We start from the raw sequence: 72,089 nt of genomic DNA, 5'->3' as shown, positions 1-72,089 counted from the left end.
GTCATGGCTTTCCTGCCAGAGAGCAAGCATCTTTTAATTTCAAGGCTGCAGTCACCGTCCGCAATGATTTTGGAACCTAAGGAAATAAAATCTATCACTGCTTCCATTTTCTCCCTACCTGTTTGCCATAAAGTGATGGGACTAGATGCCATGATCTTTGTTTTTTGAATGCTGAGTTTTAAGCCACCCTTTTCACTCTCCTCTTTCACCCTCATCAAGAGGCTCTTTTGTTCCTCTTCACTTTCTGCCATTAGGGTGGTATTATCTGCATATCTGAGGTTATCTATATTTCTCCCAGAAATCTTGATTCTGCCTGTGATTCATCCAGCCTGACATTTCACATAATAAGCAGAGTGATGATATACAGCCTTGACGTACTCCTTTCCCAATTTTGAAAGCCATCTGTTCCACGTAAGATTCTAATTGTTGCTTCTTGACCTGCATATGAAACTTGTTAGACAGGTAAGGTGGCCTGGTATTCTTATCTCTTTAAGATAATTTTCCAGTTTGTTGTGATCCACATAGTCAAAGACTTTAACATGGTCAATGAAGCAGATGTTTCTTCATCTGCTTCATGCTTTAATTCCCTTGCTTTCTCTATGATCCAATGAATTTTGGCAATTTGATTCCTGGTTACTCCTGCCTTTTCTAAATCCAGCTTGTCCATCTGGACATTCTCGGTTCATGTACTGCTGAAGCCTAGCTTGAAGGATTTTGAGCATAACCTTACTAGCATCCAAAATGAGCACAACTGTACAAGTAGTTTGAGTATTCTTTGGCATTGCCCTTCTTTGGGATTGAAATGAAAACTGACCTTTTCCAGTCCTGTGGCTACTGCTGAGTTTTCCAAATTCGCTGACATATTGGATGCAGCACTTTCACAGCATCATATTTTAGGATTTGAAATAGCTCAGCTGGGATTCTATCACCTCCACTAGCTTTATTTGTAGTAATGCTTCCTATGGCTCACTTGACTTCACACTCCAAGATGTCTGGCTCTAGGTGAGGGACCAGACCATCTTGGTTATCCAGGTGATTAAGACTTTTTTTTGTATAGTTCTTGTGTGTATTCTTGCCACTTATTAATCTTTTTTGCTTCTGTAGGTCCTTACCTTTTCAGTCCTTTATTGTATCATATCCCTTAGCTATTGTGCATATACTAAAACCTCCACCAGGTGGAAAAAGTTAACTGCATGCTGACCACAAACACAAAGATCCCAGACCTGTTGGAACAGAAGGTTGATACTGTTTGCCTCACCACCAACCAATCAGAAGAATGTTCACAAGTTGGTCACACATCATATAACCCTCTCCCTCACCTTGTCTTTAAAAACCTTTCCCTTAAAGCCATCAGAAGTTTGAGGCTTTTGAGCACAAGCTGCCCACACGCCTTGCTTGGCTTAGCTTGCAATAAAATGCTGCACTTCCCTTCACCACAATCTAGTGTCATTAGACTGGCTTTACTGCCGGTAGGTGAGCAGATCCAAGTTTAATTCAGTAACAAAATGATTAACTGCTAACCTTGAAGAGTAAATGACAGATTCCTGGGCTTTTCAGGGTGCTCTGTGATACGCCCAACATAAGCCACCATCCTTTACTTTTGTGAAAGAACAGGTCACTTGGAAGGCCTAAGACACAGGTTGGCACAGGGCTGCCTTACTGCCCATGTTCTAGTCTTAATTTTCATTCTGTCATCTTAGGGAGAGCCAATATATTTCTTATGTTAAAATCTTAAAGGGGGAAAAAAAGCACAAAATGATTGCAAGTTTCTTTTATCGGGGCTTCTGATGTCACTCTATCTCATTTTTTCTTTGTACTGGCTCTTACAATCAAATTAAGAAATTGTAATTTGTGGTATTTTCTAATTTTCATGGTATAAATACTCCCACCACGACCAAGGCAAAATATAATGTCATGCCACTGAAGGGAGAGTTGGGATATGCACAGCTGACTTCTCCAGAAGTTAGTGCAAGCTGGTTGCAGCATACCAAAGGATATGATCATAGTTGAGTCACACCAACATGTCAGTTGAGTCATCCCCACTTAGGATCCAGTCATGGCAGAATAGATATAATCTATTCCTGTGTGCCCCGCCCAAATTCCTGACTCCCAAAATTGTGAAGATAATAAGATAATTGTTTATTTTTAAGCCACTAAATTAGAAAACAGCTTTATTTGAAACCTAATTCGCATACCATATAATTCACCCATTTTAAGTGTACATTCGAGTGGCTTTTCGTATATTCATAGAGCTGGGTGTCCATCACCATAATCAATTTTAGAAAATTTTCATTACCACCCCCTCAACCCTACCCTCTTTAGCTGTCACTTCCCAATCCTTCCTTAAACCCTTTCCCTAGGCAACCAATAGTCTATTTTCTCCCTCTACATATTTGCCTATTCTGGACATTTCATATGTCCAGATCATACAATGTGACTTTTTGTGACTGGACTAATTTACTTAGCATACTGTTTTTAAGGTTCATCAGTGTTGCAGCAGATATGAATATATCATTCTTTTTATTATCAAATAATATTTCATTGTATGAATATACCACATTTTATTTATTATTAGTTGGTAGGCATTTGGATTGTTAATCCTTTATATTAGTCCATCCAGGCTGTAACTCACAAATTAGGAATCTTGTTTTCATTTTGTGACCTTACTATATGGTGTCCTAGTTACAAACAGAATGAATGACTAAAGGACTTTCCATACTACTCCTTAAAGATTTCCTGCTTTGTGGCTGTATCTGAATAATGAATACATTTACATACACAAGGACAATGAGACAATTATCTAAATTAAATTGTGGCAAAAACGAAGTAGATATAACAGCTACACAACTGTTCCTTTTCTCTGCCTTAAGGCACAGGTTTAGTAGAGTTATTTTAGCATCAATTTTCTTACATAGTTTTGCTTATATTTATTAGGGTATTGGTAGATTAGACCTGATCTTGCCAATTTTGATGCAAAGGAGGTTTTGCTATCTACTACAACCTCCATAGTTACGGAAAAATATAAGCAGGAACACCTTTGATTTCTTGCTATACTTAGCAAAATAAATTTTAAGTGAAAATTTTCTTGTACCACCTATAACTGAAAAGGCATGACACCATGTGAATGATTTTGTGTGCTGCTGCAGTAGCACAGACACATAGTTAAAAGTATACATAACAGGTATGGACACAGAGATATATTTTAGATCTTATAGAAAAATGACTGCTATTAAGAACTGAAACTGAGCAGAAACTGATCAAAACATCTATACTTAATATGTATCATAAAAATATTAGATACATGTACATGCTGGGAGAATAAAACATTATTTGAAGAATCAAAAAATTCACATGTATCAGGGATGATAGTAATACCTAATTAAATGCCATATTCAAATGTCAAATTTTGTTTAGACTGCCCCACCTCCACTCTTCTTTCCCACCTCCTTTCTCTTACTATTTTAGGAGAGAATAGTTCAGTGGTTCAAAGTCTAGTTGTCTGCTTTGCCAGTTTGGGGCAAGTTAGTTAAATTCTCTGTACTTCTATTTCCTGATAAGGACAATTATAGAACCTACTATGTGGTGGCTTGAGGACAAAATGAGTTAATACACATAAAGTGCTCAGATCACTGCTTGGCACACAGTATTCAGTAAGTGTTAGATACTATCATCATCTCCAGAAACTTTTTCTTCTGAGGGCCTTCAATGGTAACAAAGACTTCCAGAAACAGTGAAATATTTGTGTCCTTTAGTACTGTCACTTTTTGATCTGCAATAAGACATAGATAAGCACAATATCAAGAAGCCAAATGATTAGAAAAATGCTTACTAAAGTAAAGCTGCAAGCACCAATAACTCTTGGGAGAGAAATGACAGGGGAAGAGTATTACTTGATTCTCATAACCCTCTGACTTGGGCAAACTGTCTTGGGTAAATAGACATAAAATGTTGGAAGAGCTCATGAGTAGAAATCAAGAGTTGCAAGTAGGAGTCAAAAATGTGCTTATGGGACACAATTACAGCTTTGCTGTTGCTTCACAGAAACAATGTTTAAGTTCCCTAAAAGTGCTGAAGGGATCACAAATTGAATCAAGTGACTCAGCAAATCCTGTTAGAAGGCAATGTATTCAATGAGTACTCTTCCAACTAAAGTGTAATATTTATAAATATAGAAATTTAAAACTTATAATCAACCAGCTGTTGTGTATTTATTGAGATCTTTAATATCTTAAATACACAAACAAAAAAGAGGTGGGGGGTGGGGTGGGGGGGAAGACCAGGCTACAGTAAAGGAGCTAAGCTTATTAAGGATTAAGGATTTAGTTCTACTTCTGGCACAGCCTTCAGAAACATAAAAAGGTCTCAGCTGATGTAAAACATTGTCTAAATCTGCCTTCCCAAGCCAAATTTGACATCACTTTATCAAGATACTCTTTCTCTGTGAAAGCAGAATTTATTATCATGAACCAGAGTTAATTATTATTTTAGGTACTGAGCTAAAGTCAAACCCATTTCTCCTAGTTCACTATGTAAAACCTACTTCACTTCATAATCTGAGTCTGTTTTTAAATGTTTAAATCTCAGGGTCCCCTGGTCCTAATCCAACGCTCTTTCCCCTCTGTCACACTACTTGTGACTCTGCACATGCTAAGCAACAGCTATCTTTTGAATCTTTAAAAGGAAAAACTCAAACTCCCTCTAAGAATGAAACGTTCAGCAATTTCATCTGAAATAGTTCAGGGAATGTATTTATTTCAGGCAAACCACACCCATACAGAGGGAGTGCTTTTGGCATATGGCTTTATCTTGTACATTAGGAATGCAGTCTGCAGTCACTGAATAACCACTGTACAATGCCAATTTCACAAGGCAATGGTACTTTAGCTAAAATAGTTGTATTAGTGAGGTGAGTGATAGTTATACTTAAAGACTATGATTTTACCTACTTTATGTATCATTTTTAATAAAAGACAATGGCATCACAGACCCAAAGGAGAGCTGCAGTTTTGCTTTTACATACATTCATAATTAAAATATAACTTTCCCCTGAAAAGTCAAAAGTACCCATTTAGAAAGAATGTTGCTGCAACAATTCGGGAAAGAACAAGTGACAAACAGATACTTAGAATTTGACAAGCAAGCCATTACTCAGATGATACAGGACACAAGCACTGAGGGCACGTGCAGCCTAGCAGATCTTCAGTCTAAGTATGAACAAGGGTGCACGTGCCCTGCAGAAACATCAACGTAACATAAAGGTAAAGAGAAGCTTTATTTTTAACAAAAATTTGAAGTATATCAGCTTAAGGGATCATTTCCATCAGTATCCAAAGGTATTAATGGCTAAATGAGACAGTTATTAACTATAGGCACTATGTTTAGACTTCTAGAACTTATAGATCTTATATAACTGAAACTTTATACTCATTGAACAGTTATTCTCCATTTCCCTCTCCCCTCATCCCCTAGCAACCATCATTATTTTCTGCTTCTCTAAGTTTGTTTTTTATAAATGTCTCATATAAATGGCAACATGTAGTATCTGTCTGGAAATGAGTTATCTCACTTATCATGTCTTCATGTCCAACCATGTTGTTGCAAAAGGTAAAATTTTATTCTTTTTTAAGGCTGAGGAATATTCCATTGTATGTATATAACAAATTCATTTGTCTGTCAGTGCACATTTGAGTTGTTTCCTTATCTTGGCTATTGTGAATAATGCTGTACTGTGCACTTAATATTTTGATAAGAGGATATTTCTTGCCACACATTCACACACAAAAAATATCCTTTCACATAAGGAAAGTTTTGGAGGTGATGGATGTTTATTACTTTGTGACACAATAAACATCAAATTGTGTGTATTAAATGTGCAATTTTTGTACACCCCAATAAAGCTGTAAAAATTTTAAAATAAGCTTAAAGATGATCTGGAAACGATGTAATCAAGAGTTACAGGGAGGGGAATTCCTTGGTGGCCCAGTGGTTAGGACTCCATGCTTCCACTGCTTTTACAGTCTTTGCTTTAGAAGACAGATCCTTAAAAACGTTGCTGAGATTTATGTCAGAGTGCTCTGCCTGTTTTCCTACAGAAATTTTATACTATCTGGTTTTACATTGCTGTGATTTATGTGAAAGGGTGTTCTGCCAATCTTTCTTCAAGGAGTTTTATAGTATCCACTTTGATTTTATTTTTGTATATGGTGTTAGAGAATGTTCTAATATCAGCTTTCTACCTGTACCTGTCCAGTTCTCTCAGCACCAATTATTAAGAGACTGTCTTCTCTCTGTTGCACATCCTTGCCTCTTTTTTCATAGATTAGGTGGCCACAGGTATGTTGGTTTATCTCTGGACTCTCTGTCCTGTTCTACTGATACGTATTTCTGGTTTTGTGTCAGTATCATACTGTTTTGATTACTGTAGCTATGTAGTGCAGTCTAAGGACAGAGAGCCTGATTCCTCCACTCCTTTTTTCCTTCTCAAGATTGTTCTGGCTATTTGGGGTCTTTTGTGTTTCCATAAAATTTTTTAAATTATTTTTTCTAGTTCTGTAAAAAAAAAAAAATGCCATTGGTATTTTGATAGAGATTCACTGAATCTATAGGTTGCCTTGGAAATTATGGTCATTTTAATAATTTAAGAACATGGTACATCTTTTCATTTATTTGCATTGCCTTCAATTCTTTCACCAGTATTTTATAGTTTCCTGAGTACAGGTCTTTTGCCTCCTTGGTAGATTTATTCCTAGATATTTTATCCTTTTCAGAGATGGTAAATGGGTTTCCTTAATTTCTCTGATATTTCATTGTTAGTGTATAGAAATGAAACAGATTTCTATATATACCCTGCAAGTTTACTGAATTCACTGATGAGCTCTAATAGTTTTCTGGGTGGCATATTCAGGATTTTTCTTCTGATTGCTGTGGCTAGGACTTCCAAAACTAAGCTGAATAAAAGTGATGAGGGTCGATATCCTTGGCTTGTTCCTATCTTAGAGGAAATGCTTTCAGTTTTTTCATCACTGAGTATGATGTTAGCTGTGGGTTTGTCAGATATGGCCTTTACCATTTTGAGTATCGGAGAAGGCGATGGCACCCCACTCCAGTACTTTTGCCTGGAAAATCCCATGGATGGAGGAGCCTGGTAGGCTGCAGTCCATGGGGTGGCTAAGAGTCGGACATGACTGAGCGACGTTGCTTTCACTTTTCACTTTCATGCGCTGGAGAAGGAAATGGCAACCCACTCCAGTGTTCTTGCCTGGAGAATCCCAGGGACGGGGGAGCCTGGTGGCTGCCGTCTATGGGGTCGCACAGAGTTGGACACGACTGAAGTGACTTAGCATTAGCATAGCATGTTGAGTATGTTACCACCATGCCTACTTTCTGGACAGCTTTTATCATAAAAGAACATTAAATTTTATCAAAAGCCTTTTCTGCATCTATTGAGATGACCATCAGTTCAGTTCATCAGTACCCACTCAGTCGTGTCTGACTCTCTGCGACCCCATGAATTGCAGCACGCCAGAACTCCCTGTCCATCACCAACTCCCGGAGTTCACTCAGACTCACGTCCATCGAGTTAGTTATGCCATCCAGCCATCTCATCCTCTGTCGTCCCCTTCTCCTCCTGCTCCCAATCCCTCCCAGCATCAGAGTCTTTTCCAATGAGTCAACTCTTCGCATGAGGTAGCCAAAGTACTGGAGTTTCAGCTTTAGCATCATTCCTTCCAAAGAAATCCCAGGCTGATCTCCTTCAGAATGGACTGGTTGGATCTCCTTGCAGTCCAAGGGACTCTCAAGAGTCTTCTCCAACACCACAGTTCAAAACCATCAATTCTTTGGCACTCAGCTTTCTTCACAGTCCAACCCTCACATCCATACACGACCACAGGAAAAACCATAGCCTTGACTAGATGGACCTTTGTTGGCAAAGTAATGTCTCTGCTTTTCAACATGCTATCTAGGTTGGTCATAACTTTTCTTCCAAGGAGTAAGCGTCTTTTAATTTCATGGCTGCAGTCACCATCTGCAGTGATTTTGGAGCCCCCAAAAATAAAGTCTGACACTGTTTCCCCATCTATTTCCCATGAAGTGATGGGACCAGATGCCATGATCTTCGTTTTCTGAATGTTGAGCTTTAAGCCAACTTTTCCACTCTCCACTTTCACTTTCATCCATATGGTTTTTATTTTTTGTTACTGCATGTGATACAATCAATGTATCATACTGATTGATTTAAGGATACTGACAAGCCCTTGCATCCCTGGAATAAATTCTTTTCCCACTTGATCATGGTGTATGATCCTTTCAATGTGTTGTTGCAGTTTGACAGTATTTTGTTGAGGATTTTTGCATCTATGTTCATCGGTGGTATTGCTTGTAATTTTCTTTTTTGTGATATCTTTGTCATTTGGTATCAGGGTGAAGCTGGCCTCACAGAATGAGTTCAAAAGTATTTCTTCCTCTGCAATTTTTCAGGATAGTTTCAAAAGGATAGGTGCTACCTCTCCTTTCTAAATGTTTGGTAGAATTCACTTGTGATGCCATCTGATCCTGAAATTTTGTTTGGTAGAAGTTTTAAAATTACTGATTCAATTTCATTTATTGTGATTATCTTCTGTTTCTTCTTGGTTCAGTATTGGGATATTGTGCCTTTCTAAAAATTTGTCCATTTCTTGGAGATGGCCTATTTGTATCTAGTTGCTTATAGTAGTTTCTTATGATACTTTGTATTTCTGTGGTGTTGGTTGTAACTTCTCCTTTCTCACTTAAGATTTTGTTCATTTGGGGCCTCTCCTTTTTATTTCTTGATGAATCTGGCAAAGAACTAGTTTTTAATTAAAAATTAAAATTTTTAATTTTAATTTAAAATTTAAATTTTAATTTAATTGATCTTTTCTATTTTCAGTTTCTTTCATTTATTTCAGTTCTGATCTTTATGATTTCTCTGCTTCTACTAACTTTGGGTTTTGTTTGTTCTTCTTTATCTAGCTGGTTTAGATGTTAAGGTGAGGTGGTTTATTTGAGATTTTTCTTATTTCCTGAGGTAAGCTCGTGCTGCTATAAATTTCCATCTTAGAAATGTTTTTGCTGCATCCCATAGCTTTCAAACTATCATGTTTTCATTTTCATTTGTCTGTAGGTATTTTTTGACTTCCTATTCAATTTCTTCAGTGATCCATTGGGTTCTTTAGTAGCATATTTAGCTACCACATATTTGTGTGTGTGTGTTTTCCAGTTTTCCCCTTGTAGTCGATTTCTGGTTTCACAGCGTTGTGGTCAGAAAAGATGCACGATATGATTTCATGTCATATTTTGTTAAATTTACTGAGGTTTGTTTTGTGGCCTAGCATGTAATCTATCCTAGAGAATGTTCCATGTGAACTTGAAAAGAATGTGTATCCTGCTGCATTCGGATAGAATGCTTTCTATATGTCAATTATAACACTAAAGATAGCCATCAAATCACAAGCTGCTGCTGCTGCTAAGTCGTTTCAGTTGTGTCCTAGTCTGTGCAACCCCATAGATGGCAACCCACCAGGCTCCTCCATCCCTGGGATTCTCCAGGCAAGAATACTGGAGTGGGTTGCCATTTCCTTCTCCAATGCATGCATGCATGCTAAGTTGGCTTCAGTCATGTCTGACTCTGTGCAACCCCATGGACAGCAGCCTACCAGGCTCCTCTGTCCTCAAGATTCTCCAGTCAAGAATACTGGAGTGGGTTGCATTTCCTTCTCCATCAAATCATAAGAGAAGAGAACAAAAGAAGGGGAAAAAATACCTACAAAAATAAGTCCAAAACAAAAATTAACAAAATGGCAATAAGAACATATATATTGATAACTGCCTTAAATGTAAATGGACTAAATACTCCAACTAAAAGACACACAGAGGCTGAATGTATACAAAAACAAGACTCATACATACGTTGTCTACAAGAGACTCATTTCAGATCTAAAGACACACAGAGTGAAAGTGAGGGGCTGAAAAAAGGTATTCTATGAAAATAGAAATTAAAAGAAAGCCAGAGTAACAATACTTAGACAAAACTGACTTTAAAATAATGACTGTTAGAACTCCCCTGGTGGTCTAGTGGTAAAGAATCTGCCTGCCAATGCAGGAGACATGGGTTCAATACCTGGTCTGGGAAGATTCCACAGGCCGTGGGGCAACTAAGCCTATGAGCCACAACTACTGAGCCCATGTATCCTAGAGCCTCTGCTCTGCAACAACAGAAACCGCTGCAAGGAGAAGCCCACAAACTGCAACTAAAGCCCATGCACAGCAACAAAGACCCGGCACAACCAAAAATACATAAATAAAATAAAAACTTCTTAAAAGGAAAGTTACAAGAGACAAAGGGCACTGTGTAATCATCAAGGGATCAATCCAAGAAGACGTAACAATTGCAAAGTCTTACCCAATAGTATGGTTTTAGACCATGGTACACTTATTATTTTAACACAACTCTTTGAAGACAGGTACTATACCTAACCTTTCTGTTTTAACATCAACATGCATATAACAAGTAACCTGTTGATCACGGACTGCCTAACTACCTCAACCAGCCAGTATCTTATTACTACTGGGTATCTGACAGGTTAATGCCTCTGATTTAGCATCTGGAAACAATGACAGATAGTATACAGAGAATTTTAGACACAGCCTCAATCACACCTGTTAGTATTCACTGGGACATGAATCCACCTTTTTAATTTTCCAGTAAAGTTTCAGGAAACTGGGGACTCCCCTGGCAGTCCAGTGGTTGACACACTGTGTTTTCACTGCAGGGGGCATAGGTTTGATCTTCAGCTGGTGAACTAGGATATTGCATGCTGTGCATTGTGGTCAAAAAAGAAAAGTAAGTTTTAGGAAACTTATGTGAAATATGATTTATAGGGAGCTATATAATCAGCATGACTAACAGGAAAAAAGAAATTTCTATTAGTTTTACTTGAGGAGAAAAAAAATTCCACAGATTGAAGTTTAATTTTGAAGCTCTGTTCTTTATAAAAATTTAAATACTTGTTAACTTTTAATTGCTCAATGTTTCAAATAGGTTTCTTTGGTATTTGTAAATGTTTAGCTTATAGTGCATGTACATATATTTCTAAACTATCAGTGTTACAATTTACTTACATCAGCACTAGTAAATATTACTAGTATGTATTTGAGGAAGCTTTTCTTTCCATATATTCAGCTGTTGCTTTTTACTTAAAATAAGCAATGGAAAAGATTGATCAAGAGATAAAAGTAGCAGACATGAAACTCATACCACATGTGATTTGACAAATGGGGGTGAGCCAGCTGCTACAAGCAGCTCATGGAAGCGGTGTATATTTTATAAATATCTTAATTAAAGTATATGATTTCAAAGATACAATGCAGTTCCTCATATATCATACTAGTCAACAGCTGAATTAACATTTTAAGAAGTACTAAGCTGTGTCATTTAAACACAAATCTTATAACTGAGTCCTCCCATATCAATTTATATTTGCAAAGAATTATTAGGTCCCAGTATCCTAACAAAAACGGAAAAACAAAGTCACACTATTTTCATTTAGTTCAAATTACAAAAGTGCATCATTTGTTCAAGAAAATCTTAGAATGGTTTAGTACGTCTCTAAAACATTAGCTACTCCCTTGACGACTACATCAAACACATGTCAATTATTTTAATAACCATAGTTTTCACTATTTAATTCCAAATTTACATCAATATTTAGGTAATAAAATTTACAAAAAATTACTTTAAATAATTTGACCAATATAATTTCTAGTTCTGAAAAAGTTTAAAGCAAACTTTTGCTATATCATATTTTGAAGATTTATAGAATGAAGTCATTACACATATTAATCTGACTACATTCTGATTGAGCAGAAATTATTAAATTATTAGACTAAGGCAACAATAACATGGCCCTGAATCAATATTATCAGACATTCTTAAAAACCTAACAGGTTAAGATGTTTCAATTGCTATCCAGTCACCTTTAAAAACTAATTTTTTAAAACGCTCATAAATAACAAAGTCATGTAGTATTTGAATGTGTAAAACTTAATTAGAAGGGTACTAAATAATTTTCTATTGATCTGTTTTGCTGTTAATTGGCTTTGAAAGTGCAAATCAAAGAAAGCAAAACTATACTAGGTTAAATCACCAAAAACTTTAAAACATGGAGAAAAAATTTTGCTTTTCTTTAAAACACTTAAATGGTTATGAAAGCAAGCCAATATAAATTATGATCTCAGAATTGATGAAGACTAAGGAATTTTACCTAGTTAGTAGTATTCAGTTCAGTTCAGTCGCTCAGTCGTGTCCGACTCTTTGCGACCCCATGAATTGCAGCATGCCAGGCCTCCCTGTCCATCACCAACTCCCAGAATTCACCCAAACCCACGTCCATCGAGTAGGTGATGCCATTCAGCCATCTCATCCTCTGTCATCCCCTTTTCCTCCTGCCCCTAATCCCTCCCAGGATCAGAGTCTTTTCCAATGAGTCAACTCTTCACATGAGGTGGCCAAAGTATTAGAGTTTCAGCTTTAGCATCAGTCCTTCCAATGAACACCCAGGACTGATCTCCTTCAGAATGGACTGGTTGGATCTCCTTGCAGTCCAAGGGACTCTCTAGAGTATTCTCCAACACCACAGTTCAAAACCATCAATTTTTCGGCGCTCAGCCTTCTTCACAGTCCAACTCTCACATCCATACATGACCACAGGAAAAACCATAGCCTTGACTAGATGGACCTTTGTTGGCAAAGTACAGAAGAATGTTCATTCAATAAAATCATTTGTGTGTCTATTTGTAAGAAAATCCCACTCCCTTTATTCTCCATATAGTAATTTTATGACTGACTATAGCATAATAGGTTGATCTTAGGCACAGGATAATATACACATTATATATGTATTTGAGCATGTGTTCATCAGTATGTATAATTACTAGCTTTACTTACCTTTGTTTCTATTCACCATTAAGTAATGTTTTTCTGTACTTCCAGCATTAAGTGACTTTCCTCCACGATAATGCAATGATTACTTTTTAAATAAGAATATAGAATCTGGGGTTTCCCTAGTGGCTCAGTGGTAAAGAAACCGCCTGTCAATGCAGGAGACACAGGTTCGATCTCTGATTCAGGAAAATCCCACATGCTGCAGAGCAACTAAGCCCGTGAGCCACAATTACTGAGCCTGTGCTCCAGAGTCCAGGAGCTGCAACTATTGAGCCCACATGCCGCAACTACTGAGAGCCCAGGCTCTGCAACAAGACAGGCCACTGCAACGAGGAGCCTGTGCACTGCAACTAGAGAGCAGCCCCTGCTAGCCCCAACTAGGAGAAAACCTATGCAGCACCAAAAAGCCAGCACAGCCAAAAACTAAAATAAAATAAATCATATATATATATAAATACAGAATCTGAAGAGCAATTATTTAGGTAGAAGAAAAATTATTCAGTTAGAAGCAACTTATTAGATGGACTATGTAGAAGATGTTTTAAGAGTCAGGTTGTTTGGAATTGATTTGGATGGGGTTGAATCTTTAAAATCTTGGTTCTATACAGACTTAACATTATAGTATTGATCAATGTTATGCCAATTTCATAAATAATGGCTGAACTATTATTTATTCTGAAAATTAAGAATTGATGGTTAAAGGAAATATGCTATAGCAGACGTTGAAATTTTGTTTTGGAAAACAATCATTTAAATTAACTTATGTTCTTTTCAAAGTACAGAAGTTACACTCTTTTTCCTTATAAGTCTTCTTCCTAAAATAAAAATTTTTATCAAGTATGTAATGATTAGGAATTGTCAAAGAAAACAGAATCCTATATTAAGAATGCTTCAAAAGTAATTCTCAAACATTCCTTTTTTTCCAATTTCCTCAAATAAATTAATAGTAACTATTTTTAATGTATAGCTTTAATACACATGAAAGTTCTTCAGTTATCTTCAAGCTTTCCCAGCATATAGAAAGTAGGAAACAATATACCAAGTATCAGTATGTAGATTATGAATCCATTTGCATTAAAAATATGCATACATATAGAAGAAAATACAGTGTCCTCATCCTCCCTAGGTGGATGAGACTATGGGTGTTTAATTTTCTTATTTTTCTTATTCCATTTTCAAAAATAAGGATGCTGCTGCTGCTGCTAAGTCGCTTTAGTCGTGTCCGACTCTGTGCAACCCCACAGACGGCAGCCCACTAGGCTCCCCCGTCCCTGGGATTCTCCAGGCAAGAACACTGGAGTGGGTTGCCATTTCCTTCTCCAATGCATGAAAGTGAAAAGTGAAAGTGAAGTCGCTCAGTCATGTCTGACTCTCAGTGACCCCATGGACTTCAGCCTACCAGGCTCCTCCATCCATGGGACTCTCCAGGTAAGAGTACTGGAGTGGGGTGCCATTGCCTTCTCCGAAATAAGGATGAACGACTCTTAATTTAAAAAAGGAATTCATTTAAAAAAAAAGGCAAAACAAAACACTATCTCGCATGACTCTCAATTGTTTTAAGATAAAAGGAGAGGAGAAACACAAACTTCAATATCAAGAAAATTTATGTATTTTACACATTACATGAAAATACCTTAATTTTGAACTTCATAGATGGTCCTCACTTGCACAGATCTTGTGTGGAATGTAGAAACCATACAATAGAAAAACAAATGTACATCTTATGAGAATCAGACATTTTAGCTAAGGTTTTTATTTCCTTGCAGCATGAACATTTACAAACCAATTTCATAAAACAAAAAAGTGATAGAAGAAAACTGGATACTTTTATTGCAGAACTACTCATTTTTAGTTGCAATGCTATCTCAAAATAGCTCTGGATTACTAAATTACTTTCTCACCCAGCTTATGCCCAAATATGCTACACTCTTGCATTTTTATTCCTAAGAATTAAATGTCTATTACTGGTAAGGCTGGGTAAATGCTAAGTCCTGAGAATGTGACAGAGAGCACAGACCCTGGTCTCATACAGCTATTAATCTATCTGGGATGACAGATAATAAGTAATTGCAAAGCACTACATGCTCTTAAAAACAGAGTGGAGATGAAAATGTGGACAGAGCCTCTAACAGCAGAAGAGGCTTCAGAGAATGCTTCCCAGATGTATTGTGTTTACACTGAGGCCTGAAGGCTAAGGAAGTGATAAATGGGTGAACTTCAGGAGAAGAGTGTTCTGATAAACATTTGCACAGAAAGACTAATGTTTTCCAGAAACTGAAACAAGTTCTTTCTAGCTGGAGCATTGGGAGGGGCAGAGAGGAGGTGGTACTATTGAGAGAATCCAGTCCGGAGGCTGCTGGAATAATGTAGAGTAAAAGTGAAAGTCGCTCAGTCGTGTCTGACTCTTTGTGACCCCGTGGACTATACAATCCATGGAATCCTCCAGGCTAGAATACTGTAGTGGGTAGCCTTTCCCTTCTCCTGGGGATCTTTTCAACCCAGGGATCAAACCCAGGTCTCCCGCATTGCAGGCGGTAATGGCAGAAGTGAAGAGATGTAGCGAGATTAGAGAAATTTAGGGGGTTGCACCAACATGATTTGATGAGTGATTTGGAGATGACTCATGAGTTTGTGGCTTGATAACTACTGATATGAAGAATATTCAATGAGAATGGAAATCCAGGACCCTTGGTGGTAGTGGTGGGGCGGGGACTGGATGACAGTTTGGTGGAAAGGAGTGGAGGGAGGTGGGAGAGTGAGGTCAATTATGGGTAATATTTTATTTAGGATGTCTAAATGATATCCGGATGAATGTTTCCGGTAGGCAATTGGATATACATAATGGATGAGCTAAGATTTGGGTTTAGAGCAAGATATTGATTTGAGAATGATAAACATACAGTTCATGTTTTCTCAACCTTTTAAAAAATCCATGCCTATTTGATCAGTCAGAAAATAACTTCCCTCCCACCCCCAAATGAGAACAGTTAATGTTGACAGTAAGGATGCCATGTAGAGTGAGAAAAGAGTTTAACACAGAACCCTGAAAATACCAATGTCTAAGAGAGAGGCAGGGAGGTCTCTAAAAGAAGAAACTGAGAAGTGAACTGATTTCTTCCTTCACTATTTCTTGTCCTCTAAGGGAAAAAGAATCTGAATGGCTAAGGGGAAAAAATAAGCATCTTCAAAATCCTCTTGTAAGCTTTAGAATCTGCCTAAAAAGAAGTGTTAACTTGCATTTCTCTTGCTGTTGTTGAGGCTAGGCTACTGTGGTACAGAGAGGAACAGTGAATGCACTGCAGGGCAAGTGGGAGCTGAGGTGGGTCCTCTTTCACCTCTTCAAATAACTTACACAAAGGTCTAATGAAGTTTTTTGCAATTTTTCTTTTTTCTGTTCCCCCTTTACTTTCTTTCTCAAATGAAAGTAGAAAAGTAAATGGACACAAACTCTGCTTCTGATTTTTGGAAAGTGAAGACTAATTCCCATCCAGGCCCCAAATTGCAAGTTTGCTTGATAAGTGCAATACAGTAATTCTAGAAGCAAGTAACTCTAGAAATTTGGTGTATTTCATGACTCCCACAACAACTTTCTTACCCTAGAAAATATCTGGATCAACTCTTCTTAGCTTCTGTGTAAATTCATAGTGTCACAATGGTCTTGACCAGGTCTAGGATATTGAAAAAATGAAATCCTGGTTTAAATCTGAATGAAAATACAGAATACTGTAAAGCACAGAACTTGAAGAGTAGTTCAAGCATGTTTGGGGGCTGACTGCTTATCTAGACTCAGAGTATCTCCCAACATAAAACTTATAGTTCAGAGAATAGTAACTCTTCATATCAAAGAATATATAATAAGCATTGCTATAAAAAATACTGGCAGCTGTGGGGCTGCCCTTTCACAGAACTACTGATACTTAGTAACAATGTCTTTTCATGTTTTATGAGTAGAGTCTATAGAACAAAATACTGTGCTATACACAATTTCATCTGTACTTGTACTTAATTTTTAGTAAACTTTGATTTTAGCATTTATTGTCAAGTCAATGATCTGACTCAGAGAAAATTATGATGACTACCATAATTTTAAATATTATATTAAGTAGAGTTTTGGAAAATGCACTCAGTATACTGAATATATGATATGCAGTATTTATTCTTATTGTTATCCTTGGTGCTATTACTGAATCAATCAAGCCATATTACACATTAGAACCATAGAGTGTTTAAGGATGAACTTTTTATTCTATATGCCTGTTACAGAATTTAAAAAGGAGGGGGAATAGTGTGTCACAAAGTTCTATGACAATTTCCATAGCTAGAAGAATTAAGAATTAAGGGTTAAAGAATAACACAGAAGTCAATACCTACCCAAATGTCCAGCAATACTATTTTCATCTGAAATAATTTAGAAAATAAAAGTCTGTGTTGAAAGATAAGTAGTGCATCCAAATAGATCACTCCAGTTAAGTCAACTGTTTGTGATTCTATTTTTTTTCTTTAAATCAAAAAAGCCAACTGATGTTACCATTTTGTTCTTAAATAGGAAGAAAAAAATAACTGGGAATGACTACCAAAATGTTAACTAAAATTCTGTTTTATCAAACTCCTTAAGTAACTAAATAAACATTTAAATATAATTTCTATTATCAGCATTTAACAGCTAATAATCATTACTCAAATTAGATTCCATTGATATTAATTATATCAACAACTTGTCAAATATAGAAATGGTCTAAGTTTGAGAAAATTATTTCAAAGTCCAAATATACAGCTTTGAAGCCACACAGCCATTTTTAAGGTTAGGACAAGACACATACCAAGTATGTTTAGGGGCATTAGGATTTAATTCCTCAGGGGCCCTTAAAATTCAGTGCTGATATTAATGATTCAAAGTGGGTACAGATATTTATTTCTAAATTCTTGTACCTCAAGATTCATGTAAATAATGTATGCCAATTACCTTTGAAATTATTGCCAAAGGATGTTTTTAAAACCATTGCATAATGCTTGCTTCCTAACTTCTTTTCTCTGAACACTCATTATAACATCATTTACTTTATCTCTATAATTTGCTTTATAATCAAGCAAATTACTTTATTATAACCCTCTACCATCTTAAAAAAACTGAGTAAGGTACAAGAGATAGAAAGGCATAGAGACCTTGGGTAGTCCTTCAGTTATATTGCTTAGCAGCACAGCAACAAGTGATGACAGACAGCAATTGTTTTAATCTAGGTCAATACAACAGCCAAAATACTTTGTAAACACTTTCTTTGGCTCTTTCTGGAGATCAACACTGTTCTGATTAAACAGCATGAGAAGGACTCGATAGCAAAGTAAGGGTTCAACAATATGTACTTATCTTTTATCCAAGAGTCTTAAAATCACCTAACACTAATCATAACCCAGTAACTGAGAGAGGTAGGTACTAAGGTAAACTGCAAAGGCCAAGAACAGAAATTGGGAGTGTGGGCCACTGAATGATATTTATAAGCTAAAGACTGCTGCCTTATATAGCTCTGAATGTAAAAATGAAGTATTATCTACTATCTTTTAAGAAACTCAAACTCAGCAAAACAGGGAAATACTTTTTCTTACTATGTTTCATTTATATTTGTACCAACATGTTAACAAGATAATACCTTTTCTTACTGTTTCATTTGTTATTTGTACCTAATTTTTACTGAAAGTTTGATTAATTCAAGTTTGGTTTTCAGAAGACACTGTTTAGCCATTGATCGTAAACAGAGAAAACTAGTGACACAGAATTTTAGACATTACATTATTTTAAATATTAGATTAAAAGTCTATAGTTTTCCATGTGCCAATTATTTGAATTATCTTTCCATGGAAGGGTTTGTGTTATGCTGTACACACCATCTTCCTTGTGACCTCGAGTTGAATTTGTGAGATGTATGCTTAAGGTGCAATCTGTAGCCATGAATAGTTCTGTGTATGTGTGTAAAATTAACAAACACTTAAAAGGACTGAAATCCGTCTTTAGCCTCATTAGCACCATGTACCAACTGTATTAACTGGTTGAAATTGTTAGATAAGAGAGTGAAAACTAAAGAACGGGAACAAAGAAAGGTTATATTTCATCATCTTAAGGTTTCACAGAGATGATGCAGGTTTACAATTCAAATTTCCACCCCCTGAAAAATGACTTCTTAAATAACTCAACTCTCAAAACTCAGAAATGCAGTAACCTGAAATTATTCTAATCTAAAACCTTTAGAGAATAATCAGTTACTACAACTGATGTTCACTGTGAAGAATACATAGCTATATAAAATATAGCTACACAAAAAAGAACTCACAGAAAAAACATTTAAAGCAAGAAGATGTGTGTTTCAGATTCACATTAGTAGTGGCTAATTGGGTAAATGCTAAAGATTTACATTCAAGTGCTTAAAAGGATTACTGCACAGAAATTCAATTACTAAAAGTCTTTGTTCAGATGCCTCTCAGGCTGATTAAAGATGAGACGATATGCGAACCGAACCACCAACAGTGGTATTTAAACCCCAATTACTTTCAAGGTAATGTATGCAGTTCTTAAGACATTCCAGAAGTGGGTTCTTTGATACTAAAAATGGTATTAAAATAAAAGAGAGACCTCATACAGTCTGCTGGTATTTCATACCAACCTTTGGAGGAGGTAGTAAAGTGTTGGAATTTAAAATACAAGGTCAGCACTAAGTGTAAACATTTCTAAAGCATTGTATGTAATTCTTTAAACATATGTAGTGAAAAAAAGTATAATTCATATAAAATCAGAACTTAAAAAAGCAAAAAATAGAAATATTTAGTCAATTTACTCAAATGAAGAAAACTTAAATGATACAGAACTGAATATATCAGAAATCTATATACAATAAAAAGTGAATATAAATTAGTCAATTCCATAGACATTTCCAGTTAAGCATTCATACAAATACAGATTTGCCTTTTTCTTATATATAGGAGTAACACATACATACATACATGACATGATTCTGGCAAAAAAAAAAAAAGAAAAATCAGAGATACTAAAAATATTCTCAAGTTTTAAGAATGGTGTAGAATAAGTTTTAACAACATTCTACATGAATGGAAACCCCTGATTTAATTCCATGATTTTATCATGCCAGAAGCATGTTTGCTTTTAATTTTCTTAAACAGATATTGGTATCATACACATTGGCTTATTAATAATTAAGGCATTTTGCATATACAGTATCTCAGTGCGAACAAAAAACTTTTAGTACTGATTATTTGCTATAATGGTTTAAACTTTCAAAGTCTTTTCAACATAAGAAAATAGTAGCTGCACACATTTAAGTGTTTTCTTATAAAACACAATCTTAAAAAAAAGTAATGATGATTGGTCTCTGTGATTCCTAGTAATAAGTCCTGTCTTATTTTTCACATAGTATAAATTATATTCTTATGCAGGATTGCATTAAGACCCAGTAGTTCTTAAACAATGTTACCAAATAACCATATAAATCCCAAACGCAGCAAAGGTGAACAATCTTCGTAGTGCACTTTCACCTCATTGGAGCTGAAGCTGCTCCTTTTGGATCTTTTTCCACTTCAATGTGAAGTAGATCGGTAGCATTTCATTAGTGGTTTCAACATACGTTTCTCTTTAAAGGAAAAAATGGTTTTGATTTCTTCCATAGTTCACAGTTCTCAGATGAGATATTTCTGGGGAAATCATATCGTCCAAGGATGTTTTGAATAGCCAAATGCTATAGATGAAGTCTTTCAATGCAACTGTAATAAATAAGCATCTACATCCTTAGAGAATAAAACAGAAGCACTTCATTAGCCAGTACTGTAAATACATACATACACACCCCATTTTCTTCTCCCTTTTTGTCACTTGTTTTGCCTTCGTGACCCTTTGAGTGCAAAAGATCTGCCCTACTTAACATTTTATCTGCATTTTGGTAGCACACAGCATGTGCTCAGGAAGTCTTTGCAAAGTGCTCAGGGAATGTTCTAGTTTCTGTTATCAAACAACTCTGCCTTTATAGCTCAGCAAGATCATTACATCATTCACAGCAGTTCCTTCAGTGCTATATAAATGCCAGGCCAGCTTGATGATGGCCATTCTGATTTCTACCCTCAAAAAATTACAGTGAGGGTTTAATGTTGTTAAGGAGGTTTTATCATAGCTTAAGGAACTTCACAGAACTTTTAATCACTCAATATTGTTTGTAATAACAGAAATAGTACCTTGCAAATTTCTAAAGAAATAATCTTTCAGTTCTACTACTAAGAATACAAGGTACTTTCAGAAAAACGTGATATATCATGTATTCTATTTTCTATCAACTTTTACTTCATTTTTCCTCCTTTTAACCAAAGAACAACAAATAATAATTTAAAAACTTTAGGAAATTGATTCTGTTCATTAAATTTTCATCATTAAGAATTCTACAGAGTAAAATTATACACATTGGTATAACATATTTGCTTGATACAAGATTATCCTTCCTTTCATAAAGGTATTTCAAGGAAAATTTTATAAGTCAGTCCAAGACATAAATCCTTTTTTTAAGAATATGATATTTTTTAAACCAGAGGAAGTTTTTATATTTCTGGCTTAATGCCCATTTATATGATAGAAGTATGCCCAGTAAAAGGGTGGAAGTATTTTTTAACAATGATTTACTTTGCAATTATATTTTAACTACCAATGTTTTCTGGAGTTTAAATATTAAAATCCAAAATAGTAATGTACTTTTTCCTTTAAGATCAAGTAAATCAATAAAGAATGATGTCAAATTCATACTGTGATTTGAACAACTTAACTTTCCCCTAAAAGTATGGCGTTAGCAAAAGCCAAGTTAAAAATACTCCTAAACTATTTGACTACGTTCCTCACCTTGCTTCCTGAATATCATTGCCATTTCAGACGCCTTGCTAACCTGGGTTCTTAACTTTTTTCCAAATATTTTTCTGTAATTGGAGCAAGGTCATTAAATACCTACTAGCACATATTTATGGCTGTATATGAAACACATTCAATGACTAATTCTTATGTTCCTTGCCAAAGTCATATTCATATCCAGAGCACCTTAAGTGTTCATAAATATGAAACTGACTTTAGATCGTGTTAGAGTAGTATTTTAGAGAAGGCAATGGCACCCCACTCCAGTACTCTTGCCTGGAAAATCCCATGGATGGAGGAGCCTGGTGGGCTGCAGTCCATGGGGTCGCCAAGAGTCGGACATGACTGAGCGACTTCACTTTCACTTTTCACTTTTATGCATTGGAGAAGGAAATGGCAACCCACTCCAGTGTTCTTGCCTGGAGAATCCCAGGGGCAGGAGAGCCTGGTGGGCTGAGAGACTCTGTGGGGTCACACAGAGTCGGAGACGACTGAAGTGACTTAGCAGCAGCAGCAGCAGAGTAGTATTTAACTGGACATTCGAATGAGTTCATTTATGATTGCATAATACTATTACATTATTCCAAATTTTTAGTTAAGCTTAAATATAGATTACCTTGGCTATATTACCAGTATATCCTGGAACCAAAGTAAGATGGTTTTCCTGTTCCCACAACCCACTTAATTGCTGTTTTAAAATCTGAATATTTCTAGGAGAAAAAAAGAAAAAAAAATACAAATATAATAAGTTATAGACTTTGGTAGCTAATACACTTAATGAAAACAGCTTTAAAATTTTCAAGTCTTCTTCAGGATAAAATTATACCATTTGAAGTCAAGCAACTCTTTAAACTAGTACATGTCAATCATGGAAATTAAAGGTTACTCAGGTGTTAAAGCAAGTAAGAAAACAATGAGGTATTTGGGACATTTGGACATCCAGTTCTTGGGTATGAAGTGGGCAAGTCCTGAGAGCCTAGAAAGCAAATTATGGACTGAAAGGAAACTGTTGGGATATATATATATTTTGTAGTTTCATGATAATCTGGCTCCTTTGGTAGAACACCCACATACTTTCACATCAAGACAATACTCAAACTATGATTATAATTCAGTTTTTAGAACTGTAATCATCCACACTGGATTCTTATGTTAATGTCCTTTGGCTATCTGGTCCAGAGAGCCATAGGACGCCCCCAGGATGACTCCATTCCTGGGTCTCAATTTTACTCCACCAAAGGTCATCTCTTTTCCTCTCACTCCTTTATAATGGATATAAAGGTTTTGTCTCTCTCCCTCCTTTATAATGGATGTAAGTCTGTGCTTTTGCCTTCCAAAGGGTATGGTTCTGCCAGAACAATAGACACAGGGGGTTACTGGGCTCTGGAATTCAACTTTCACATGTAACATTCCAAAGATGAATAGTATCCCAATTTATTATTTCTCTGAAAATGAAGAGAATAAGTATTATATACTGACAATCTGCTTCACTGACTATGCTAAAGCCTTTGACTGTAAGGATTACAACAAACTGCGGACAATTCTTTAAGAGATGAGAATAACAGACCACCTTACTTCCCTTCTTAGAAAGCTGTATGCAGGTCAAGAAGCAGCATTTTGAACCAGACATGGAAAAACAGACTGGTTCAAAACTGGAAAAGGAGTATGTCAAGGCTGTATACTGTCACCCTGCTTCTTTAACTTCTATGCAGAGCACATCTTGCAAAATGCCAGGCTGCATGAATCACAGGCTTCTGGAATTAAGATTGCCAGAAGATACACAGATGATACCATTCTAATGGCAGAAAGCAAACAGAAACTAAAAAGCCTCTTGATGAAAGTGAAAGAGGAGAGTGAAAAAGCTGGCTTAAAATTCAACATTCAAAAAACTAAGACCATGGCATCTGGTCCCAATACTTCATGGCAAATAGATGGAGAAAAAGTGGAAACAGTGGTAGAGTTTATTTTCTTGGGCTCCAGAATCATTGAGGATTGTGACTGCAGCCCAAGAAATTAAAAGATACTCACTCCTTGGAAGACAAGTAATGACAAACCTAGACAGTATATTAAAAAACAGAGACATCACTTTGCTAACAAAGGTCCACATGGTCAAAGCTATGGTTTTTCCAATAGTTGTGTACGGGGTGAGAGGTGTACCATAAAGAAGGCTGAGCGCCAACGAATTGATGCTTTCGAACTGTGGTGCTGGAAAAGACTCTTGAGAGTCCCTTGGACAGCAAGGAGATCAAACCAGTCAATCCCAAAGGAAATCAACCCTGAATATTCACTGGAAGGACTGATGCTAAAGCTGAAGCTCTAATACTCTGGCCACCTGATGTGAAGGACCAACTCACTGGAAAAGACCCTGATGCTGGGAAAGACTGAAGGCAGGAGAAGGGGGTGACAGAGGATGAGATGGTTGGATGGCATCACTGACATGCGTTTGAGCAAACTCTGGGATACAGTGAAGACCAGGGAAGCCTGGAGTGCTGCAGTCCATGGGGTTGCAAAGAGTTGGACACAACATAGCAAATGAAAAACTGATAATCATAAAATAAAATTTCCTGAAAAAAAAGTCTTTAGTAACATGAGTTTATCTTTAAAGGTATACTCACCCATCGTTCATAATTTCTGTTTTGGATGATAGTTCTGACCACCACCTTTTAATGACTGCTTGAAGCCAGTTTAAACCAACTATTATGTATCTGAAATGACATTTTGTTACAAAATTCAAGTGTTTTCATCCAAGAAGCCTTTAGAAAAGATACTCTACTGATCTCAAAAAAATACATACACACTGATTAAAAAACACACAGATACACCTTTAAAAATTAAATTTTCACTACTTTCACCAAATTGTATTTTATGTAACATGTTTATAGATAGTTTTCTAATTGTTCTTTAGTCAGTCTATATTCTTAAAACAGAAACCATGTATGTCTCAGGGAGCTCAATCTACCATTATGTACTTGTAAGGCAAAAAATCAAGGATGTTGAAACAGAAAAATGAATTGAGATTCAGATTAGCACTTACTCTTCAAATCTGCTTTTAAGTAGTGACTTTACTAGAGGCAACAAATCTACACAGCAGCCAAGTGAGATATACTGTTTTTCCTCCTGTAAACTAAAATAAATAAATACTAAGTTATAAAATATGAACAGGTTGTACTCTGTTCTTCTTTAAACTTCCTTTTTTTTCTGAAAAATAGTCTTCTTACCTATTGGTGAGCACGGGAAGGCAATCCACCACAACTCCAAGGTCCTCTATCCTGTGGGAACAAAACTGCTTAGACAGCTGATTTCTTTATTTCCTTTCATATTATAACCATCACACTGCTTTTAAGAAATTTAATCCTCAACAAATGATCTGAGTGTCTATGATGAGTCAAGTGTTAGGGATACAGCAGTTATCAGAGAGACAGGGCTTGTATTTCAATGCATGTGTGAGTATGGGAGGAGGGGTGGAGAGGGCAGCAACAGACAATAAACAAATGAAGTACATAAAGCATGCTGACTGTGAGAAGTACTGTGGGTAAAAATAAAATGGAAAAGAGGGACAGAGAGTGAAAAAATATACATATTTAAATAAGGTGGTCAAGGAAGGCCTCACCAAGGTAACATTTGCGAAGACTAATACAGTGAGAAGGTAATAGTTAAAATTTTTACTAAAAGGAAATTTTTTAAAAGGTTGGTTTTTGCATAATGGTATCTCTTAGTTTTATAGATAAGAATCTTAGTCAGAGAAGGTAAAATGTATGTTCAATATGATAAAACAAATGGTTTTCTGTATTTTGGTTACTTAGACTATAGATAAATATAATTTAAAACATATTGTCACTATGAAGCTAAACATAGGAAGTTTAATTTTAACCAGTATAACATAAAAAAGAGGAGATAATACACTGGAAATTACTTTTACTGAACAAAACCATTAAGGGTCACACTTACCTTACTAAATATGCTACAAGTTCACTAATACTTCTCTTTCTCCAGAAAGTTAAAGCTACATTCAATCTCAAGTTCCTGCTGAACAAAACCTGTGCCATTGTTTCATGGTCCTGAGAAACCTGAAAGGCAGTAATCTAATTTGTTAAAAAGCACATCGAGGTATGACATAAAATCGTCTTTTTCAATTAAATCATTCTGGTAAATGTATTTTAAAATTAAGCAAAGGTGATTCCTTTTACTAGCCCACAAAAATAAATATTGCAGCGAACATAGTAAACATATGATTTGAAACAATTTAGGACCTGTATCAATACTCTTTCTTACTTGTTACTATTTCCTTTTAAATCTCAATAATTCAAAGAATAAATTATTTTTACTCACCTACAAACCTAGGATTTAATTTATAATGTGAATGAAAGGAAAAGGTAACCATACAGGCTAGTCATTATCAACTAAATAGGATGAATAGGGAATCCCAAGAATTCAGTTTTATGACAAGATTTAAATTCATTCTTTTCTATATAATTAAGGTAACATATTCCTGGATCATCGAAAAAGCAAGAGAGTTCTAGAAAAACATTTATTTCTGCTTTATTGACTATGCCAAAGCCTTTGACTGTGTGGATCACAATAAACTGTGGGAAATTCTGAAAGAGATGGGAATACCAGACTACCTGACCTGCCTCTTCAGAAACTTATATGCAGGTCAGGAAGCAACAGTTAGAAGTGGACATGGAACAACAGATTGGTTCCAAATAGGAAAAAGGAGTACGTCAAGGCTGTATATTGTCACTCTGGTTATTTAACTTATGTGTGGAGTAGTACATCATGAGAAACGCTGGGCTGGAAGAAGCACAAGCTGGAATCAAGATTCCCGGGAGAAATATCAATAACCTCAGATATGCAGATGACACCACCCTTATGGCAGAAGTGAAGAGGAACTAAAAAGCCTCTTGATGAAAGTGGAAGAGGAGAGTGAAAAAGTTGGCTTAAAGCTCAACATTCAGAAAACGAAGATCATGGCATCTGGTCCCATCACTTCATGGGAAATAGATGGGGAAACAGTGTCAGACTTTATTTTTTGGGCTCCAAAATCACTGCAGATGGTGACTGCAGCCATGAAATTAAAACTCCTACTCCTTGGAAGGAAAGTTATGACCAACCTAGATAGCATATTCAAAAGCAGAGACATTACTTTGCCAACAAAGGTCTGTCTAGTCAAGGCTATGGTTTTTCCAGTGGTTATGTATGGATATGAGAGTTGGACTGTGAAGAAAGCTGAGTGCTGAAGAATTGATGGTTTTGAACTGTGGTGTTGAAGAAGACTCTTGAGAGTCCCTTGGACTGCAAGGAGATCCAACCAGTCCATCCTAAAGGAGACCAGTCCTGGGTGTTCACTGGAAGGACTGATGCTGAGGCTGAAACTCCAATACTTTGGCCACCTCATGCGAAGAGTTGACTCACTGGAAAAGACCCTGATGATGGAAGGGGCTGGGGGCAGAAGGAGAAGGGGACGACAGAGGATGAGATGGCTGGATGGCATCACTGACTTGATGGACATGAGTTTGCGTGAACTCCGGGAGTTGGTGATGGACAGGGAGGCCTGGCGTGCTGCGATTCATGGGGTCGCAAAGAGTCGGACATGACTGAGCAACTGAACTGAACTGAACACGTTCCTATTGCAAAAAGTTCAAGTAGCACAAAACTTTATAAAATAAATATTTTCTACTTATCCACAAAAATATTTATTTAACTCCTGAGAAGTAATCACTGTTAACATACTGGTAAGTATCTTTCAAACCACTTTCTAGACAAAGACAAATTAGGCAGGTAAAAAATTAAAATATTCTAATACCTATATTTTTGAAAACTTTGTTTTTTCACTTAAATAATATGTAAGATTTTTCAAAATCAAAACACAGATCACTAGAGAAGGAAATGGCAACCCACTTCACTATTTTTGCCTGGAAAATTGCATGGACAGAGGAGCCTAGTGGGCTACAGTCCACGGGGTTGCAAATGAATCAGACATGACTTAGTTACTAAACAACATCATCAAAATATATTACAAAACCACAGCAATTGAAACAGTGTGACACTGACAAGAAGACAGACAAATAATAGCATGTTAAAGAAACTTCAGATACAGACAAATGTATATACAACTAACAATTTATGACAAATATCACATAAATATAATTTATAAAAATTTTTAATAGATCAGATAAATTGAATATCCATTTGGAAAACAATGAATGTTGACACTACTTCCTAACATAAAAAAACTTAAACTTCAGATGTAGTATGTATCAAAATGTGAAATAAAAACACTTTTTGAAGGAAAAAAACAACATATAAATCAGTCTCATTTTTAGGAAACAATTACATATTGGCCAGTCTTTATGAACCACAATTTTCGACTGATTCTGGTATTTCCTTACTAAAACTGTGCATCAATGAACACCTTATGTGTGTAAATATGTACACTTGTATAAACGCTTCCATAGGATTAATTTTAGAGCTGGAATAGCTAGATCCAATTTTTTTCAATAACAGATTAAGGTACAATTCATATAACATAAATTTACCCATTTAAAATGCACAATTCAGTAATTATTAGTACATTCAGAGTTGTGCAAGCAGCACCATAATGAATTTTAGAACCTTCTCGTCACTTGCAAAAGAAACCCTGAACTCCATTCTCCCCTCTCCAGCTATTCACAGCTATTAAGTCTATTTTCTGTCTCTATGAAAGTCGCTCAGTCGTGTCTGACTCCTTGCAACCCAATGGACTATACAGTCCATGGAATTCTCTAGGCCAGAATACTGGAATGGGCAGCCTTTCCCTTCTCCAGGGGATCTTCCTAACCCAGGGATCGAACCCAGGTCTCCCACATTCCAGGTGGATTCTTTACCAGCTGAGCCAGCAGGGAAGCCCAAGAATAGTGGAGTGGGTAGCCTAACCTTTCTCCAGCAGATCTTCCCAACCTAGGAATCAACCCGGGGTCTCCTGCATTGCAGGCAGATTCTTTACCAACTAAGCTGTACCTAATTTGGATGATTCACATAAACTGAATCATATAATATATGACCTTCTTTAATGTGTGGCTTCTTTCATACAGATGTTTTCAAGATTTATATAGAGTGTAGTATATGTTGGGATTTTACTCCTTTTTAATGATCAAATAATATTCTATTGTATGGCCTGTGAGATTATATTTATCCAGTCAGGTGATGAATAATTGGATGGTTTCCACTTGGGACTATTAAAAAGTGTTATGAGTATCTGATAAATATCTGTGTGGACTTTTCAATTCTCTTGGGTATATACCTAGGAGTGCAACTGTTGGATGAAAAGGTTGTGTATATTTGAACTTTGACAAAATAATATAGCATCACTTTTAAATTTAGGTTTTCAGAGAAAGCACTAGCCAATCAGGAAAAAAAGTCTGAAACAACAAAAGAACAATTAATAAACAGGCTTAATGAAGGTTTGTAGACAGTAGTCAAAATGGGAGCTAAGGAAAAGGGGGGCCTTTAAATATGCCACACTAAAAAAAATGTGGCACTAATACAAATGTACAACTGAAGCTTTTATTTTTTAAAGGCATTTTCACTGAGAATGTTTACTGCCTCAGTTCAATTGAGGATCCAATGCAGGTCCCAATCTAGGCCATATTTCTGGATCATATAGTTATACACGTTCTTTTTCTTCAGGGTATATAGTTTCTTTGATGTTCTAATCTGTGTTGGTTTCATCACTTCTATAACTACATGAAAGAAGGGGCAGTGTCTGTTTTTCACCCACCAATCTGTTTCTCAGAGCCTCAAAATACACTGCACAGCAGGGAGCCATCAAATAAATATTCGTGAAAGAATTAGTATGACGGTGATCCTCAATTTTAACACTAAGGTTTAGGTACCACCTATTTCTCCAGGGCTCATGAAAATTCACTGCTAAGTCAAATTCTCCTTGCTCGCTCTTTTCTCACAGATACTATAGACACTAACTTCACCTCCCCTATCATTACTAACTTTCTATTACTCCGGGATCTTATTTTTACAAGAACATTTTCACTGACAAATGGAATCCTTTTTTGTTATCATTTTATTATGGTTTAGTAACGTTTTTTTACTGTTCTTTCACATTATTTACTTGTAATTACTATCCTACATATGATGCTCATTTTTATTCATCTACATACTTAAAGATGATTTTAATATAAAGTTTTTTTTTTGCTTGTATGCCACAAAAAATGTTTTTTGAGAGAAACAATACTAAGTTTACCAAATCACAGTTTAAGAAATTAAGGTACATTCATGCATTATAATGTTATGTATCCATTAATTGGGCTTCCTTGGTGGCTCAGTCAGTAATATCTTTGTATGGTGACAGATGATAACTAGACTTACTGTGGTAATCATTTCAACATATACAACAATATCAAACCACTACATTATATATCAGGAATTAACAGAGTGTTGTATGTCTATTATATATAAAAACAAATGCATAAACTCATAAATTCCCATTTCTGAAAGAGATGGGAATACCAGACTACCTGACCTGTCTCTTGAGAAATCTGTACGCAGGCCAGGAAGCAACAGTTAGAACTGGACATGGAACAACAGACTGGTTCCAAATAGGAAAAAGGAGTACGTCAAGGCTGTATACTGTCACCCTGTTTATTTAACTTATATGCAGAGTACATCATGAGAAACGCTGGGCTGGATGAAGCACAAGCTGGAATCAAGGTTGCCAGGAGAAATATCAATAACCTCAGATATGCAGATGATACCACCCTTATGGCAAAAAGTGAAGAACTAAAGAGCCTCTTGATGAAAGTGAAAGTGGAGAGTGAAAAAGCTGGCTTAAAGCTCAATATTCAGAAAACTAAGATCATGTCACCCGGTTCCATTACTTCAAGACAAATAGATGGGGAAAGAGTGGAAACAGTGTCAGACTTTATTTTTGGGGCTCCAAAATCACTGCAGATGGTGACTGCGGCCATGAAATTAAAAGACGCTTACTCCTTGGAAGGAAAGTTATGACCAACCTAGACAGCATATTAAAAGGCAGAGACATTACTTTGTCAACAAAGGTCCATCTAGTCAAGGTTATGGTTTTTCCAGTAGTCATGTGCCGAAGAATTGATGCTTTTGAACTGTGGTGTTGGAGAAGACTCTTGAGAGTCCCTTGGACTGCAAGGAGATCCAACCAGTCCATCCTAAAGGAGACCAGTCCTGGGTGTTCACTGGAAGGACTGATGCTGAGGCTGAAACTCCAATACTTTGGCCACCTCATGCGAAGAGCTGACTCACTGGAAAAGACCCTGATGCTGGAAGGGACTGGGGGCAGGAAGAGAAGGGGACAACAGAAGATGAGATGGCTGGATAGCATCACCGACTCGATGGACATGAGTTTGTGTGAACTCAGGGAGTTGGTGATGGACAGAGAGGCCTGGGGTCTCCCTGGGGTCCTTTTCTCTCCTTTGCGGTCCATAGGGTCACAAAGAGTCAGACACGACTGAGAAACTGAACTGAACTCATAAACAAATAAACTCACAGAAAAAGATCAGATTTCTGATTACCAGAGGCATGCATGAGTGGTTGAGGGGGAACTGCATGAAGACAGTCAAAGGTACAAACTTCTAGCTGCAAGTACTAGGCAATGTAATGTATAATTTGATAACTACAATGAACACTGCTGAGTGTTATATATAAAAGCTGTTAAGAGAGCAAATCCTAAGAGATCTCATCACAAGGAAAAAAATTCTTTTTCCATTTCTAAAATTTTGTATCTATACATGATGTTTGCTAAACTTAATGTGGTGATCATTTCATGACATATTTATCTCAAATAATTAAGTGCATACCAAATGCTGTATGTCAATTATATCTCAGCAAAACTGGAATGGAAAACTGTACAAATGTTATCTAATTACATGGAAAAACATTAAAATTTATTAAATTTTATATAATAAAAACCAAGTTATATATAACATAAAAACCAAGTTATCGAACAATATGTATAATATGAAAAGATACATCAAAAATTTAACACTGCTATCTATAGATGTTGAGTTTATGGATAATTGTTTCCTTTAGGTTTATTTTCTACAACATATACAATAAATGTAATAATTATTTTAAACTTATGTGTTTATAAATTTTTCATCAAATCATTCTTTCAAATGATCATTTTTTAAAATTTGTTTTCCTGAGTTATAATTTACATACCATAAAACTCACACATTGAAAGTAAGTAATTCAAAGATTTTAAATAAATTTATGTATGGAGTTGTGCAACTATCACCACAGTCCAGTTTTAGAATGTTTCTATTACCCAAAACAATTCCCATAAGCCTGTTCAAACAACTAACTTTGCCTGAGCCAGAAGAGCAGCAAAACTAAGCAGGTTTGCCTAAACAAAGTTTCCAATGGCAATTTTGACAGCCCAGCAAAATATGTCTGGATAACTGGCTCCGTGGTCCACTTTTTATGCAAGATTTATGATCTCTTCCCTTTCTTTAAATCTCTACTGGCTAACTTGTCATTCTGGAAATTTATAGCAGCTTGTCAATCATTTCATTCCATCTCAGATATCCCTAACTTAGAAAAACAGAATAAACAACAGATTCAAATTTGGTTAATTTAGAAAACTGTTGCAGGGAGTTAAAATCTCTCAAATAGTCTGAATTCAATAAACAGTGAATTATTCTACTAGCAGACTATAGGAAAGAAAAAGTCAATAATTGAAAAAAAAAGTTAAGTTTATATAAATGACTTACCTCAGAAAAAAAGCCACTATATTTTGATGATGGGCTTTCTGTCTGTGAAGAACCAGAATCACTGGTGTTAATCAAATATGTTCGGCTATCATGCCGTAATTTTTCAGGGAGGTGGCCTGCACAAGCCAGTTCATTTTCTTTATTTGCCATGACACAGCCCCCACTTTTAGGGGACTGCTTTTTTCTGTAACAAGGATTTTGAATAGGATGATGAACTTTCTTTCTTCTATAGATCACCTTACGTAGTTTATCTGGGCTTTTCACAGCTTGTCCAACTGTTCTGTAAAAAGAATTGATTTTCTTAAATGATAGAGAATCATATGAAAAGCTTTAAAAGTTTTTAAGACACAGACTTAGTAGGCCACATTCTGTGATCACTATCTACTAAAATTAGAAGCAGAATAATTTTTAAAAATCTTAAGTCTTAGATTGAAGAGAAAAATAAAAGGGAAATTACAAACTATCTGAAAAGCAATGAAAAGGATGATACTTTGTACCAAAAGAAAAGGAAGCATCATAATAACTAGATGCTTTTAAAATGTAACGTTACAAGGCATTCACAAAGTATGAAAATTAAAACAATTTCTTTTCACCTAATCTTTTTCTAACAAGGTGACACAGTAATTATGCAAGTTTGAATCATGCAGGTCTGAACATACACTTTAATATAAAAGAGAACACTTATTTTGATTAAGCCGAAATATATTTAATTTGAATAAGATAAAACAATAGAGAGCACATCTCATGGTTTAGTAGAGTGGCTCTCAAATGTTTTGGCCTCAGAATGCTTTGCACTCAAATTACTGAGGTCTCAAAAAAATTTTTTGTGAGCAATATCTACTGATATTTGATGAATCAGAAATTAAAACATAAAATTTGTTAATTAAAAAAGATAAACTCATTACATATTTTATAGAATATTTTAAAAAATCCTTTATTTTCTAAAACAAAAAATACAGTGAGAAGAATGGCACTGTTTTGGATTTGTGTAAAATCTCTAATATCTGGTTTAACAGAAAACAGCTGGATCCTCATATCTGTTTCTGGATTCAATATCTTACATCATGTAGCCTCTGGAAAACTCTACTGTACACCTGGAACAGACTGAAAATGAAGGTTAATAATGTCTTAGTATTTTTCCCTGGAGGAGGAAATGGCAACCCACTCCAGTACTCTTGCCTGGAGAATCCCATGGACAGAGGAGCCTGGCAAGCGATACTCCATAGGGTCACAAAGAGTCATAGGGACATGACTGAAGCGACTTAACACATACATTGTTATGAAGATAGTTTTGATGTCATAAACTCCTTGAAAGGGCTTTAGGGACCTAAAGGGTCCCAGATCATACTTTGAGAACCAGTGGTTTAATGGAAAGTGCCTTTGGAGTTCAGTATACCTGAAAGTAAATGCTGTTTTTACCACCTTCTGGGTGTATAACCCTAAAGAGAGCCAAAATCTTTTTTTTTTTTTTTAACTCATCACTTGTTTAGGGTAATGGTACCCATCTATCTTATACTGATATGTTTAGCACAGTGTTTGGCACAAAGGAGTTGCTTGACAATAAATTATCATACTAAAACACAGTATTTTTTTCTCCTATTTTCACTCTTATCCAGCTTTCAATATTTGCTGTTTCCCACAAATTTCAAAGAAGTTCTTACCTAGTTATGTAAGTAGCCAACTGTTTTGGAGATTTCTTAACCTGAAAAACACACGTAGAGTTGCAGCATATTTAAGTTATTTAACCAAGCTATGTAAACTTTGTGATTGATGTCAGCAAGTGTGAAATTCAAGTTAAACTTTTCAGATAAAGCTATTTACTGTACTGATGCTGTACTTTCAATTATTAGTTACAACAACACTGTATGTATTTTTGACAATGCAACATATCTGTTTGACTAGTTTCCATGCTACTAGTCATATATTAGATATGCAGGGTGCTAAATAAATGGGTTGAGTTTTAATATGGTTTTAAGAAATTATATCATTGCTAACGAGCCTTGCAATGGTGAACAAAAAGCACTTCTGTGATTCCTATAAAATTAAAATATTTAAATTGTATCATATCGAAACAATATAGTGGCCAAAAAGTTTTTAGATTTTGGAATATAAACAGATTTCAATTTTTTATTAATTCTACCTAATTTTGGCAGATTAAGCAAAACTATCACCCTCCCATTTACTCAGAACTACCCATAGACTTTACTGTTTAAACTGTATCAAACTGAATGACTGTGTTTCCCTGAAATTCCTATGTTCAAACCCTAAATCACCCCCTCCCCAGAGTGATGGTATTAAGAGGGAGGGCTTTCAGGAGGTGATTAGCTCATGAGGGTAAAAACCCATGAACAGGATTTGTGTTCTTATAAAAGAGAGTAGAGAATTTGCTCTCCCTCCTTCCACCATGTGAGGAGGTAGATGACAGCTATCTATGAATTAGGAAGTAGACACTAATTGGATACCAACTCTGCTATGGCCATGATCTTGGACTTCTCAGCCCCTAAAACAGTGAGAAATAAATTTCTGTTGTTTATGAGCCATCCAGTCTCTGGTATAATGCTGTGGCTATCTAAACAGACTGAGATACTGTCTTAATTCTAGAAACCATGGACTTACCTCCTTCATGTTCTTATTAGTGAAATTAGAGATCCTTTTTCTAGGAAGATCAATGGAATGATCCTCAGTATGATTACAAAAGTTGCGTTTTTTAACATTGTGGGTTTCAGATGCCATAATCTCTTAAATACCTAGACAAAAAATAAAAATAATAAACAGAAAATACAAAAAGCAAAAGAGCCTAATCTTTTCCTTAGCACACATAAAAATAGAACAGCTCTATGCTGCATAAAAGAGGCTTACAAGTACAGCAGAGGACATAAAGGCATACCTCAATTTATTGCACTTCACAGATTTTTTTTTTTAAACAAATTCAAAGTCTGTGGGAACCTTCCATCAAGGAAGTCCATTGGCACCATTTGTCCAGCATTTTGTTAACTTCGTGTCTGTGTCATATTTTGGTAATTCTCACAATATTTCATACCTCTCCATATTTGTTACAATGTTCTGTGATTAGGGCTCTTTGATGCTACTACTATTGTTTTTGAGCAACAAGATGTGTCCATATAAGGTAATAAACTTAATTGATAAATGTGTGTGCTCTGACTGCTCCACTGACCAGCAAGTCCCATCTCTCTCCCTATTCCCTAAGGCACAACAATATTGAAATTGGTTAATGAACAACTCTACCATGGCCTCTAAGTGTTCAAGTGAAAGGAAGAGTCACAAGTCTCTCCCCTTAAATCAAAAGCTAGAAATGATAAACCATAGTAAGGAGGGCATGTCAAAAAGTAAGAAGACTAAAAGCCAGGCCATGTGCACCAGTCAATTAAGCTGTGAATAGAAAAGAAAAGTTCTTGAAGGAAATAAAAAGTATCATTCCAGTGAACACATGAATGGTAAAGTGAAACAGCTTCATTGCTGATATGAAAAAGTTTTAGTGACCTGAATAGAAGTTCAAACTAGCCACAATATTCCTTTAGGCCAAAACGTATTCCAGAGCAGGGTCCTAACTCTCTTTAATTCTTTAAATGCTGAGAGGTAAAAAATCCAGAAGAAAAGTTTGAAGCTAGCAGAGGTTAATTCATGGTCGCAAAGAGTTGGACACGACTGAGCGACTGAACTGAACTGAACTGAAGGGAAAAAGTCATCTCTCTGACACAGAAGTGCAAGGTGAAGCAGTAAGTGCTGTTGCAGAACTACAGCAAGTTATCCAGAAGGATCTAGCTAATTGGCGATACTAAATGACAGATTTTTCTATGGAGATGAAACAGCCTTCTGTTGGAAGAAGATGCCATCTAGGACTTTTATAGCTAGGAGAGAAGTCAAACCTTATCTTCAAAATTTCAAAGGACAGTTTGGCTCTCTTGTTAGCGGCTAACGTGTTTGATGACTTTAAGCTGAAGACAATGCTCATTTACCATTCCCCAAATCCTAGGGCCCTTAAGAACTATGCTAAATCAACTCTACCTGTGCTCTCTAAGTGGAACAAAAAAGCCTGGATGAAAGCACATCTGTTTACAACATGGTTTACTGAAGTTTATAAGCCCACTGTTGAGACTGACTGCTCAGGTTAAAAAAAAAAAAAAAAAGACTTCTTTCAAAATATTACTGCTCATCCACAATGCACCTGGTCACCCAAGAGCTCTGATGGAGATATACGATGAGATTCATGTTGTCTTCATGCCTAACACAACAACCATTCTGCAATCGTCTACGGACCATGAAGCAATTTTGACTTTCAAGTATAATTACTTAAAAAAATATATTTTGGAAGGCTACACAGCAGAGTAAACTGAAAACCTTCTGGAAGAGATTCACCATTCTAGACACCATTGCAAAACATTCTTGATTCATGGGAAGTCAAAATATCAACAATAACAGGATTTTGGAGGAGTTGATTCCAACCCTAATGGACAACTTTGAGGGGTTCAAGACTTCAGAAGAGGAAGTAACTACAGATGCGGTAGAAATAGCAAAAGGACTGGAATTAGAAGTGGAGCTGGAAGATGTGACTGGATTGCTGCAATTTCACAATAAAACTAACAGATGAGGGGCTGCTTTTTCTGGATGAGCAAAGAAAGCAGGTCCTTGAGATGGAATCAACTCTTGGTGAAGATGCTGTGGAAACTGTTGAAATGACACAAAATAATTTAGAATATTGCACAAACTTAGTTGATAAAGCAGTGGCAGGATTTGAGAGGACTGACACCAATTTTGAAAGAAGTTCAGCTGTGGGTAAAGTGCTACGAAACAGCACTGCATGCCAGAGAAACTGTGAAGGAAGAGTCAATCAGTGTGGCAAATTTCACTGCTGTCTTATTTAGGAAATCGTCACAGCCACTCCAACCTTCAGGATCCACCTCACTGATCAGTTAGTAGTCATCAACGTTGAGACAAGAACTTCCACCAGCTAAGAGATTATGACTTGTCGAAGGCTCCAATGATGGTTAGCATTTTTTTAGCACTAAAGTATTTTTATTTTATTTTTTTGACCAAATTGCACAACTTGCAAAAGCTTATGTTCCCCATCTGGGTATGGAACCCACGCCCGATGCAGTGGAAGCACAAAGTCCTAATCACTAGACCACCAGGGAATTACCAGCAATAAAGAATTTTCAAGTTAAGGCATGTACATTTTGACATAATGTTATGGTACACTTAATGGACTACATGTAGTACAGTGTAAACTTTCATATACATTAGAAAACCAAAAAATTTGTGTGACTTGCTATATTAAGGTGGTCTGAAACCAAATCTGCAGTATCTCTGAGATATGAATGTAGTTCTAAGTTAAACATTTTTTAAAGCCTTAAACACAGAGGGAAGCATGAGGCAGGGCATTCCAGAAAATTACAATTCTGTTCTCTTTCTTAAATTGCAAACAGTTACAATAATATGGCATGTACTTTTGACAACATGTCAATCTTCCCATTTTCCTTATCACAAACCAGGTATTAAATTTAAAGTTTATGAAATCAGGTCTAATAGTAGTGGTATCTTGACATTCAAACACATTCAAGCCTAAATTTCTGGAATCAAATCACTGGGTCATATACAACCTAAGCAGTCAGGGGACCCAAAATTGGATTATATATATCTGAGTTGTTTTATATCTAATTTTTAAATTTTTCTTTCATTCATGTAACTAGCTCTCCAGAGTTTTCTTCCACTTTTGAAAAAAGTAACCCACACCTTGTTACTCCTCCAATTATATTCAAAGGGCGGAAAAAAGATGCTGTGACTTCATTTATTGTAGGGGCTTTCCAGTTGGTGCTAGTGGTGAAGAATCCATCTGCCAATGCAGGAAACACAAGAGATGCAGGTTTGATCCCTGGGTTGGGAAGATCCCCTGACATCCAAAATGGCAACCCACTCCAGAATTCATGGATGGAAAATCCCATGGATGGAGGAGCCTGGTGGGCTAGGACATGAGGCTGCAAAGAGTTGGACACAACTGAGTTGTTTTTATTTCCATTTATGTAATAGAGGAAATTAGTAATTTTCCCATTTGCACTCAAGTTTCACACAGCAAATTTATTTCAGGTCATGGCCTGAAACCCAAGTTTCTCCCTCATCTTTTCTTTATACATTTACTGAGTATTCACTATATGCCAGGCCAGATGGAGGTCTTGTTCTACCGAATCATTTAGGAAGCTTTTTGAAAATACATCTTTCTGGGCCTAATTTCATGAAAACTACTATTTATTTAATGGCCATACTGCATAGCTGGTGGGATCTTAGATCCCCAATCAGGAATAGAACTTGGGCCTTCAGCAGTAAGTCTGGAGTCATTAACCACTGGGCCACCACGGAGTTCCCCTGGACCCTAATTTCAGCCTATAACTCAGCAGGTATCAGGGAAAAAGCCCAAAGCAAGTATACATTTAGGAAGCCCCACAGATATTTCCAATGCACATTCTTAGTTAAAAAAAAAATTGACTTAGTTGAACTGAATTTTCCAAAAATATGTACAAACACATGAAATTCTGCCATCAATTTCAAGGTATTCTAAAATTTATTGCTGCTAATTCATGGACAGCCCATCCACTTGTGCCCTCAAGTTCAGGAACCTCTAGTATAAGACTTTTATTAAAGCAAATAAATGACTGCAGTAATACAATAAGCACATTGACAGAGGGGCACCCACGCAAGTCAGCAAAGCTCCAGTGAGGAGAGTCTTCTAGGGCAAACAGCACACTGAGAAAACAGCACGTGCAGAACTGAAAGGCATGAGCAACATGAACTGTTTGGCAATCTCTTAAGTAGATGCATGTGACTAGAGCTTAGGCTGGGGGTGAGCTGCAGTGGAGTCATAAGTGAGGCTGGAGAGACAGGCAGAAACAAGACGGTAAAGGATCTTGGCCACAGGGTTGTTTTCTTTTTTTGTAAGGGGACTTTTAAAGATGATGGACTGAACACATGCAATTACATTTACCTTTCCCTGAAATCCTATTACAATGACAGTAAGGAAGATTTTAAAGGCATAACTGCCAAAAGGACAAAGAACAGAAGATGAGGTGATGACAACAACATTTTGGAAACGCAAAGCTTTAGGGATAAGAAACAGCAGATCTGAGAAAGCCAAACCCTAAAGCATCAGTGAGGAAAGATGAAAAGCAGAATCCTCCAAAGGTTTAGAAACTGGTAATACTGAGGGTCTTAAGAAGAGGGATAAAGGTGCACTTGGAAACAAGTACAATGAATGAACATCCATTTAAGACACAGAGTCCTAGATCTCCTTCCCCATTCCAGTAAAAGTCTGGAGCTTTACCATGTGGAAAATCTAAAACAGTCTTTGCGATAGGAAACATTAGGCACAAATGAGGGTGAGAGGAACATTTTCTAAACAGGGGGATCAAGTGAAAGTTTACATATTAAATGTTAAGACCGCTAACTTTCTACCACTTGCCTCACAGAGGCTTGCAGCCAGGCTTAAATACTCCAGAGAAGAGTATAGAAGATGTTTCTTTGGGAACTCTAGTTAGTCCCAGAGAAAAACACACACAAACACCCCTAAAAATACTGACATCAGTGATGGTCAAAGTCCCCAAAGAACTGTTTTATGTTTTGATTATGGTGGTAATTAGGATAAATTTCTCCTGTATGTAAAATACCTCAATAAACCCAACTTTCAAAAAAATCCTCACGAGATAAGAATAAACTGCATCCACGAAACACAAATGAGACAAAAACAAACTGACAAAGACTCTTGGAAATTAAAAATAGGATGTAGTAATTAAGCTGGCAGAAAAACTCAACTGAAGTTGGAAACAAAGTTGAGGGTATCTCCTAAAACTTAGGGTAAAAAGACTAAAATATACACATATGTACAAAAAACCCAGATTAGCTTATAGGCAGCAACATCCAAATAAATAGAATTTCAGAAAGAATACAGAAAAAACCCAAAGAGGAAATCAAAGAAATAACTGAAAACTGTTCATGGTTGAAGAACATGAATTCTCAAATCGCAGGCACACACTAACGGTCAGCACTGCAGATGGAAACAGACCCGCAAGGCACATCACTGTCACATTTCAGAGCACCAGGAAAGCCAGACAACAACGAACAAATTAGCACCCCCCACCAAACCCAAAGCAAGTCACGCACAAATGGTAAAGACAGAACAATACCTTCAAAATTCTTAGGAAGCTTAAATTTTTATATCTTGACTAAACATCACCTGAGTGCAAATGCAGAAAATAAAAATCTTCAGAAACTCCAAGTTCCAAAAACGAATTCTTCCTGTACCAATCTGAGAAGTCATAGGAAAAAATTAGAAATACAAGAAATGGAGAGCCAGCAGGGGAAAATGACAAGAACCATTCTCATGATGGTTATGAAGAAAGATCCCATGATGAAGGCTGTGCACCAGAGGCACACAGCAACTGGATCAGGTTAGCAGACTGAAGGGAGAAGTCCTCACATAAGTGAAACTGATTTATTATACCTGGGCCTATTAGAGAAGAGAGGGAGAGAACTGAGGGAGAGTCCCAAGGCAGTGGCGCATGTATCGAGTACTAAAACAAAAGAACTGTCAACCCAGAATTTCCTGTGTGGAAGAAATATCCTTCAGGGGTGAAGGAGAAACCAAGACATTATCAGATAAAAGGAAATTAAAGAAGGAATCTTAGAACAACAGGGAGATAAAACAAAAATGATAACGTTAAATTATGTTTGAGGGTTGAAATAAAAATTATAACACTATTTGATGTGGTTCAAAATACATGTAGTGGAAAGTTTTAAGACAATTATCTTGTAGGGAAAGACAAAGAGACGTAAAGGGAGGTAAAGTTTCTGCATTTCACTCAAGCAGACTATGATAAAATACAGATGTGTAATGTAATACCTAGAACTATTTGCTAGAAGCTACTGCTACTGCTATATCAAGAAATACACTAAAAAGAATATAGATAAATCAAGATGTAATGTTTAAAATGTGTTCAAATAATTCATAGAAAGGCAAGAAAAAGAGAAACAGAAGATATTTGAAATGGGAAATATAATTAGTACTTTTCAATTCAAGATCTCAAAATTGTTTACCAGTCTTCCTTAATCAGGTAGAATATTCTGGTCACCAACGTTAGACAAACTGTCTTCCCTCTGCACTCGGAAATAAGTTTCTTTCAGCTAAACTACAGATAAAAACATGGAGCCAGAGGATGGGATCAGGTTTAAAGTCAGTCAGGTTTAAATATTAAAGTGATAAGCTGGAGTAATAAATATACGGATAACTAAGGGGAAAGGGGAAGAGTGGGATGAACTGGGAGACTGGGATTGGCATACATACACTACTGACACTCTGTATAAATTAGATTAACTAATGAGAACCTACTGTGTAGCACAGGGAACTCAATTCAATGTTCAGTGGTGACCTGAATGGGAAGGAAACCCAAAAGACAGGGAATATATGTATGTGTGTACATATATATATAGTTGATCCACTTTGTTGTACAGAGAAAACCAACACAACACTGTAAAGCAACAATACTCCAATAAAAATTAAATTAAAAAAACAAACACACAAAAAGCCACAATGAGATATTGCATCACAACCACCTGTATGGCTGTAACAAAAATGACAACCAATAGCAAATGTTGAGAGGGATATGGAGAAACCGGCATTTCCACACATTGCTGTGGGAGTGTAAAATGGTAGTTTGGCAGTTTCCTAAAATGTTAAATATAGATTTACCGTGTTGTTGTTGTAGTTTAGTCGTTAAGTTGTGTCTGACTCTTTGTGACCCATGGACTGTAGCCCTCCAGGCTCCTCTATCCATGGCATTTCCTAGGCAAGAATACTGGAATGGGTTGCCATTTCCTCCTCCAATGCATCTCCCTAACCCAGGGATCAAACCTATGTCTCCTGCGTCTTCTGCACTACAAGTGGATTCTTTACCACTCAGCCACCAGGGAAGCGCTAGATTTACTGTATGACCCAGCAATTTCACATCTACATATTTACTTGTAAGAAATCAAAGTTCTTCATTGTTTGTTCTTCAGTCGCCCAGTCGTGTCTGATTCTTTGCGATCTCATGGACCCCTTCAACATGCCAGGCCTCCCTGCCCCTCATCATCTCCTGAAGTTTGCCCAAGTTCATGTCCATTACATTGATGATACCATCCAGCCATCTCATCCTCTGATGCCCTCTTCTCCTTCTGCCCTCAATCTTTCCCAGCATCAAGGACTTTTCCATGAGTCAGCTGTTCCCATCAGATGACCAAAATACTGGAGTTTCAGCTTCAGCATCAGTCCTTCCAACGAGTATTCAGGGTTGATTTCTCTTAAGATTGACTGGTTTGACCCCCTTGCTGTCTAAGGGACTCTCAAGTCTTCTCCAGCACCATAGTTCAGAAGCATCAATTCTTCAGCCCTCCAGCTTCTTTACAGTGCATCTCTCACAACCATACGTGGCCACTGGGAACACCACAGCCTTGACTATACAAAACTTTGTCAGCCGGGTAATGTTTCTGCTTTTCAACACTCTAAGTGTGTCTTAGCTTCCCTGCCAATAAGCAATTGTCTTCCAATTTCATGGCAGCAGTCACCATCTGCAGTGATCTTAGAGCCCAAGAAGAGGAAAGCTGTCACTACTTCCACCTTTTCCCCTCTATTTGCCATGAAGTAATGGGGCCGGATGCCATGATCTTAGTTTTTTTAACACTTAGTTTTAAGCCGTCTCTTTCACTCTCCTTCACCCTCATCAAGAGGCTCTTTAGTTCCTCTTTGCTTTCTGTCCTCTGGCCATGGGAATTTCTAGGCAAGACAACTGGAGTGCGTTGCCATTTCCTCCTCCAAGGGATCTTCCTGACCCAGGATCAAACCTGTATCTCCTACATCTCCTGCATTGTAGGCTGATTCTTTACCACTGAGCCACCAGCGAAGCCCTGGATTTACTGTATAACCCAGAAATTTCACTCCTACATACATACATACTCATGAGAAATGAAAGTTTATGTCCACACAAAAATGTGTGTGCAAATGTTCATAACAACATTTTTCAGAACATCCAAAAAGTGGAAATGACCCAAATGTCTATCAACTGGTGGATAGAGAAACAAAAATTACTATGTCTGGAACATTACTCAGTAACAAAAAAGAAATGAAATACTAATACATGTCACAATATGTATGAACCCTGGGCTAAGTGAAAGAAGGCAAACACAAAAGACTATATATTACATAATTCCATTTATATGAAATGTCCATAAAAGTAAAATCTGTAGAGACAGAAAGTAGATTAGTGGTTGCCTAGGGCTGGATTGGGAGTGGGAATAAACACAAATGGGCACAGGGCTCTTTGGTGGGCAATGGAGATATTCTAAAATTAGATTTGGGTTGGTAACTACATAATTCTATGTGTACTTATAAATAGTGAACTGTACATTTAAATTAGGTAAATTTTACAGTATATAAATTATACAAAAGTTTTAAAAAAAGAAAACAAATTATCAACATTGTAATAATAAAATCTCATTACAAAGAATCTTTACACTATACATTCCATTTTGCTTTGTGTCATATGCATTTATTTGGTAGTAAATGATCAAGACCATCTCCAAGAAAGAGAAATGCAAAAGGCAAAATGGTTGTCTGAGGAGGCCCTTACAAATAGCTGAGAAAAGAAGAGAAGCAAAAGGCAAAGGAGAAAAGGAAAGATATAATCATTTGAATGCAGAGTTCCAAAGAATAGCAAGGAGAGATAAAGCCTTCCTCAGTGATCAATGCCAAGAAATAGAGGAAAAAGAATGGGAATGCCTAGAGAACTCTGCAAGAAAATCAGAGATACCAAAGGAACATTTCATGCAAAGATAGGCACAATGAAGGACAGAAATGGTATGGACCTAACAGAAGCAGAAGATATTAAGAAGAGGTGGCAAGAATACACCTATACAAAAAAGATCTTCATGACCCAGATAACCACAATGGTGGAATCACTCACCTACAGCCAGAAATCCTGGAGTCTGAACTCAAGCGGGGCTTCAGTTCAGTTCAGTTCAGTCGTTCAGTCGTGTCTGACTCTTTGCGACCCCATGAATCGCAGCATGCCAGGCCTCCCTGTCCATCACCAACTCCCAGAGTTCACTCAGACTCACGTCCATCGAGTCAGTGATGCCATCCAGCCATCTCATCCTCTGTCGTCCCCTTCTCCTCCTGCTCCCAATCCCTCCCAGCATCAGAGTCTTTTCCAATGAGTCAACTCTTCACATGAGGTGGCCAAAGTACTGGAGTTTCAGCTTTAGCATCATTCCTTCCAAAGAAATCCCAGGGCTGATCTCCTTCAGAATGGACTGTTTGGATCTCCTTGCAGTCCAAGGGACTCTCAAGAGTCTTCTCCAACACCACAGTTCAAAAGCATCAATTCTTCGGCTCTCAGCCTTCTTCACAGTCCAACTCTCACATCCATACATGACCACAGGAAAAACCATAGCCTTGACTAGACGGACCTTTGTTGGCAAAGTAATGTCTCTGCTTTTGAATATGCTATCTGGGTTGGTCATAAAGCATCAATACAAACAAAGCTAGTGCAGGTAATGGAATTCCAGTTGAGCTATTTCAAATCCTAAAAGATGATGCTGTGAAAGTGCTGCACTGAATATGCCAGCAAATGTGGAAAACTCAGCAGTGGCCACAGGACTGGAAAAGGTCAGTTTTCATTCCAATCCCAAAGAAAGGCAATGCCAAAAAACATTCAAACTACTGCACAATCGCACTCATCTCACATGTTAGCAAAGTAAAGTTCAAAATTCTCCAAGCCAGGCTTCAACAGTATGTGAACCGTGAACGTCCAGATTTTCAAGCTGGATTTAGAAAACGCAGAGGAACCAGAGATCAAATTGACAACATCTCTTGGATCATCAAAAAAGCAAGAGAGTTCCAGAAAAACATCTACTTCTGCTTTATTGACTATGCCAAAGCTTTTGACTATGTGGATCACAACACACTGTGGAAAATTCTTAAAGAGATAGGAATACCAGAACACCTGATCTGCCTCCTGAGAAAACTGTATGCAGATCAAGAAGCAACAGTTAGAACTGGACATGGAACAACAGACTGGTTCAAATTGGAAAAGGAGTATGTCAACGTTGTATGTTGTCACCCTATTTATTTAACTTCTATGCAGAGTACATTACGTGAAATGCCAGGCTGGATGAAGTGCAAGCTGGAATCAAGATTGCCAGGAGAAGTATCAATAACTTCATATACGCAAATGACACCACCCTTATGGCAGAAAGCGAAGAACTAAAGAGCCTCTTAATGAAAGTGAATAAGGACAGTAAAAAAGTTGACTTAAAACTCAACATTCAGAAAGCTAAATCATGGCATCTGGTCCCATCACTTCATGGCAAATAGGTGGGGACACAATTGAAACAGTGAGAGACTTTATTTTGAGAGGCTCCAAAATCACTGCAGACAGTGACTGCAGCCATGAAATTTGACGCTTGCTCCTTGAAAGAAAAGCTATAACGAACCTAGACAGCATATTAAAAAAGAGAGACATTACTTTGCCAAAAGAGGTCCATCTAGTCAAAGGTATAATTTTTCCAGTAGTCATGTATGGATGTGAGAGTTGGACTATAAAGAAAGTTGAGCCTTGAAGATTTGATGCTTTTGAACTGTGGTGTTGGAGAAGACTCTTGAGAGTCCCTTGGACTGCAAGGAGATCCAACCAGTCCATCCTAAAGGATATCAGTCCTGAACATTCATTGGAAGGACTGATGCTGAAGCTGAAACTCCAATACTTTGGCCACCTGATGCGAAGAACTGACTCATTAGAAAATACCCTGATGCTGGGAAAGATTGAAGGCAGGAGGAGAAGGGGATGGCAGAGGATGAGATGGTTGGATGGCATCACCGACTTGATGGATGTGAGTTTGAGCAAGCTTCAGGAGTTGGTGATGGACAGGGAAGCCTGGCATGCAGCAGTCCATGGGGTTGCAAAGAGTTAAGACAGGACTGAGCAACTGAACTGAACTTTCCTGGGCTATCACACAGGATTATACTTTTCCTCAAGAGCATTTAATAGTGTTATTCAAATAGCTAAAAGCACTTACTGAGGTTTCTAGGTGTTTCCTAAACTCCATTTGATAATACAAGCAAAGAGAATAATCTGAAGTAGGACTAAGAGTAGTCGAAAGCAGTGGTAAGAAACTGGAAAGGACACTCTTTTAATGAAAAAAAGAATAAAAGGAAACAGGCCTTAAGAGAATAAAAGCCAAGAGATAACTATTCTCAATTTGGATATAGGGGAGCATGTTTTCTTAAATCAAGACAATAAAGTGATTGCTTATGGGTATTTTCTTGAGAAGGTAGAAAAATGAGTGGCATTGTAGAAGAAGCTGAAGGGATGAATTCCTTTTCTGTTACATAATACTTATCTCCTACCATAAAGATGAAAAGGGGTCTATTGGGATAATCTTACAAAGGCTATCAAATCAAAAGACTAAATAATTTTAAATATTACTTAGATACTTCTCATCTACTCACAACAATGAGAAAAGCTCATCATACATAAATGAAACATGTCTGGACTTCTGTCTCCAATAAGTTACAGCTTTCTTTTTACATCAGTATGCTACAGCATATCAATTATTTGCACTGTGTTTAACTCTGCAACTTAACTGGGCAATTTCATTCCTCATCTTGAAAACTTTGCATAGGTGTACATAGAATTATAATAATAATTATTCCTGGTATCAGTGATTCTCCTCCAATCACCACCATAGAATCACTCTCATCACAAAGAGCGTGAACTGTATTCCCTCAGAGTCTTGAGGCTTAAAACTCACCACTATTGTATACTGCTGCTGCTGCTGCTAAGTCGCTTCAGTCGTGTCCGACTCTGTGCGACCCCAGAGACATCACCAGGCTCCCCCGTCCCTGGGATTCTCCAGGCAAGAACACTGGAGTGGGCTGCCATTTCCGTCTCCAATGCATGAAAGTGAAAAGTGAAAGTGAAGTCGCTCAGTCGTGTCCGACTCTTCGCGACCTCCTGGACTGCAGCCTACCAGGCTCCTCCGTCCATAGGATTTTCCAGGCAAGAGTACTGGAGTGGGGTGCCATTGCCTATTGTATAGTAGTTAGATATAAAGAGGCTTTCAAATTTAAAGCTTCAGCCTAATATTTTTTTTCCACCTAGAGAGATCAAGTAACTTGCCCAAAGGCACTTAGCTAGCTAGTGGCAGAATGTAGGGCACAGAATCTATGCTATTCTACCACATCTTTGATTTCACTAACTGAATCCAATTCATTCCCAACTACAAGACAGTCACCATTTTCAATTCTAAATAGTCAAATAAGATGAGAGTGCCAATTTTTCTGAGGAGATGACAAGAGAGGGACAAATGAACATAAACTATAATGGAGCCTTCCCTTCCCTTATCCTATAAGGGCAACCATTTTTCTCTCTTCCAGGGCCCATTAGGGAGTTTAAAGGGCTTAAAGACAAATCAGAGGTTTCCCCAAGAGACAGATGCCACACACAAAATGAAAAGGAAAATGAACATGGACTTTTTCCCTCAAGAATTTCAGTGCAGGAGAGAGGGACAGAAGGTAAATTGAGATTTTATGGGGCAGTCTTTAGGGCCTGGAGATGCTGATTCTTTCCCCCTAAATTCAGTTATCAGACTCTAAATAAATGCTTTGGTATCTTAAGTCAAATAATGGAGTTTGGATCAGGTTAAAAAACAAGGTGATAAAAAAGGAATTGAGAATGCCAAAACTGACTGAAATGGGATCAGTTACTTACTACTGAATATTAAAAACACTATTTTCAAATAATGTCTTGTGAAGTGGAAGAATAAAAAAAAAAATAACAGTATTATAAAAGGCAGGATAGAAAACTAAAAGTACAGTATAATTCTGGCTTTTCAAAAGGTATATGTATATAATCAATACATTCAAAAGAGCTCTATCAAACATTAATAGAAGTTATTTATGCTGGTAGAATTACAGTAAGTTTTTTTCCCTTCATTTACACACTTCTCTATTTTCTACTATGACTATGAAATATTTTCAGTTTGAATAATATTCTAACTTAAGGAGGTTATAAAAAGAAGTCTTATGAAAAAGCAGCTAAATTATTTAAGTACCTTATAGTAAAAAAGTGAGAAAGGTCTAAGTGTCAACACAAAGAGGTAACATTTCATAGGAATTTAACTTTTCCAAAATTAGGGTAAGGCCATCCAACTTTCTGAGTTCTGGCCTTCTCACTTCACTTAGGACTTAGCTCCCACACACACTTTTTTATCTTCAGTGTCTCCCTTTGAACTGATTCTTCTCTTCTGCTTTCAAACTTGCTCAGGTTTCCCCTATCAACTTCTATACTCTTTCTCTACCTCTCTTTCCTGCCAAATTTCTACAACGAGTGCTTTTTAGTTTCCATTTTCTCTTTAACCCTTTAGAGCCTTGCTTTTATTCTGCCCTCTTATCAGAAAAAAACAAAAACAACTGTATCTTCAAGGTTACTTGAAGCTATAAGGGAGCCTTTTGGACCACCGATGATGCCCACTGAGGTCAGCCAAGCCAACACCACAGACTTTGCTCGTTCTTCATCACCACCATCAGCTTTTTCATCACTTCATCCTCAGGCCCTCAATCTTCCTGTTCACAGGACATAGCACTACCTTGATTCTCCTTGTTCCCTTACTCCTTTCTGACAACTTTTCCTTTATCAACTCTCTTCTCTCTACACTAAAATTGGAAAAATAGGCTTTCATAGCTTCAGTTTTTTCCATAGGTCCAGGCTCTCCTCTAACTTCTATGTATTTGACTTCCTGATCTACCACTGCTAGGTCCAAGTCAACACACCTAGAACAAACCTCTTTGATCTCTTCCAATGGTGGGCCAAATGGCTCCCCTCCTAGCTACCAAATATTAAATTACTAGCATCAAATTTCTCTCAGACTGGAAACCTAGGAGTTATTTTGACTCCTCGCTCCTTCCTTTGAATCAATCACTAAGTCGTTTTTTTTTTTTCTTTTTTTTGGTCACTCCTTAGTATGCAGGACCTCAGTTTCCAGAGCAGGGACTGAAGCCAAGCCCCTTACAGTAGAAGCATGCAGTCCTAACCCTGGACTGTCAGGGAGGTCCCAATCATGATGTCTTCTTGAATCTTTCTTCAAAGTATTTCATGGATCCATTTGGACCTTTCATTTTCCACTGTCAGAACACTAGCCCAATCACTTCAAACCTACTTACTGTATGGATTATTTGATTTTCTTGCCTTCAGTCTCTCCAGTCCCTACAAATCAGTCTTTGCAAGCTATGATGTTGATAGTAAAATCCCTAAATCTCTAAAAATTTCCTACTGTTTACTACAGAATTTCCCAAATTATGTTTAGAGTATCCACATAGATTTTACGGAATATTTTACTCTGTTTACATAAGTTTAGATTTGTTAGATGTTAAATTACTGCTTGGAAATTAGTTAAATACATTAAAAAGGCTCTGAGGGACCCTGAAAATTTTATTTAACTGATTCCCAAACTCAACCACCATCCTACTTCTTAAAAAAATTTAAAATTTTGACCAATACATGTAAAATTTGAAAGATGCTGATGTTCCAAGAAAGAGTTTGCAGAATTGATTTACTACATCAAGACTAAACTATTTATCTAAATATTGAAGGCCTCCATAATCATAATAATAGTATTATATATAACCATCCTAATGATACTATTAGAGATTAATAATTTTTTTAATTTAAGGAAAGCTGAGCAAAATATTCCTTACTATATTTTTTTACATGGAGGAAAGGGAGGTTTTCTGTTGAGGGAGGGAGGTTTCATCGCAACAGTGTTAATGAAATAATGGTAATATAATTAAAAATAATAGCACCCTTTATCAAAAGCTTACCACATGCTAGCCATAGGCACTGTACTTACATCATATTACACCCTTTCTATAGTCTAGAAAACTGAAGGACAGAAAGATTATACAATTTGTCAAACAGCAAAAAAGCAGTAAGAGTTAGGACTAGAACTCAGGCATTCTGTCACCACTGCCTCCACTCTTAACCAATACACTAAACTGTGTCTCAACTAGTAGGAGTTATTAAGGGTAAATGTAGAGAGAGACAACGCACATTTTAATCACTTTCAATCTCGTGATCAACAGATCAGAATTTATTCTATTCTCAATCAGTTTTCTCAAACACAAAATAAGACTGTTGCAAAGTTCAAAATAAGATTACATGCAAGTTACTACTGCTATTATCACTCATATTTATGTTAAGTGTAAATATATATGACTGGTATTTTGGAAGGCAAATCTGACAGAACTGTAGAGCAATGAACTATGACCGTATCTTGTCACTCAGTTTACAACAACCATACAATTTATCATGCAAACCAGGACACATTTGAGAATAAAAGAAAATACGACTAAAAATTATTATGGGTCAAGAAGCATAAACCATCCCAAGCAAATTCGGATGTATGGTAACCCTCATCTTGGCCCAGTTAAAACGTTTAGTTTTCTAGATTTATTTTCTGTATCAACTACTCAGTAATAAAAAAGGAAAAAAATTATTGAAAAACATGATGTATGAGTAAGTTTCAAATGCATTATGCTAAATGAGAGAGACATTCAAAAGGCTATATACTATACTTCATTTTTGACCTTCTAGAAAAAGCAAAATTACAGGGAAACAAAAATATCAATTTTTTGCCAAAGTCTGGAAGAAGGGAGATGTTACTACAAAGATTAAGAGGGTACTTTTCGTGGTGAGGGACATGCTCTATACCTGACTGTGGTAGTATTTATACATCTGTGCATATGTCAAAGACCACATATATAATATCTCAATAACCTGACTTGAAAAAACTGGGGTGCAGAGCACACGTCATTATGAGCTTTTCACTAGGCTCCTTGGATATTCAGAACTCACTTGATGGAACTGAGAAATAAGGCTCACTGGGCTCACATCCATTCTTTTTTCGCCAAGAAACTGAGGTCCACACTTCAGGCCTAGAGGTTCCAGAAACATTCTTTAAAGCATCTGGAATATGTATCTGTTTGACAGGTGATTACTGAGGCCTGCCCTTCTGGCTTTCTCTATATTCTACTCATCCATGTGGGCTGTATCCAGCCCTGAGGACACAAGATGCCCTCGATGCCTTCCCAGTGCAATGATGCAAGGTGACTGCCCTCACTTGGAGGCCAAAGGAAGTTAAAATCTTAACCTGCAAAGACCTCCAGGCACCTTCTGCCGCACTCAGCTGTCTAGAAATCTTTCTGCTCACTATGCAGTAGGAATTACAACTCACCATCTGGGTGAAAATTTAAAGACTTATTCAACCTTAAAGGTAAGTGTAGCAGTAGGAATTACAACTCACCATCTGGGTGAAAATTTAAAGACTCATTCAACCTTAAAGGGAAGTGTAGCTAAAAGATTAGGTCAAACAGACCCATGTTCATCTTCCCAGCTTTCCCACTTACCCAGCTACTTGGGAATGTCTGAGCCTCATTTTACCCTTCTATCAAAGTGAAAATGTATGTGTATTTACCTGCTTGACTCCAAAATTAGAAAACCTGCAGACAGGAAGATCTAAATATATAAAGCAAATATTAATAGACATAAAGGGAGAAACTGAGAATGTGGTATCGGGACTTCAACATCCTCATTTACATCAATGTACAAGATCATCCAGACAAACTCAACAGAGCAACAGGGAGCATATTAGTATCATCATGATCAAAGTATACTAGTTTTTAAGGTTAATTTTTTAAGTAATTAAAGACAAGTAAGCTATGTATTCAATTCAACATGCATTTACTGAGAACCCACTATGTGTCAAGATTGATGTGTTGCCTGGACTTCCCTGGCAGTCCAGTGGTTAAGACTCCATGCTTCCATTGCAGGGGGAGAGGGTCTGATCCTGAGTTGGAGAACTAAGATCCCACATACTGTGTGGCCAAAAAAAAAAAAAAGTATACACCTTATTTCTCAAGAAGTTCATAGCCTGGTGGGAAAGAAAGTCAATAAATATAAAACAATTAAGAGCTATAAAATAAAAATAGCACAGACTGCTTAAAAGGAAAAAAAAAAAAGCAGTAGCAGCACATCTAAGGTGAGGGGCAGTGAAATACACAGAAATATGTCTCAGGTTACACTAGATCTAAGTCCTAAAGAAAAACAAGAAATTGTGAAAATGAAATGAAGGAAAGCTCCTAATTAATGAACCATTGTAAAAACAAAATAAACTTATGAACTCAAAAATCAGTATCGAGAGCTTTCCTTATTTCTGTATTGTCAGTTCTCCTTCAAAAATGGTTATTCAATTTGAACATGAATAGAAAGCAAAAAATAGATTCAGAAGCTGATGGAAAACTTCACAATGGATAAATCAGGTTGACAATATCCAAATCACTAATCAACTTTAACATTACAAAGGAGGCAACCAAACATTATATGCCTCCTGATGTCCCAATGACGTGATACGTACAACAAGAAATACTACAAAACACTACTATTAAGTATTCTTGTCAAAAAACCTAACCATATTTAACCTGAGTGCAAGCCTCAATTATCTGTTACCAACTACCAGTTTAGAGGAAATACAGAGAGGAACCCACTAAGCACTATAAGGATGGAATTATAAAATATCCAGAATATAGAAATTTTTTAGGGCATAAAACTCAGTTTCCTCAACAAATACTTTGCAAGGAAAAAAAGAGGAGGAATCTGCATATTAAGAGAGGCTGTATCAACCAAATATATCTGTCCTACTTTTACAAAACTGTTAAGATGTGTAAGAATCAGGGAAATTTGAATATCAACTGGATATGTGATGTTAAGAATAATTATTTATAACTCTAAAGTATAAGTAACATGGCTCAGATGGCAAAGAATCCGCCTGCAATGCAGGAGACCCAGGTTCAATCCCTTAGAGAAGGGCATGGCAACCCACTCCAGTATTCTTGCCTGGAGAATTCCACGGACAGACGAGCCTGGCCGGCTACAGTCCATGGGGTCGGAAAGAGTCAGACACAACTGAGCAACTACACTTTCACTTTCAAACTTCACACATTTAAAGTGTATGTATGGGATTTCCCTGGTGGTTCAGTGGTAAATAATTTGTCTGCCAATATTGGGGACACGAGCTTGTGTCCAAGAAGATCCCACATGCCATGAGGCAACTAAGCCCGTGTGCCACAACTACTGAGCCCACACACTCTAGAGCCCATGCTCTGCAAGAGAGAAGCCACCGCAACAAGATGCCTGGGCACCACAAGCAGAGAGAACCCACACACGGCTAAGACCCAGTGAGGTCAAAAAACTTTAAATAAAAAGTTATAAAAAAATAAAAGTGTACGTACATATACCGCCATTAAACCATTATCAATAGTGACTCTTTCACCTTCAAAAATTTCCTCTGTTCCTTTTTAATCTCTCCCCAACCACTTGATCTGCTTTCTGTCACTATAAGCTATTTTACATTTTCTAGAATTTATGTAAACAGACTCATAGAGTATATACTCTCTTTTTTGGAAGGGGATAGTTTCTTTCATTCAACATAATTATTTTGAGAATAATCCATGCTATATATACATAGTCTATTCTTTTTTATTGCAGAGAAGTATGGATATCCACAATTTGTTTATCCATTTATCTGCTAATAGCTATTTGGATTGTTTCCAGTTTTGGCTATTACTAATAAAATTGCTATGAATAGTCATGTACAAGTCTCAGGATGAACAGATACTTTCATTTCTCTTGGGAAAAGACCTAAGGAATGGAAAAGCTATTATGGAAGGTGTTGTTTAACTTTATAACAAAATCACCAATGTTTTTTACACTATTTTACATTCCCAACAGTATATGAGAATAAGACATTATTAATTATTTCTAGTTGAATCATACTGTAGTTACATCTTTTTTTAAACGAGTCTTTCAGAGATATATACATCATACCATGAAAAGAGATGATGTATAGGATTTGCAAAGAGAAAGAAAATCAGCGAAACAAGAAATGTTAGTAACTGCTGAACCTGGGTAACTGAGATGTTCATACCACCATCCTCTCTATTTTTCTATGTGATTAAACTTTTATGTTATAAGAACTAGTGACTCAATAAGCAAAGCTTATATGTGGGCTATATATATTGCAATGTTCTCAAAGACACAGTTAAAATGGTATGTCCTTGTTCTTTGGGCTAGAGGTGGTATTCCTTTAGCGACTATAGATGCAGTCAGCTTTGTCTCAGCAGTAATACCGTCCTTCAATTAAAAATAAATAAATAAATGAAAATAACACTGTGAAAGTTGGGTGGGGTGGGAGGAGACAGAAACAAAAACAACTGTCCCTCCCTCCCTCCCTCCCTCCACAATCCTGGATTTGGCAGCAAATGAAGCCTGCTGCATAAAAAGAAAAAAAAAAATCAGAAATAAACACTGATAAAAATTATCTCTCACTTTACAATATTCCATGAAACACTGAATGCTTCTACAGAGGTGAACTGCACAGGTGGGGGCAGCTGAGAAAGTTTTATTTTATATTCCCTTTATACTAAATTTTGCATTTCATGCAAATGTTACTTAGTTTAAAACAAATTAAAATTAAAAATTTTATTTTAATACTAATAATTCAACCACCAAATAATACTCTGGTGTTTTTTTTTCTTATGCAGTTAGTTTTGTATGTTGCATTTTGTCATTAATATATATATACTTTACTATATATTAAAAATTCTTCTTGGAAATGATTTAAATTAATATATATTTTATCACATGGATACTGTTTGTTTTTATTTCTGCTATTACAGAAAACACTTGATGAACATCTGTATACGTAAGTATTTGTACACATCTGATTATTTCCTTTGGATAAGCACATTACTGGGCTGAAAAATATGGTTTTAGAGCTCTTGAAATATACAGTAAGAATCCTTTCATATAATGTGACAGGGAGTGATGGCTGATCATTTAAAATAATTTAAAAAATCATTTTGAGAATTCACACACAAAAAAAGTGACAGATGTATACACATACCTTAGACATTTAAATTTAAAATCTAAAAATAATGCATACTCATCATCTATGACTTCTACTTTGGATTTCTTTAAAGTGGCTCAAGAACTCATTGACACAAAGCCTCACCAGTGCAAAATCCTAAACTGTTACAGTTTTACTTTACTTATCTTTAGTTTTCTAACCCATACTGAATTTGACAGAAAGTTGTTGAATCACTTGCCTTCATCCAGTCTATCCAAAATACCCTCATTAGTTTTCACAGAAACAATGTTTTTAAACTCCTATTTTAAATTTTCACATTTTCTAAGTTGGGTGACTAGGTAAGTGCAGCAAATGTGGCCGAGATGGACAGCTGCCCCCCAGATTCAGACTCTGGCCAACAGAGGTAGAGAAAGAACCTTCTCAGCACTCCCAGTAAGAGAAGACTCTGTATTATCAATTTTTCCCTTTCAAAATTTGACAGATAATAAACGTTTTAGTTTGCGTTTGAAATATTTAATAGGTTATATTTTTCTTATGTGATAAAACTGAAAGGACCTGGCAGTATGTGGTGATCGAGAAACAAGTCCTGGAGTCAGACGTCCTGGGTTGGAGTCCTGCTTTAACCATTTACTAGTTATGTGATATTAGGCAAGTTACTTCACCTCCTATTTTCAAAGTAGAGTTATGAGGATTAAAGAAAATAATCCACTTAACCACAATGCCTAGCACATGGTTAATCACTCAGTAAATGTTAGCTCTCACTGAGTTATACATGAATATCACTAAGAAAGCTGCCTCTGTTGTGAGAAACAAGACTCATGGTGTCAGCAAATATTAATACCAGCTCCTAAATTTGTTAAATGTTTCTGTCTACGTGGACATGAGCACAGGAAAACAAAAGACACTGAAAGGCTAACAAATTCTTCCTGAAGAGTGGTATTACAGTGAATTCTTTTTTTCTTGTTTATGTCTCTACAATATTAAGACTGAATCATTTCCTTTGGTTTATTCTTCTGTATCAGTTTTTCGCAGTTAAAAAAAATTACATTTTAAATAAAAGAATTGTTTCTTTTTAAACACAGAAGGACAATACATTAAATAGGAAATATGTTTCTTAAGCTTTGAAACACACAATTCTAAAGTTATGTAAAACAATACAAAATAACTGTAAAATTTATGACTTAAATCACTTTAGGTAGAAGAAAAATCTCAGTATTACCTACATCATAGTAACTAGCAATTTCCTGCTTCATTCCTGCTTATAACCTTAAACTTCCTAAACTTTCCTACTGTAAAATTCTCACCATCATCATCATATTTACAGAGGGAGAAACACAAGCAAGCAATTATAATAGATTATGTTAAGCATAGTGGTATCATGTATCTAAGAGGGGGGTGGGGTGGGGTTGCTCTTTGAGTTAAAAATATGAAATAGAATAGAATGGCTTAGAGCAAAGGTACTTAAAGAATCATTCTATGGAGATTAACAATAGATTCAAGGCCAATAGGACTCATCCAGCTCAACACTCCACTCAATGAGTGTTTTACTAAATTTTAATCAACGTGTAAGACACATTTTCATAACTATTTCAACAAGAGTGTTCAACATAAAGGGTGTGCTAAACAGACCATGTGACCCAGTGTAGAGCAGGCACAACTTATCACAAGTAGGAACTAAAAGCACATGCATTTTAATGTCAAGCCAGATTAAAAAAAAGATTACATGATTCCCTACAGGTGATCTTCATTTCTCAGTATATCTGGGTGGGGGTGGTTTAGAAAAGGCAGCGAGCATTTATACTACTCAAAGTGACAAAGTGGTATGTCAAGTGTGCTTTTTATAAACTACATGAGACACTATTACACTGGCAGGGAAATGATACATTCTGTTGATTTGTTTCATTTCTTTTGAAGCCTTGTAATCCCTTCAGGAGGAGAAGGGGACTACAGAGGATGAGATGGCTGGATGGCATCACTGACTCGATGGACGTGAGTCTGAGTGAACTCCGGGAGTTGGTGATGGACAGGGAGGCCTGGCGTGCTGTGGTTCATGGGGTCGCAAAGAGTCGGACACGACTGAGTGACTGATCTGATCTGATCTGAATCTGACTGAAGGTTAACATTTTGAAATATGTGTCAATGAGACGGGGTATAAACTGGAGCGGGGGAGACAGGAGGTGAACAATGATGGGGGAAGAAAAGAGAAGCACAGAAACAAGCAGAGCTGGTGCTTATTCATGCACTGTCCAGGGAAAGGGTGCCCCATCAAGTGGTCCAGATTTTCCTGTATATTTTTAGGTTTATTCCTATTGAGGAAATCGATTTATCAAGTTACCAGAGCCTGATATTATTAAATGTTCAAATCATAAGACTTAGGTACTCTCATTCTGACGCCATGTCCTTAACAACTCAGAACCCCTAGTATCTGGAGTAAACCCCAGAGGCTTTTTTATTTGCTGAGTGATTCATCATTCTTCTCTTAATTCAGTTTCCCAGGGAAAGCTGGTGTGAGAGATGTCAAATTCAGGAAAGTGGGGCAAGCATGAAAATATAGATTTCTGGCAATTCAGTGGGTTCAACATGATTGCAATCAATTAGACCAAACAGAATTCCAACTCTCTTTTGACTAACTTACCCTGAAATAAAAATTACAAAATTGATACTCAGTGGGAATTACCAATGCTACCACCAACTCCTCAGTTTTAATAATTAAGCCCCCTCAGCATACATTAAGGAACTAAGATTAACAATGGGAAAAAACAAAGTTAGCTAAATTCTGATAAGTAGGTGTTTTGTTTATCATCATCTTTATTAACAGTTTTGGACTCACAGTTTTTTCAGTGACTTTATGCCTTTTACTGGGAAGTTGGCAGGGGCTGGTGGAGGTGGGAGAAATAAGGTACAGAACAGTATTTTGTTACCTAGGTAAAAGATAAAGTGTACATGAGTGATTGCTTACATATTCACGGAGTATCTCTGGAAGGATACACAAGAAACTGGGGACAAAAGTCATTTCAAGAGAGAGGACATGTGTGGTGGGGGGGTGAGGTGAAAGGGAGACTTCCGCAGACTTTTTAAATTTTGTTATCAAAAGCAAATATGGTGTTTTATTTTCAGTCATTAAAAAATTGAAATATAGTTAATTTACAATGTTGTGTCACTTTCGGGTGTGTAGCAAAGTGATTCAGTTTTATATATATATGATTTATGTGTATAATATATATTCTTTTTCAGATTCTTTTCCATTAAGTTATTACAAGATATTGAATACAGCTGCCTGTGCCAGACAGTAGGTCCTTGTTGTTTATGTTTTATATATAGCAGTGTGTATATGTTAATCCCAAGCTCCAATTACGTCCTAACTAAATTAAAATGTATTATATATTACTCTTCTTATAGCTATATAAATATCCAAATCTTTGGGAAGACTTAAAGAGTTTCTTAAACCACGCAGATAATTATCTTAGCGTGTTTTGATGAATATCCCTTTCTCTGTTAGAATATTCCATTATTTTTCTGGAAAAATTCAGAGAGAGGAAAAACACTCTAATCCTTCCCAGTTGTCTTCTTAAACTCTGAAATGTAACTATATATACACATGTATAAAATGTCATCCTTAAGGTTAAGGTCCTTTTTGACCCCTTGTTTAGCTACTAAAGATATTTCTGATGTTTTCAAGATAGACTCTATGTATGTGAAAGAATATGCTAATAAGACACACAACTCTCAAAAAAGACAAACTAATACAAATTAATTTTAACACCTTATCTTCGTGATTTGGACTAGGGTTACCAGTCTATGAAGTCTGGTGGACTTCCCTGGTGGCTCAGATGGTAAAGCATCTGCCTACGATGCGGGAGACCCAGGTTTGATCCCTGGGTTGGGAAGATCCTCTGGAGAAGGAAACGGCAACCCACTCCAGTACTCTTGCCTGGAAAATCCCATGGACAGAGGAGCATTGTAGGCTACAGTCCACGGGGTCAGAAAGAGTCGGACACAGGGTCACAAAGAGTCGGACACAGGGTCACAAAGAGTCGGACACAGGGTCACAAAAAGTCGGACACAACTGAGTGACTTCACTTTCACTTTTCACTTTACCAATCTATAACACGTTTCTAATTTTGAAATCAATAGCAAGAAGTATATGCTAACATCCTATATATTAGGGTAGACTGCCCTTTGAAAATTAAATGAAATCAACAGAAGATGATGTTAGCATCCTTTTATAGCAATGGTTTTTAATGCTTCATACACTGGAATGCTTATATGCAGAGTACATCATGAGAAACGCTGGGCTGGAAGAAGCACAAGCTGGAATCAAGATTTCAGGGAGAAATATCAATAACCTCAGATATGCAGATGACACCACCCTTATGGCAGAAAGTGAAGAGGAACTAAAAAGCCTCTTGATGGAAGTGAAAGAGGAGAGTCAAAAAGTTGGCTTAAAGCTCAACATTCAAAAAACGAAGATCATGGCATCTGGTTCCATCACTTCATGGGAAATAGATGGGGAAACAGTGAAAACAGTGTCAGACTTTATTTTTGGGGGCTCCAAAATCACTGCAGATGGTGACTGCAGCCATGAAATTAAAAGACACTTACTCCTTAGAAGAAAGTTATGACCAACCTAGATAGCATATTGAAAAGCAGAGACATTACTTTGCCAACAAAGGTTCGTCTAGTCAAGGCTATGGTTTTTCCTGTGGTCATGTATAGATGTGAGAGTTGGACTGTGAAGAAAGCTGAGCGCCGAAGAATTGATGCTTCTCAACTGTGGTGTTGAAGACTCCTGAGAGTCCCTTGGACTGCAAGGAGATCCACCCAGTCCATTCTGAAGGAGATCAGCCCTGGGATTTCTTTGGAAGGAATGATGCTAAAGCTGAAACTCCAGTACTTTGGCCACCTCATGCGAAGAGTTGACTCATTGGAAAAGGCTCTGATGCTGGGAGGGATTGGGGCAGGAGGAGAAGGGGACGACAGAGGATGAGATGGCTGGATGGCATCACCGACTCGATGGACGTGAGTTTGAGTGAACTCCGGGAGTTGGTGATGGACAGGGAGGCCTGGCGTGCTGCGATTCATGGGCTCGCAAAGAGTCAGACACGACTGAGCAACTGAACTGAACTGAATACTGGAATGCTTGAGAGGATTACAGTATCCAACTGACAGTTACAAAGGTTTGTTACCACCATTATCTCCTGGGCTGAAAGCAGAAGAACATATACTGAAGGTTGAACACTCCCTTAGGCAACACTCCCTTCTCTTAGGGTACACTCCCTTCTCCAGCAGAGGAATCACATACTGCTTTCAGTTCAGTCCAGTTCAGTCACTTAGTTGTGTCTGACTCTTTGCGACCCCATGAATCGCAGCACGCCAGGCCTCCCTGTTCATCACCAACTCCCGGAGTTCACTCAGACTCATGTCCATCGAGTCAGTGATGCCATCCAGCCATCTCATCCTCTGTCATCCCCTTCTCCTCCTGCTCCCAATCCCTCCCAGCATCAGAGTCTTTTCCAATGAGTCAACTCTTCGCATGAGGTGGCCAAAGTACTGGAGTTTCAGCTTTAGCATCAGTCCTTCCAAAGAAATCCCAGGGCCGATCTCCTTCAGAATGGACTGGTTGGATCTCCTTGCAGTCCAAGGGACTCTCAAGAGTCTTCTCCAACATCACAGTTCAAAAGCATCAATTCTTCGGCACTCAGCCTTCTTCACAGTCCAACTCTAACATCCATACATGACCAATGGAAAAACCATACACTTGACTAAATGGACCTTTGTTGGCAAAGTAATGTCTTTTCTTTAAGGAGACATAATGACTTCCAGGTCTCAGACTTAAGTGTAACTTAATTTAACACATAAGCCTCATTTCAAAAAAATAAGTAAAAAATCACTTGTCTCAATGTTTCCCCTAAACTCTGGACTCATATCTTTAACGCTTTAAAAGTCAGTTCCACGTGGATGTCTAACAGTCATCATTCTTGAACTTAACATACTGAAAATAGAACCCTTAATGCCCACCGTCTCAAATCTGCTGCTCCTAACTACCTATAACTCAGTAAATGTAACAATCATCTTCTCAGTTGCTCAAGCCCAAAACAAAGGATCCGTCCTTGATTGCTCTTTTCCTAAGTGCCCTGCTTCCAGTCTACTGCCTCTGCCTTTATAACACACTCCAAAACTGTCCATGTGTCTCCATTTTCATCATCCTACATCTAACTACCATTGTCTCTCTCTTGGACTATGGTATCAGCTTGCTCCTAAATGCTCTAGTCACACTGGTCTGTCCTTAAACATGAAAAGCTCATTTTCATTTTGTGGCACTCCTTCTGGTTAAACTATCCACCGCTGCCGCTAATACACTCTCAGGGCTGCTGCTTCCCAGCTCAAACATCACCCACTCCAGAAGATTCCCCTGACCACCCAATCAAGGAAAACCCCACTCTCACCTCCAGTCAGTCTCTATAGCAGTACCACATTTCCCCTCTCCGTAGCACTTATTACTATCTGAAATTAACTTGGTTATTAGGTTATTGTCCATGTCCTCCCACTAGACTGTGAGCTCCATGAGACCAGAAACCATGTTCACTGTATCAGGAATAGTGCCTGATATATAGTGGGTACCTAATAAACAGCTGATAGATGTAGGAACATATCTAAAGAAAGTTCCCCAACTGTGGTAAACACTAAAACTGTGTTATGATATTCCAGTTCTTCTTTCAGATACATGATAGGTTTATACCTGCCCATCACCCTGAAGTTAGGCATGGTAAGATAACCTGCTCAGTACTCCTGAGCAAGGATAACACAGAGTCGAGATGCCAGACAACTGTTCGCATGTAACACGAATTGAGAAGAAAGAATTCTTTGTTATTTTAAACCACTGAGAGTTGGTGGTTATTTGTTACCACAAAATAACAAAGCCCAGGCTTCCCTCGTGGCTCAATGGTAAAGAATCTGCCGATGAAGGAGACTTGAGTTCAAGCCCTGATCTAGGAAGATCCCACATGCCATGGGGCAACTAAGTCAATGAGCCACAACTATTGAGCCTGTGTTCTAGAGTCTAGGAGCCACAACTACTGAGCCCATGTGCCCTCAAGCCCGTGCTCCACAACAAGAAAAAGCACCACAATGAGAAGTCTGTGCATCACAACTACAGAGCAGTCCCGCTTGCTGCAACTATAGAAAGCCCTGCTCAGCAACGAAGACCCAGCATAGCCAATAAATAAATAAAATTATATCTATATATATATAAAAGCTGGCCCATCCATACTGATAAACCAACCAAGCAATGTTGTAGGCACAGAAGAAGACTCTTGAGAGTCCCTTGGACTGCAAGGAGATCCAACCAGTCCATCCTACAGGAGATCAGTCCTGGGTGTTCGCTGAAGGACTGATGTTGAAGCTGAAACTCCGGTACTTTGGCCACCTGATGCAAAGAGCTGACTCAACTGAAAAGACCCTGATGCTGGGAAAGATTGGGGGCAGGAGGAGAAGGGGACAAGAGAGGATGAGATGGTTGGACAGCATCACTGACTCAATGGACATGAGTCTGGGTAAACTCTGGAAGTTGGTGATGGACAGGGAGGCCTGGTGTGCTGTGGTTCACGGGGTCACAAGGAGTCGGAGACGATTGAGCGACTGAACTGAACTCACTAACTACTCAACTAATACTACTAACTATATATACTACACAGGTACTTAATTTTTTTCTGATTAGGCCTTAGTTTCCAAATATGTCTGCCAACAAGGAGAGAAAAAACTGTTTATGCAGAGTTTAAAGGATTCTTGTTCCTTGATGTTATTTTTCAGTAAATTAATAAGTCAGCCAAACAATGAATGCCACCTAATAAAGGCTTCTTGAGAAAGTCTGTCAGCCTCTCCTTATCTGAAAACATACTTTCTAGGTAAGAATAATTTTTTTGTTTCATTATTATCTACATCAACTAGTCAATAATGAAATAATTAAGAGTCCAGGAAATTCTCTGGCAGTCCAGTGGTTAGGACTCTGGGCTTTCACTACTGACAGCCTGTGTTCCATCCATGGGTAGGGGACAAAGATCTGGCAAGCAGTGGGGTGGAGGTGGGGGAGCAGTTAAGAGTCCAGGTCACTACAGAGAAAAGACTTGAACAGATTAAAAAGCTATGTTGGCTAAAATGCAGAATCACGGAATGCTGGGTCCAGGATTCTGGAGTTTGCAGACAAAAAAGACTTACTGCAAAGTTTTACATAGGAACCATATGATTAGAAACATTCCTGAAGATTATTTTATATGGTAGTTGTAGAATTAGAACGACCAGAATGGAAAAGCCAAGAGTGCTGGTCTCATCCACGCTATGCCATGAGTCCTCCACAGATGAAAGGCCAAATTTTAATCAACATATATGATTTAGTTTTGCAATAACGCTAACCATACTGTTAATAATGTTATTAAGTGGTACACGGAATAGGCAAAGCACAGATTTTTGCAAGTAAAAGGAACACTGAAAAGTCAAGCTGGCACCAACGTAAGGCCTGGTGATGGACACAACTGCACTTTGTGAGCACGAGGAGCAGTCAGGACAGTGATTACTAATAGTTCTGAAAGGCAGTCAAGTGAACAGTGGACGCTTTACAACAACTAGGAGGTATGTTTATATTGTAGGAATGACTGGGTTGTAATCAGGTAAATTTGCATTCTGAGTTCTTTCAAAGCTTGTCTTTCCTCAAAAACAACTCATTCCTCCACTCATTCAACACATATTAGGTACATGAAAAAGGGAAGTGACAGTGTCGGTGGCTCAGTCATGTCTGACTCTTTGCAACCCCATGGACTATAGCTCACCAGGCTCTCCGGTCCGTGGAATTCTGCAGGCAAGAATACTGGAGTGAGTAGCCATTCCCTTCTCCAGGGGATCTTCCCAACCCAGGGATCAAACGTGGGTCTCCTGCATTGCAGGCAGATTCTATACTGGCTGAGTCATCTACTAATTACCATTCTAGCCACTGGAAACAAAAGTGAACAAAACAAAGATCCCTGCCTTCCTGGAGCTTGCATTTGAGCAGCACTTAAAATTCCATTCTAAAATTCCACTCCCAATTTTATTATATGGGAGTCAGCTTTTACAAATGCCTTTGGAAGAAATCACTTATGATCTATGAGTAACTCACGCTAAGATGTGAAAGACGAATAGTCTTCCGGTGGTAACTTCAAAAGCAAATGCTTCACAGATTCACAGGCTCTTAAGAGCTGGAAAGGACCTTGGAGATAATTTCGATTTACAGATAAGATTAAGGGATTTGCCCAAGAACGCTCAGCCACTAACAGAAGAGCCAGGCTTAGAACTGTGACTTTGTGTTACAGCATTTCCTATGTAACACCAAGCTGCCTGCTTTAAGATTATACTAAAGAGAAGAAATGCCAGAATGGGCATTTGTGATTCATACATAGGTGGGAGGTTCCTGAGTGACTTGTCCAAAGGCAAAAAGAATTTTAGGCAGTGTGTAACACTGAAGGGGAGAGAGGTGATTATAGCGAAGACAAACTGGGGGGAACTTTCACAAGTTTCTTCCCATCTCTACCCTCATCATGTCCCAAGAACAAAGAAAATACAAAACTTCTCCAAAGTCAATGGATTTGAACTCTAAAGAGTCAATAGTAAAAAAAGCCAAATTACATCCTATCCAATTTGAAAAGCATATATTCCCAGTAAAAGTACCATTTGTATTAGCTTTAAGGGTTTTTTTTTAAATTTACTTTTCTATGTTTTCCACAAACTACCAGATTAACTGGTATAGATCAACAAATATAATGATTGATAAAACAGCAATGTAATATTGACCGATATGATGTACTGAGGCATCTCACCAGTGGACAAGACTTTCTAAAGATAATTCCTCCTCCTCTGGGAGAATTACATTTCGCCTCTTGCTTATAAATTTTGGCAATCTATACATTTAAAAAAGCCCAAACTAGTCATTTAATCTTTCAAAGTAAAGATTCATGATCAACAAACTTAAGCCTTACTTAGTATTCTAAAAAGAAAACGTATTTTTGAAATGGCAAAGGAAATGGTAACCCACTCCAGTAGTCTTGCCTGGAAAATTCCAGGGACAGAGGAGCCTGGTGGGCTCTATGGGGTCACACAGAATCAGACATGACTGAAGCAACTTAGCAGCAGCAGCAGAAAGGGAAAAACTTGCTAAGAAAGAACTGAAAAATAAGCTTAGTACAAAAAAAAAATTAACAAAAAAAAGAGGAAGATTACTAATTATAGGAGTTATAGGGAAAATGAAAGCTGATAAGCATCAAGGATCCTCATTAAAATCTCATTATGTGTCTCTGTAAATAGCAGTTTATATACCTAAGATGCAAAGTATTATGAGAAGCCCAGTTTTTAGATTTTTTTTCATGTGAACAATTTTTTGAAGTCTTTATTTGATTTCTTACAACACTGCCTCTGCTTCAAGGGGTTTTTTGTTTTTGTTGTTGTTTAGCTGCAAGGCATGTGGGATCTTAACTCCCCAACCAAGGATCAAACCTGCATCCCCTGCATTAGAAAGTGAAGTCTTAACCACTGGACTGCCACGTAGTCCCAAGAAGCTTGGTTTATTTTAGTAGCTGCACCATTATTTTAGCTTCCCAAACTTAAAATCTTGGAGCTATCATAAACTTTTACCTCTACTGTTTCCTATAGTTAATCAGTCATCATGATCTAATACGTCGTCCTTCAAAATGTCCACAAGGGCTTCTCTTGTGGCTCAGCTGGTAAAGAATCCTCCTGCAATGCAGGAGACCTAAATTCAATCCCCAGGTTGGGAAGATCCCCTGGAGAAGGAAAAGGCTATCCACTCCAGTATTCTGGACTGGAGAGTTCCATGGACTGTACTCCATGGGGTTGCGAAGAGTTGGACACGACTGAGCGACTTTCACTCAAAATGCTCTTTTGCATACAAAGCAAATATTTCCAACTTCAAAACAACACACACACACAAAAGCCTGACCATTAAAAAAGAACATTTTTCAAAGAATGAGAAATATTCATGATCTGCTGAGTCAAAAAAAAAAAAAAAAAATCCCCACAAGAAGAAAAGTGCATAATCCTAGATTAATAAAGGAAAACAGCAATCATCATTTAAAAAAATTTGAAAAGAACCACCACAAGAAAATGTTAACAGTTGGTCTTTCTGCTTGGGGGATTTTCTAAGTGGCTTTCCCTCTTTTCACACTTTATTTGCATTTCCTAAATTTCCTACCATGAACATACATTACTTTCAAACTTAGGAAAAATATTATTTAAATCATAGTCTCATTTCACCACCTGTGCTTTCTTAAGGCATGCTCAGTCGTTTTCTGACTCTTTGCAACCCCATGAATGTAGCCCACCAGGCTCCTCCGTCCATGGGATTTGCCAGGCAAGAATACTGGAGTGGGCTGCTATTTCTCCATCCTCACTGCTCCTATCCTAACTCCTTACAGCCTCTCCTTCCCCCAAGACTCTAACAACAGTTGTCTTCTTGAGGTACCTGAAGCAGCTTCTCCCTAACTTTAATATTGCTTGTACTCCTGCTCTGAAAATTCATCATTCATACTTATCTAAAGCACATGGAAGCAGAGGCTAGCCATGTAAACAAAGCTTTAAAGAGGGTTTTTCAACCTCATCAGCACTGACATTCGGGGTAACTAGTTTTCATGTCCTGCTGCAGGATGTTCAGCAGCATTCCTGGCCTCTATCCACTAGATGCCAGTAGCTCCCCACCCCCCAAGTTGCGACACTGCCAAATGCCCCCGACAGGCAAAACTGCCAGCAGCTGAGAATCACCATTTAAAAGCTTGTAAACTCCTAGTATCATCTCTCTCGCCTTTATATTTACGTCAGACCTAAACTTCTGTGGCGTATGGGTCTTATATAACACTCCTGGCACTCTTCTGCCATAATCTTCTTCTCCTCAGTAGGAACTTTCCAAAGAGACCAGACTTACTGTTCCCTAGAAAAATAATTTTCACTCCCAATTCCAAATCTTTGAACACACTGCTTCCCCACTAAAATTCCCCATTCATATTATTCAAGGTCCTACATCCAATCTTCAGTTTGGGTTCTCTGCAGAAGCCTTACTGATCTGAGTCCAGTTCACCACATACCCACTGCATTCATGAAGAAAATCTCATGTATCTTTTTTTTTTTTTGGTGGTGGTTGTTAATTTTATATTCCAAACTAGACTAACTTCCCTCAGGTTTTGCTGCCCTGGCACATTTCTTTTGTATAACTAATTGGGCCTAACAGTGCTTGGTAACTGATGAATGAAATTTAAATTCTCAGCTGTAAATAAGTTTAAACGGTTATTTCTTCTGAAATGATTTTGCTTTTGAATCTTATTTCTTGTCATGGGGGCTTCCCTGGTGGCTCAGAAGGTAAAGCATCTGCCTGCAATGTGGGAGACCTGGGTTCGATCCCTGGGTCGGCAAGATCCCCTGGGGAAGGAAATGGCAACCCACTCCAGTACTCTTGTCTGGAAAATTCCGTGGATGGAGGAGCATGGTAGGCTACAGTCCATGGGGTTGGACATGAGTGAGCGACTTCACTTTCTTGTCATGGAGTTATTATTTAAGCTAATTCAGTAAGTTTTCAGAAACAAACATTAATGTACAATGGTATATTTTAAGGAATACATAGGTTTCAAACTCTACACTTATAGGAAATGATAAACGAATTAAAACTATAAACTACAACACAAACTTAAACTTTATACATTCTATTTATCTTAAAATAGCCAATGGATTTTTTGCTTAATGCACAAAAATTAAGCATGTCCACGGGAGAACTTGATTTAATAACATGTGCATGTACACCAGCGCACCTCACAGGTCTATTAGCTCGCCAGTTGAGAAGTAAATGAAATGAAACTGCTTTGTAAACTAGGAAGAACCACATGTAAAGGAGGCAGCAGAGGAATACAGCTAAAAGAGCAGAGCCGATGTGCTTGGGTCCCAATCATATTAGCTGTGTAATCCTGTACAAGTCACTTTTAACTTCTCTGTGCCTCAGTCCCCTCCTTGTCAAAATGATAATAAGTCTGCCCAAAGCAAAGTTCTCAAAACAGTGCTTGGCACACAGAAAGCACAAAATAACTATTAACCAGTGTTATTATTATAACGCTAATTATTGGCCAAGTTAAAGCCTCAATGTATAAACTGATTCTAGTCTGAAGTTGTTTTAAAAAAAAATACACAACTAAATAAACTATAGAAACTGAAGCTATTAGGTAGACTAGTTTCTCATAATTTTTGCCAAGTGCTAAACTGGTGATTGTTACAGACCTAATTTGTTACAATCCTTTTTTTTTTTTTTTTAAGATCTCAAAGAAACTGACATAGACACCTCTGTTTTCAAGGAATTTTACGAGCCACAAGAAAACAAATCAACTCTTTGTTTTCTCCATACTTAAGCCAATTTAAGAGCGTGGTAAAAGCCTAGGTACAGTTACAGAACTTTTCAGAAAATACAATGAGGTTTTTAAAGTTACAATCAGCAATTCTTATGCAGTTATGTCAAGTTTTTGTCCTGCTGAACAAAAGGTTATGTGTCAGGGAAGCAAGGACCCGGCAGAAATTAAGGAAATGCCACTGCCCGGCCTAGGCGGCTCTTGGGAAAACCTGTCCTCAAACACAGTGCCTCAGACGCCGGCGTCCTTCCCCCTTCGCGGGATGCACACGTCGGCTCCACCCGAAGATAAATAAGTGACAGCAGGTTCCGTCCACGCCTCTCCCGGCCCAGACCTCTCGCGCCCACCCGGGTGGTCTCCATACCTGCCGCCCCGACCCTCCTCGCCCTAGTAGCGTAGGGGGCTCCACCGGACACCGCCGCCTCCCCGCCCCGACTCCCGACCCCGGCAGCGTCACGCGGGCCAGGCCGAGGAGAGGCCGCCGCGGGGCCTGCAGGTGGGCCCAGGGCGCGGTCAGGCCCGGCCCCGGCAGGGCAGCCGCTGGCGCGAGGCAGACGCAGGCCCGCTCGTCACTTACCGGCGCCTCATGGTACCGCGGCGCCTCCGCCCAGTCCAGGCGCTGACCGACTGCGCCCGGCAGCCCAGACTATCCCTCGGCTCCCCGGCCGAGATCCAGGAACGGCCATTCAAACGCCGCCGCGCGCGCGGCCCGCCGGGATAGCTCCCCCTAGGACTTCTTGGAGGCTCCGCCCAATGCTGGCTCCGCCTCTTTCAGGTGGCTCAGGGTTGGAGGGAGGGGGAAGACAACGTGTGGCCACAGTGCCCCCTGGCGGCCACAGGTACGCAGTATGTAGTCGTGCTATGTATGATGTGGCAAGTAATACCGCTCTAGGAACTGAGTTGTAGAAGTCAAAGAATGACCCCGCGCTAGTGACAGTCTAGTGGATGAAACCGTGCTTTAAGTGTTGGACCAGAAGGAGCAAACAATCTGCTATAAAACTGTGGTGCAGGGAGAGATTTATTCACTCACGCTCATTTAAGTGCTCCAAGGCAAAATTTTTGAAAGGGCAGACTGGAACTCTGCAACCTTTGGGAAATCATATAAACGCCCTTAAGCTTTGGTTTCCCCATCTATGAAATGGGGTTATTAATGGTATGTGCCTCATAGTTCTGAGGATTACATGAGTTAACACATATAAAATTCTTAGAGGACTGTATCTGGCACATAGTAGTATCAGTCACTCAGTTGTGTTTGACTCTTTGTGACCCCATGGTCTGTAGCCTGCCAGGCTCCTTTGTTGACGTTTGGCAGCCATGTGGCTGCCAAACAAATACAAATGGCAGCTCCTGCTCCATTCTCCAGGCAAGAATGCTGGAGTGGGTAGCCATTCACTTCTCCAGGAGATCTTCCTGACCCAGGGAGAGAACCCAGGTCACCTGCGTTGGAGGAGGATTCTTTACTGTCTGAGCCACCAGGAAAGTCCAGCACATAGTAAGCACTATATAATTGTTAGCTCTTATTTTTTACTTCCTAATACTTGCTAGACTCTTTTCTGGACTCTTAAGAACACCACAAATATGCATGATGTAGACCCTGTCCCCAGGAAGCAGGCTCAGTTTCTTTACCCAGTTTAGGGTGAGGAACACTGAGATGAGGTTAGGGTTGGGTCTGTCCCTGAGGTGATTTTTAATTATCGAGGGTAATTCTCTTCATTGTAGTGGAGACAGAGTCAGTCTTCAAAAGTAAGCTACTGATCGAAGTTAACCAAATTGTGATGGGAGCAAGCTTATCTTTGGTGGGCCTCTCATCCCTTGCAGAAGCCACCCAAGTAGTGCATTTCACGAAACAGTTGTTCACTGTAAGATCCCACCCCAAAAAGACTTCACATCACTGCTTTTTGCACTCCATTAAGAGCTCCCCAAGGCTGCCTAAGGAACAGGTTGCCTAATTTGGGTTCAACAATATTTCTGAAGGCCCACCATTGTGCCAGGATGCAATCTACCGGCAGATAGCTTGGAGGAGCTCACAGCGGCTTGGATAAATAGGGAAGGAGATCATTCCAATACACTGTGGTGAATGCAATGATAAAAGGTTTATCCTAGATGCTCTGGAAGTTCAGAGCAATGTGAGGCCTGGCCGAAAAATTAATCAGAGCTAAAATATAATTTTATGATAATAACAATGTATTTTTTCTATCCAGTAATAAGGTCCTTACTAAATACAAAAAAAAAAAAGTAATGGTAAAAATTTCAGGCACTACTTTAGGTTGATGGGAGAAATATTGTTAGGGTATGTTTTGCATAAGCAGTCTTGGAGAGCTTCTCAAATCGAACCAAGCACAGGCAGGCACATGCCTCTGCATGGGGCACCACTTGTTAACAGGTGGGAGGGCTGAGAGAGTCCAGCAGGTTGAGTGAGGGAGGGAGCAGAAGCTCTGGGTTCTAGGGCTGTGTAGCATAGAACATTCCCAGAGTAGGACTTACACTAAGTGGGTGTGCCATTTGAAAGAAAATAAACTCATACATGGGTGAAGTCACTTTCTCTCAAGCTATTTCTTCATCGCCATTATCACAAACAGGAATTTCTTGACCCACTACACAAAGGCAGTGTGCTGGGCCCTCCCCAGGAGAGGGTGAAAAGAGTGTAAGGCATAGTTCTTACCCTCAAGGAAGGCTGGGTGATGAGGTAAGACAACTAACGGAGTCCCGGGACTCAGGGAATCTGCAGTGTTGACACAGAAGGATTTCATCTCAAACAAGGCCTCAGGTTGTCCAAAGGCCAGAAGAGAACCTTGATATTCTCATTTCTAAAACGTCTTAGGACAAGAGTTTCAGGTAGGTTTGTCTCCAGACTCGGGTTCCAGGGTTTAGAGACATCTGGCCCACATGGCTGCCAAACCTCAACATAGCTTAAGGTGAAAAGAAATAAATTTGCCTTCCTATTGCTTTTTTGGAAATATATACCATTTTAGTGACGAAAATGCAGGTCAGTTTTCTTCACTGATACTTTTCAGTCAATAAAGTTGCATTTCCCCCCCCTTGGAACTCAATCAAGACTTTTTAAT

At 37.8% G+C, this 72,089-nt stretch overlaps 1 protein-coding gene across 1 annotated transcript; it reads right to left on the bottom strand.

Moving 5' to 3' along the window:
- Window positions 1-14,547: 14,547 nt before the first annotated feature.
- On the bottom strand, window positions 14,548-69,775 carry KATNBL1 (katanin regulatory subunit B1 like 1). The gene is made up of 10 exons (XM_061430662.1): window positions 69,602-69,775; window positions 35,204-35,334; window positions 34,249-34,289; window positions 32,588-32,867; window positions 25,797-25,915; window positions 25,067-25,117; window positions 24,883-24,972; window positions 24,464-24,553; window positions 22,465-22,558; window positions 14,548-20,749 (listed from the first exon to the last, which is right to left on the bottom strand). Exons 2-10 carry the CDS (start codon window positions 35,318-35,320, stop codon window positions 20,717-20,719), a joined length of 915 nt encoding a protein of 304 aa, XP_061286646.1. The 5' UTR covers window positions 35,321-35,334; window positions 69,602-69,775; the 3' UTR covers window positions 14,548-20,716.
- Window positions 69,776-72,089: the final 2,314 nt, after the last annotated feature.

The sequence above is a fragment of the Bos javanicus genome, chromosome 10, assembly GCF_032452875.1.
Source record: "Bos javanicus breed banteng chromosome 10, ARS-OSU_banteng_1.0, whole genome shotgun sequence".
NCBI classification, from domain to species: Eukaryota; Metazoa; Chordata; class Mammalia; order Artiodactyla; family Bovidae; genus Bos; species Bos javanicus.
This window is presented reverse-complemented; position numbering and strand designations above follow the sequence as displayed.

What these genes read in the sequence shown, in the direction of transcription:
- KATNBL1 (XM_061430662.1), bottom strand. Translation starts at nt 35,320, where the DNA reads ATGGCATCTGAAACCCACAATGTTAAAAAACGCAACTTTTGTAATCAT. An exon ending in ATAGTGGCTTTTTTTCTGAG is followed by an intron (nt 25,916 to 32,587) that starts GTAAGTCATTTA and finishes ACTGCCTTTCAG; the next exon opens with GTTTCTCAGGACCATGAAAC. An exon ending in CTTAAAAGCAGATTTGAAGA is followed by an intron (nt 24,554 to 24,882) that starts GTAAGTGCTAAT and finishes ATGTCATTTCAG; the next exon opens with ATACATAATAGTTGGTTTAA.